Source organism: Amblyomma mixtum, chromosome 10 (genome assembly GCF_055824585.1).
Source record: "Amblyomma mixtum isolate Tamu chromosome 10, ASM5582458v1, whole genome shotgun sequence".
NCBI lineage: Eukaryota > Metazoa > Arthropoda > Arachnida > Ixodida > Ixodidae > Amblyomma > Amblyomma mixtum.
In genome coordinates, this window is record NC_143021.1 from 82,685,071 (window position 1) to 82,757,159 (window position 72,089).

At 48.3% G+C, this 72,089-nt stretch overlaps 1 protein-coding gene across 1 annotated transcript; it reads right to left on the reverse strand.

The window, feature by feature from the left end:
* Positions 1–28,998: 28,998 nt before the first annotated feature.
* LOC149326296 (uncharacterized) lies at positions 28,999–30,821 on the reverse strand. The gene is made up of 2 exons (XM_089564532.1): positions 29,993–30,821; positions 28,999–29,057 (listed from the first exon to the last, which is right to left on the reverse strand). The coding sequence occupies exons 1-2, from the start codon at positions 30,819–30,821 to the stop codon at positions 28,999–29,001; spliced, it is 888 nt and encodes a 295-aa protein (XP_089420658.1).
* Positions 30,822–72,089: the final 41,268 nt, after the last annotated feature.

Consider the following 72,089-nt stretch of genomic DNA (forward strand, 5'->3'; position numbering starts at 1 on the left):
TACTCCCATCGGTGCGGGCCTACGTCAAAACATGCCGTGAATGCCAACGTCGGAAGACTCCTCCATTGAAACCGGCCGGATTTCTTCACCCCGTCGATCCACCGAAGACCCCTTTCCATCAAGTGGGCATGGACCTTCTTGGCCCATTTCCGAAGTCTTCGTCTGGAAAGCGTTGGATAGTCGTTGCGACTGACTACCTCACAGGTACGCTGAGACCACGTCTCTTGCCAAAGGCACTGCTGCTGAAGTGGCGCAGTTCTTCGTCCACAACATTGTCTTGCGTTATGGAGCACCCGCCGTTGTTGTTACTGACCGGGGAACTGCTTTCACTGCCCGCTTAACCCAGTCCGTGATGACTCTGACGCACACGAGCCACCGACGTGCTACGGCGTATCACCCGCAGACAAACGGGTTGGTAGAGCGACTCAACCGCACACTAGCCGACATGCTATCAATGTACGTTGAGGTCGAGCATCGAACTTGGGACGCCATTCTGCCGTACGTAACGTTTGCGTACAACACCGCCCTGCAGGAAACAACCCGACTGACCCCCTTTCAGCTTGTCTTCGGTCGCCAGGTGACCACTCCGTTGGATGCTATGTTGCCCGCGGACCCTTACTGCGACTCTGACGCTGACATCGACGTAGATACCTTCGTTCAGCGTGCTGAGAAAGCGCGTCAACTGGCCCGCCTGCGCATCCACCGTCAACAGGAGACTGACGCCACTAGGTACAACTGTGGACGCCGTTTCGTCAGTTATGCTTCCGGCGACCTTGTGTGGATTTGGATACCTGTTCGTCGCCGCGGGCTCTCTGAAAAGCTGCTGCGCCGATACTTAGGCCCTTACGAAGTAGTGCGCCGCATCAGTGATGTGGCTTATGCAGTTGCTCCCGCCCCGACAGCTTGTTCATCGCGCCTGTCGCACCGAACTGAAGTCTTACGCGTTGTTCGCATGAAGCCTTACCACGACCGGCTACCTGACTGAACTGCGGCTCACTGCAGCTGTGTTCTCCCCTTTCGGTGACTTTTTTCTCCTAGCCGCATCGTGTCGATGCTGCCGAAGAGGGGGGCAGTGATACATGCATTCCAAGAGACAGAAGTAGTGCATGCACGAGAAGAGGGAGAAGTTAGTCGGCTCTCGCTCGCGCGCTTGCCCACTGAGGGACCGCCGCAGTTTTGTCGTCTCAGCTCCGGTGTTCTATTTCGTGTTGCGCGCTACAATATTGCTTACGCAATAAAAAAAGCGCAGAGCCCTGTATTGTGAGTATGACACGGACCGTGATGATGACTGTAAGCTCGTGCCTAAGAGGCTGCAGCATTATGCAGAGCAAAGGAATGAGGCTGAAAAACGTTGGCAGGACGAGCGGGAACGCAACAGCAGATTGCAGGACCTCTTATACAGCTGAATGAGTGAGCGAGGGAATCTGCAATGATATTGCATGGAACTGCTTACAGAGGGAGGCACACTTTGAGGCGATAGAAATGTCCTTATTCGACTCGGGTGACTCCGTCGTCCTTCAGCGGCTGAATGCATTTCTAATCCATTTGTTCCTCCGAGGCACACACAAGGTGACGATAATGTTGAATGGTTATGGCGGAAGGGCAGCTCTGGCCTAAGAGTGCCACGGCACAAAATAATTTATAGTAATTTATAGCAATCAACGAAGGAAAACAAACATATGTTATCTACATGGACTTTCGAAAAGCTTTCGATAAGGTTTCACGCAGGAAAATACTTCATAAACTTAATAATAAACATATGTTAACATGGATACGATCGCACCTATCTGATCTCCATCAGTTTGTCGAACTACATATAACCTGCTCCAATCATGTTCCTGTCGATTCTGGCATTCCACAGGGATCCGTCCTCAGGCCCCTTCTGTTCTTTACATTTATTAATGATATTGTTGAAGATCTGTCAGTACGTATTAATTATATGCGGACGACTGCGTTCTGTATGAGAAAATAAGTTCGACTGATGATCAAATTAGGCTGAATAATGATTTGTAAAAATAGTTTCTTGGTGTGAGAAGTGGCAAATGTCAATTAATTTTGAAAAGAAACCGTATCCATGAGAATAACACTTAAAAAGAACCCTCTTCTATATCACTGCACTGCTAATAGTAATTTTTTCAGGAAGTTACAGAATATAAGTATCTATACTCCGTTTCATACATCATGTGCAACGCTGTGAAGGGTACGGAAGTAGTCCGCAGAAAAAAATAAAGAGAGGTGTATCACTCCGCGCTGCTTTGTGGTCTAACGCGTAGCTCCGGGGAGTTGAAAGGCAGTGGGGGTGCGTGGGTTCAAATCCCGGATGGTGAAACTTTTTTTCGCACATTTTTTTTTTCATTGCAAGTTGAATTTCGCGTGAGTTCAATGAGAAAACTCGTTTTGTTCAGAATCACTTGTATATTATGGCGTGTTCTGAAATGAACTGCATGCATCTGTTCATTTGATGCATAACGCGTTAATGTGAGCTGTCCGAAATTCGTTGCCAATGAGCTCGCACCGGCTTTTGGTCACTAGTAGCGGTTTTCTTCCCGATTCTGCAGCATTGTGACTATACTTTTTAGATGCAAGCGAGAGGTTTGTGCGAAAGATGACGTTCATTAGTCGGCTTTAATTAATTAGCACAGTGCTGAGTGCTCCGCCGTGGCCCGATTAACAAGTGGATGTCTGCAACTTTCGGGTCAAATTATTTTTACACACACCACCTCGATATGGCCTGTTTTCCCGTGTTAAGTGTTAAATTTAGAACATAGTGTTGATTCACACAGTGAGAGAAAATAGTACTGCCTCAATTGTTGTCAATTTGTTGTCGTGCACACAAATGTATATGAAGGCAATACAGAGGCAAGCCCGCTTGTCTCGATTTCCCTGCTCTCCTAGAAGAGCAGGAGCTGCTCAGGCAGGATTTTTATGCAGCCAGGTAAAAAGAGTTCCAAGTTGTGGGAGCGACAAGTAAGAATGCAGAAAAAGTTGTACAACGCTAGGTAAAAATATTTCGAAATAGCAAACAATAAATGAGAGAGGACAAAAAAAATGCTGACCCCGCAGTGTTTGCGAGAAATGGTTTATTCTGGAAACAGCCAGTGGTGCTTTTTCAAGAGCCACGCTATGATATGGAGCATTGTCCGTGACGACAATTCTATTGGCCAGAATGTTTGGCAAAAACTTGTCGGTGAACCACTTCTCAAAGTAGTTGCCATCCATCTCAGAGTGGTAGTCAGCGTGGTTGCACTGCTCCCACCATATACAAGGATCAAACGGGCCCATTTGCCCGAAGGCCAGTCCCGTTGTTAAACCTTTCAGGAAGACATCCTGAGATGACTTTACAGTCTTGTCCTGCCAGACGTATTGTTTTGTGTGCCCTGCGTTTGCCCAGGTTTCATCCAGGTAGACGATGCACCTGTAAATGCAAAACAACCGAGTACACGAGTCAATGCTAGTAAGTAAACAAACACGCTGCAGCATGTAAGTAGGCAATGCACTGCAACAAACGCACTGCTGACCCCTGTATCACAAACAGCCGCTCAAAGACACTCGAGAAAAAGAATTACTCGTATCTCAGCTTAATTGCTCCCTTGTTCGGGCTTATATTTCACGCCCAGGCGGCATTTGGTAGCCAGTTTATTATATTCACTGTATGTTTGCATGGGGTACTTGAATAATTCGGCAACGTTTGAAATCTCTTCACTCGCGGCGACTGCGAACAAAAATTGTCAACGTTCACAGCAGTAGCGCCAGTAACTCGCACCACCGAAGCAACTGGCAATGTACAGTGGGTGTCCATTCGTTCCTACGGCGACGACGAGATGGCACTACCCATTGCAGTGCTACATTTTTGGCAGTTTTGCTGTTTTCGCTTGCCGCACCAATTCGGATTTAGCGATTTAATCTGATCCATGCAGACACGTGCCCCACCGAAACGTAGCACAAAAGTGGTCGTGAAACATCACCACTACGCAAAAGGTCGGCAACAGCAACGTGGTTAAGACGATTTCTTCTAAATGTGTTATCCTCAAGCAACACTAACTGTTCCGACTACGAGGTTGCAAAGCTAACATCAAGCTCTATGTGAAGCCAGTCTCAACGTGCTGCATAAGAAAATAAGCAAGGAACGACCCGTACCTGCCCTGTCCTCGGAATTCCTTGGTCGCCCGCAGGTACCTGCGACGCCAGGCAAGGATGTCACTTCGCTCGTTCAGTGCAAGATTCCGTTTTCTTTTATGAAATGTGAATCCAATGTCCTTCATCAACCTCCACAATGTCGTTTTCTTGAAGTTCGGCAGGTCGTCGTCCTCGTTGCAAGCTTTTAGCACACTGCCCAGTTTTGGGACTTCCCTCTTCGCGTACACGCTGTGCACTTTCAGACTGGTGGCATGGACTGTGAAACTGTCATTCTTGACTATTCGCGAGCTTGAAATCTTAACGTCGCGAGGTGTTTTCTTCAGAGACGCCGCAGGCCCGCACAGATGCTCCGCCTTGAATTTGGCAACGCTACGGGGAGTTACTCCGATTTCCTCGCTCACAGCACTCAGTACTTCCCGAACAGACTTCTCCCGAAAACGGATCCCGGTGCGGCAGAACACATTCGCAATTACTTGCTTGGCGTGCACGAACCTTCGGGAAAACGCGTACAGGAGAGCTGGCCGCAGCCGCTGAGCTGGACGCCATTTTCTCAAAAGTGAAAGAAAGGCGGACGGAAAGAGTAAACACGGCGGCCAGCGGGGACAGCGAAAACGTGAAATGGAAAAAGACGACAAACACAAAATACAAAATAACAAATCTCGACTGATTCGCTCGCAATAACATCGTTTCTTGTCACGCTGATGAGAAATGTATTATCCACGACGCCTTTCGGCAAAGCATTTGTTATTTTTCGCTCACCACAAGCAACGCCCTATTTTCTGTCACGGATGCAGGCTGCGCAAAAAAGAGCGCTAGCTTTGACAGCGTTGCACCTGATGTATGAAACGGAGTATAGGCCTATGGATTTACGATAACCTCACTTGGACCAAGCATGTCGACTACATTTCAGCAAATGCTGTCCAAAAGCTCTTTTTCTTACGGCACTCGCTTAAATCAGCGACCTCTGGAACATGCCTCTTGCCTACAACACTATTATTATATCAATCTTAGAATATTCAGTAATTACCTGGGACCCTTTACTTGAAAGAATCCAAAAGAGAGCAGCAATGTTTATATATCACGCCTGCGGGCGAGCATCAAAAAGTGACCTTTTTAAAAAAAGCGGCTTACCCTCTATTTCTAACAGAAATCGCATATGTCGCTGATAGTTTTTCTTCCAATTAATTAATAATAATTTCAAAGTTGACATCTCTAACATCCTTACTTACTGCTCAGGGTACCAAACTAGGAATCGCCATTCTCTTTACATAACACTCTTAAAATAGCCAGTTAATTATTTTTTTCCAAGGACCACCACTGTTTCGAATAACCTCAAAGATGATGTTGTCAAGCAAGCATCATTGCGTTTGTTTGAAGAGCACTTGAAATGATTGTTGTTGATGACCTTGCCGTTGTATTTTCTTGCTGATTTCCTATGTGCAATTTTGTTTTGATTGCATGTGTCTGTAATTTTTTCATTTAACACACTCTTTTCCCCCTGCTATGATCTTGTGTACAAAGTCGCAGTATCCGTAAATAAATAGGGCTAAAGCACTTACATGCTCCCCAATACCGACCAAGAACCTTCTCATCTTTGGATCTTGTGTCGTTGGCTAGCAAGAGGGACGCAATTTTAAGTTACGAAGAAATGAAATCAATATGCATGACTGGGAATCGCAAGCACATCAGCTTCTCAGGACGATGCGCGAGAGCCCTAGGCTATCTCCGCAGCCGAACACACGTCGTGTTACACTGTAGCACACTCTCACGCTGTGCATTGCACACTATCTTCGTCGTCCACTAATACTACTAGGAATCTAATATTCACGCTTTGGCTTATGTGGAGCAGCACTAAAAACCAACATGGTGAGAACCATTGGATTAGTTGGCAGTATCGGGGCGCTAACAGAAAAAACGAATTGGTAAGACAGCATAATATAGAGATGTGCATGGATAGCGCAATACTATATTGAATAATTTGATTGAGAACATCTTCGACTGAAGTACGAGCCGCCGCGGTGGCTCAGTAGCTATGGTGCTCGGCTGCTGTCCCGAAAGACGCGGGTTCGATCCCAGCCGCGGCGGTTGAATTACTTTGGAGGAGAAATTCGAGGCCCGTGTACTGTGCGATGTCAGTGCACGTTAAAGAACCCCAGGTGGTCGAAATTTCCGGAGCCCTTCACTACGGCGTCTCTCATAGCCTTAGTCGCTTTGGGACGTTAACCCCATAAACCAAACCAAACCAAACCGAAGTACGCCTAATTGGGCTTTGAAACAAAAATTCATAAATAATCTCCGCAACCAGTAATTTATTTTCAACCCAAAGTTTTGAGGCAACACAGTCCCTTCGTCAGGAGTGAGTTAAATGCGAGCCAGCGTCAGCAGGGAGCGGCCTCCGCTCTCCCGTTGTTAACACGTGCCGAAGCCCATTAACATACGTGGAGGGCAGCGCTCCCGGAGGCCTATTCACCGTCGCCTTTATGGGCCGGATGTGTCATGAGTCGACAGAGGCCTCTTGAAGAGATTACGTTCCACTGATAACACGCTCACCTATGTTCTGCTCACTCGCAGTGCCCGGCGAGGAGGTCGCCTTCCGAATTCATTGACCGGACGACATTGTTGTGTTGTCTGTTTCTCTGATCGAGGTTTTTTGTCTTGCCGGTGTATGGGGCCGGGGACATGGAGTATGTAATTTTGTAAATGACCCCCGGTTGTTTTCTTCTGGGGACGCGTTCTTTGGATCGTGGTAGAAAACGGCTGATCTTTTAAATGGGTTTGTGAGACACGCAGGTGTGTTCCTGTAGAATGGGTGCCAAAGCCACACTGGCCCCCCTCACGTCAGGAAGCACAATGCGAGCGCGTTTCGTTGCTTCCGTGATGACTGGCCTCTCTGTCCTCATAGCCTGACTACGGGAAGCGCGTTCACTGAAGGCAATTGTGCAGCCATTATTCTGCAGATCGAACAGCACGATGGGTTCTTCCTCTGTTCTCTCCTTTTCGAAGCAGCAGATAGATTTTGCTCTCATCAGAAGAGACGAGACGACGGGCGCTTTGTGGTTAACTGGGCTATAGGGATTAAAATTTATGTAGCGGCCGATATGACTCGGCTTCCTATACAAACCGAACTATAGGTCTCCCCGTAGTCGTCTTGTGAGGATGTCAAAGAATGGCAAGGGTAACGTCCAATGCGCCAAGAAGTTTTCTACCTCTGGCATCTTTAGGATGCAGAAGCACTTTTTAATCTGGCGAATGAACTTTTGGTGCCTCTTGGAATGACTGCAGTGCTTTTTCTACAGTAGCCTCCATCGTAAAGTTGGCTGCAGTCACCGATATCGCGGTGCCGATGGCAGTGGTGCCGATTTGTTTCTAGAATTTTCCTTCGAAGGAAAAAATGTGTTCAGGCAAAGCTCCAAGAACCGACAGAGTTCTTCCTACATCAGGTTTGTCCTGGCGCCTAATTGAGCGCCCGCTTCAAGGGCTTGTTTTGTTGCAGCGAGTGTAAAGGGAATAGGAAAGTTGGTAAAGCTCGAAGACCACGTGAAATGAAACCATGCGCACGTCCGCTGCCAATTTTACGTGAGAAAGACATTCGACGAAGTGGCTGGAGCTGCATATGTGCACTGGCGTCTTGCCTGTGAACGGGAAGGAGATTGGATGGAGGTAGTAGCCCAAGAGGGCCCGAAGCGGTGACGTGCTGTCGTCGGCGATGGGGCTAATGCTCTTTAATAATGGCTAGTTGGTTTATGGATTCCGACATGGTAACTAGCGCTGAAAAAAGCGTGTGTTCTTGATGGAGCGCAGCGGAACACGCAGTTTGTGAATTTTTGGGAGTCTAAAAGGCCAGCGCCAAGGCGTTCCCGCAGGCCAGCAATAAGTAGAGGAGTTTTTATTCATAGTAGTGCTTGAAGATGGCTGTTAGAAGTTTGTTCTTTTTAAGGCGGAAGCCTTTAATGCCTCATCGTTGTAAGCAGGAGCTGTCGACAGAAATGTCACGCTTTTCAGTTGGTCGAAACGGTCGTGACGTCACAGTGCGCGAATTTCAAATGGGGCCAATTGTACTTTGGCTACTAACCATGCAACCAATTAAAGGGATCGTATAGTGATGCTCCAAGTAAGTTCGACTAAGTTTAGTTAATGCTTACTTGACCAATTAGTCCAATTAACCTTTCTAATCAGACCAGATAAATAAATAAAACCGAGTAAGAAATTGGCCGAGCTTAGGAATCGAACCCCGGTCTCCGGAGTGCGAGTCGAGCACGCTACCACTCCGCCATGCCAGCTTTTTTTTTCTTTATTGCATGAATGAATACAAAAGTAAAATATCGTAGTTGTCATGCCCCTTGGCAGACAACCGTGTCTAATGGACTTTCATTAACACAAGTTGGTCCCTCAGACTCAATACATCCTCCGCGTAATCTTGTTGTTTCAAGACTTCTCTCAATTTGTACACATGTTCCACAAAATAATCACATACCGATCGTGCATCCACGTCACAATGTCTAACAGCCATTCTACTCCTCCAAATGCTGTGAAGGCCCAATAACATAATCTGGTCATACTGTAAAACATCACTCTCAGTGGTCAGGTACCGAATTCCGCGCGGTGTCAATGGCAAGTCCTTTTTTAGGGTTCTTTGCAAAACATCCCAGTAGAACACTGCATCCCAACAATCCAGGAAAACATGTTCTACCGTCTCCGGCTTTCTACACAGGAGACAGTTCGAGCCCCAAGGAACAAAAAGGCCCTTTTCCTCTAGCCATGTTTTTACTGGCAGGGTTCCTGTATGCAATTGGAAAAAGAATGTTTTGACGCCAGGTGCAACAGTCATCTTTTTAAACCGCCTGAGAACGTCTTTCCCAGGGCCTTCACAGTATAAGGTTCTGTACAGTGGCGCTGGAAACAACTGTTCAATAAGAACCTTGTATAATCGCTTCGGCGTTACATTCGCTAAATACTCTAGAAAGAACCGCACTTGCAAAAACCAGAACGACCAGACAACCTCTCGCAGGAAGCGAGACACTGTGTACCGCCGAGCATTGCACGAAGAGACAATGAATTCTGGAAGTGCACTGGATAACATGATTTGTATGAATGTTCGCAGGAAGGCGTCATTTTGGTCACGCAGGAAACAAAACCTTAAAACAACCTGCCGCACATAGAGATGCATTAGAGACAGTCCCCCAACCTTCACTCTCCGGAAGAGATTATCTCTGCGAAATCGTTCCCAATTAGACGCCCAAATGAAAACCGCAAAAACCCGATGGAACCTTTGGATATTGGTTCGTGCACAATATAATACTTGGAGCAAATACATGATTCTTGCCACAAGAAAGGTGTTGCATACAGTTGCACGCGCGAAAATAGAAAGATTACGGCCCATCCATCCTTTGGTCCGGTCCCGCATTTCTTCCGCTTTCTCATTCCAGTAATTGGTATTCTCCCCATATTTGTCCAGCGGGACTCCCAAATAAACTCCGGGAGTTGTAGCCCATCGGACCCCGCAGAACGATTCTGGTTCCAAGTCCCATTGCCCATTCCAGAGTCCGAGACATTTATCTATATTAACAGCGCTACCAGTTTGCCTGCAAAACCTTTCGGTTACTTGTAACGCTTCTACAATACTTTTGCGGTCTTCACAAAAGAGGGCCACATCATCTGCATATGCCAGTATTCTCACCTCACACGCTCCCCACCTAAACCCTCGGATCCCTATTGAAAAATCCGGTATCGCGAAAAACCGGATTTTACCGGAACATATCGGTTTCATACCGGTCCGGTATCACTCTCATACCGGCGAGACCCGTCCGGTTTGATGGCTATTCCGGTTCATACCGGTCCGGTATCAATCCCAAACCGGACAGACCGCTCCGGTACAGGGCTCATACCGGGCAGTACATTCCCGGTTCGAAGCTCAAATCGGACAGACCAGTCCGGTACGGAGCTCAAACCGGACAGACTAGTCCGGTACGGAGCTCAAACCGGACATACCAGCCTGTATTCAGAGCGATATGTGCTGCGGTTCTGGTGCTTGGTCTGCAGATTGACTGTTGTACGCCAGCAGATATTTTTTAGGGGAAGGGGGCGGGGCAGCGTGCGCATAAGTGCGATAATCAACACATACACGGTTTTGTTGAAAGGTCTAGGAAAAGAAAAGGGCTAAGCTGAGCTTCGCAGTGGCAAAACATGCAGTTTGTGCACGAAAAGCGGCGGCTGCTTCCCGTGCAGCACCCTGACAAAGCCAGGGCGGCTGTGTGCGGGCAACCGGCTAGTATATATCCCCCAGCAGCCTTCGTAAGTCTTTCGAAGATTACTCTGGATTTCACAGTGCAGAACTTCAAGACTTTGAAGTCATTAACTACTCATTTGAAGTCATTAGCTACTCATTTGGCATGTGAACAGGTCATTAAACATTCGTGACTAGTTAGCCATGATTGGTTAACGACTAACTAGTGATGACTAACCAGTCATGACTGGATAGTCATTCTCATAACTCCCATAGTCATTCCCATAGTCATTCCCATTCATCACCCATAATTATTTTGTCATGATTGGTTAGTCATGACTAGATAATCATTAACCATTCATGACTAGCAATGACTGGTGAGTCATTAGGCATGGGTAGTCGTGAGAAATGATGACCATTGACTGATTAGTCATGACCGGTTATTCATTATGTAGTCATGACTAGTTAGGCATTAGCCAGCCATGACTAGTTATCACTGTTTAATGACTGGTTACTCATGACTAGTCATGACGTGTTGGTCGTGGCTGGGTAGTTGTGACTAGCTAGCCATCGAACAGACCTGACTAGTTCGTCATTAAGCAATCATGACTAGTTAGTCAACTAATTAGTTATGACTAGCTAGTCATCAACTAATTACTTATGACTAGCTAGTCATTAACTAGTCATCGTTTAACTAGTCATGACCAGTTTGTCATTAATCAATCATGACTACTTAGTTAATAACCAATCATGACTAGTACATCATGAGTCATGACTAATTAGTTTTGACCCAATTAGTCATTAGTGGTTAGTTATGACTGGTTAGTCATTACTTATGGTATGTCCTGAGTGGTTAGTCATTACTAAGCCATGACTGGTTAGTCATTACTTATGGTAAGTCATGACTGGTTAGTCATTAAGCAGTCATGACTGGTTTGTCGTGGCTGGGTAGTCATGACTAGTTAAACGATGACTGGTTAATCGCTAGCTAGTCATAACTAATTAGTTGATGACTAACTAGTCATGATTGCTTAATGACAAACTGCTCATGTCTGGTTAATGACCAACTAGTCATGACTACCCAGCAATGACAAACCAGTCATGACTAGCCATGAGTAATCAGTCATTAATTAGTCATAATTAGTATTGCTTGGTAATGACTAACTAGTCATGACTGCTTAATGAATAACCGATAATGACTAATAAGTCATTCTTCATAATTTGTCATGACTAACCATGCCTAATGACTCACGAGTCATGAAGAGTCATGAAGGGTTAATGATTAACTAGTGATGACTAACCAATCATGACTAAATAGTCCTGAATTAATGACTAACTAATGACTATCCAGTCATGACCGGTTAGTCATCACTAGTTAGTCATTAACCAATCATTACTAGCTAGTCATGAGTGCTTAATGACTAGTTGAGATGCCAAATAAGTAGTTAATGACTTCAAATGCCAAAGGCCTTGGTTGGATTCTGAGCCTCGACACAGTTTTTTTTAAGTAGTGACACCGAAACGCGGACACATCTTCCTACACATCTCCCGACACGGCTGCTAACGACATTATCAGGCATTAAAGCCTAATAATAATCTTAATAAACCAAGCGAAGCCTAACATGCAGAGCATCGCAAACCGCTTTAGGGCCGCGGTGGCCGGGGCACGTAGTAAGCAGACGACGCGCGCCTCCGTCGCTAATAGAAACACAGTGGATGCGCACAGAGCAGCGGGGGTGAGATGAAGTCGCGAAAGCACTGGAACGCCGCTGGTGGCTCAGTGGTAAGACGCTCGTCTACCGAGCCGGAGTACCCGGGTTCGAACCCGACCGCGGCGGCCGCGTTTCGATGGAGGTGAAACGCCAGAGGCGGCCGTGTGCTGTGCGATGTGAGTGCACGTTAAAGGTCGCCAGGTGGTCGAAAGTATTCCGGAGACCTCCACTACGACACCCCTTTCCCTGTTTCTTCTTTCACTCCTACCTTCCTCCTTTCTCTTACGGCGCGGTTCACGTGTCCGCCGAGATATGAGAGACAGATAATGCGCCATTTCCTTTCCTCAAAAACCAATTTACCAATTTACCCGGGCGGCTGTGCGCCTCACTCGTCGGTAAATTGCTTTTTGACGAAACGAAATCTGTCTCGCATGTCTCGATCGACACCTGAGCATCGCCGTAATGGAAGGGAGAAAGATGGGAGCGAACGAAGACACCGTATTCACTGGACGCGCCTTTGTTGATTTCAAACCATCGAGCTGGCATGGCGGAGGGGTTAGCGTCCTCGTCTCGCACTCCGAAGACCCTGGTTCGATTCCTCAACTCGACCAATTTCCTACTCGGTTTTATTTATTTATCTGGTCTCACTATAAAGGTTAATTAAACTTGTTGGTTAATTAACTAATTAAATAAACTCAGTCGCACTTACTTGGAGGATCAGTATTCCATCCCTTTAATTGCTTGCATGGTTACTAGCCGAAGACAATTAGCCCCGTTTGAAATTCGCGCACTGTGACGTCACGACCATTTCGACCCATTTAAAAGCGTGACATTTCTGTCGGCAACTCCTGGATGCACTGATGAAGCATTAAAGGCTTCCGCCTTGAAATGACCGCAGTCCAAAGGGTTGTCACCGCCAATGAACACAATGTACGCCGATGGCCCACGGCTTCATTGCAGCCTTTCAGCCACAGCGATGTGTAATGCCAACGCATGCAGCGCACATTTGTGACAACCGCTACGCTACGTAGCTTAACTCCTTTCCCTCTGCCCGGCGGACCCTCCCCCGCGGGACCTAGAGAACCTCAAGACCTGGGAGGACTAGGAGACCCTGCTGCGCTCGGAGGACCCGGCCTTGCAGACCATTGCCACCGGCCGGGCTGCCAGTGTTATGGACCTTAGGAACATAAACACTTGAGTGGAGTGGGGTCGTGCGGGGACCCTGGGGCGTTCCCCGAATTCCTGTTGTAATAAAGTTTTCTCTCTCTCTCTCCCACACTTAACCTGTTTCGTAGCATAAAACGGGAATAAACTGCCCACTGCCCCAAAGGGCCAGTTACGCACCTTTTCTTTCTTTTTTTATCGGTAGCCAATGTGGCAAGGGCGTCGGTTATAAAGGTCATTTGAAAGTTTCCACTGCAGCTTAAAGCACGACTAAGGTGTACAATGTTTCAGGCGGGCAGCTATGCGCCTTTGCTTTCCAAGCTACCGCTCTCCTTTGGTTAAAGCGGCGCTAAAATGACCACTCTGTCAGGGCGCCAGTAATGCACCATTACTATATTTTTTTAATTTGCAGCCAACGTGGCATGGGTTTCGGTTCTGAAGATCATTTGAAAGATAAAATTCGCGGCCATCGCAAAACTGGCTTCAAATACAGCCGTAACAAAAAAACAAAGCCAGCGTTATTAACAGTTGATGAACCTTGGATCTGAACGCCCAGGCGGCTTTGAAGCCACTCCTGAAGGTGCACCCACTGCAGCACCTTGTGAAAGTAATTCGCTTCAGGATTCTTCCGTCTCCAACTTCACATCGCTCAGTTCTCATTATGGAAAACTGCAGTGTGAGTGATCTTATGCAGAAGCGTTTATTTCTAGTTCCCAGTTTCGCTAAAACAAAGTCGATCGTGCTAAAGCAGCGCAACAATATCAGTCAATCCGCCTCTTCCAAGACATGAATGCGCATGCGCTTATCCCCAGGCGGCGTCCTCGCGAAACACCCTGGCGGGAGAGGTAAATTGGTAAATTAGTTTTTGAGGAAAGGAAATGGCGCAGTATCTGTCTCACATATCTCGGTGGACACCTGGACCGCGCCGTAAGGAAAGGGAGGAAAGTCGAAGTGAAAGGAGAAAGCGAGAAAGGGGTGCGGTAGTGGAGGGCTATTGAATAATTTCGACCACCTGGGATCTTTAACGTGCACTGACATTGCACAGCACACCGGCGCCTCTTGCCTTTCACCTCCATCGATACGCGGCCGCAGCGGTCGGGTTCGAACCCGGGTACTCCGGCTTGGTAGACGACCGCCTGTCGTCACAGTCGTCAAGTCCTGTCGTCACTCCCCCGAAGCTCTGTGCGCATGCGCTGGCTTTCTATTAGCGACGGAGGCGCGCGTCGTCTGCTTACTACGTGCCACGGCCACCGCGGCTCTAAAGCGGTTCGCGATTCTCTGCAAGTTAGGCTTAGCTTAGTTTATTAAGTTTATTATTAGTCTTTAATGCCTCATAATGTCGTTAGAAGCCGTGTCGGCAGCCGTGTAGGGAGATGTGTCCGCGTTTCGGCGTCACAATTTAAAACAAAAATTCAGGGGGCACTTTGACTGTCTAAAGTGCATAGAGGCGAAAGCGTTTTACGCACCACTTTCAGTGCTTCTGTGGCACTGGTGGCGTCACATGTAATTGAGTACTAATTACTAAATGATGACAAATCACTAATTAATGGTTAAATACTGATTAATGCCTGAATACTAATTAACTGCTATTAATGACGCTTAACCTTCGCCTTTAGGAGTGGAACGCGACAGCGTGTTGTAGCGCTGCCAGGCAGTCCACGGAACGCCACCACCCGTTCGGCGCGATGCCTTGCCGTTTGAACGCAACGGTTTTTGAGGAAAGGAAATGGCGCTGTAGTTCTCTGTCATCTCGGTGGACACCTGAACCGCACCGTAGAGGAAGGGAGGAAGTGGGAGTGAAAGAAGAAAGACAAAGATTGCCCGTAATGAAGAAAATGAAAATTGTATTTGAGGAAAGAAAGTTACGCATTAACTGTCTCACATATCTCGGCGGATACCCGTCAAAATTCAGGGGGTGTGGGGTGCAGTTTTTTGACCTAAAGTGCGGTCACTGATGTGTGGCTAAGAAGTTAAGCTTGGCCTCTAAGAGTGGAACGCGAGAGCGTCTTGCAACGCTGCCAGGGAGTCCATAGAACGCCATCGCCCATTCGATGCCTCGCTCATCGGTAAATTGGTTTTTGAGGAAAGGAAATGTATTTCTATCTCATATCTCGGTGGACAGCTAAACCTCGCTGGAAGGGAAGGGAGGAGGACGGCAGTGAGCGAAGACACCGTATTCACTAGACAAGCCTTTGTTCATTCCAAACCATCGAGCTGGCATGGCGGAGAGGATGGCATGCTCGTCTCGCACTCCAAAGACCGGGGTTCGATTCCCGAGCTCCACCAATTTCTTAATCAGTTTTATTTATTTATATGGCCTGACTACAAAAGGTAATTAGGCTAATTGGGTAATTAGGCTAATTGGGTAATTAAGCAATTAACTAAGCTCAGAAGAAAAAGAAGTTGTTCGGTGTCAGAACGCCGGCTTCAAGTCTCTGCAGTATTTTGATATTTTGTGTCATAATTAGGGAGGCGCCGCTCCTTTTGTGTCACAGCGATGGAAGTGGAGGCCGCTGTGCCTTCTGAGGATCCCGGTTGGTCGGCAACGGCCGCCCAGAGGAAGCGCCTGTACGCCCCGAGTGACTCCATCAGCCGGGACACCGTTGTGTACGGTGATGACTACTCGGCTCCTCGAAGTGATGACTCCTCGACCGACGATGGGTTCATACCCGTCGTTAGCAAGAAGGCCAAGCACAGACTGCGCAGACAAAATGAGTCGACGTCGACGACGTCCTCAAGTAAGGATACGATCATCAAGGCGCGAAGTGCCGAGGCACATACAGCCTTGTTCGTGCCATTGGAGTATACGGACAACTTGAATCTACTAAACAGGCAAGCCATCTCTGTGTTTCTCGAGAGTGTCGTACCAGGAGGGATCAAAGACGTTAGAATAAACCCCCACAAGAACATCATTGCCATTGATGTCATGAAGTGAAGCGAGCTAGACAGTTTGGCTGCCATCACCAAACTTTGATACTTCAGTGTACGTCCTCTTATTCTAAAAGACAGCGGAACCACGGCTGGCGTAATTTACAACGTCGACATCGCCATCCCTGACGCCGACTTGCCCATCTTAATCAAGCCGGCAACCAACAGCATTTCCATAATGCAAATTCAGCGCCTTGGAAGGTCTACATGTGTCAAGCTGACGTTCAAGGGTGACTGCATTCCATCATACGTGAAGGTGGGGCACTTTCGTCACCCAGTTCGTCCATTCATACCTAAGCCGCTACAGTGTAGGAAATGTATGAGGATTGGCCATGTGAGCGGCGTCTGTCACAACTCCATCGTGTGCCCAAGATGCTCTGAGCCACACAGCGGCGACAGTTGCCGCGCGACTGCCTTGAAGTGCGTCAACTGTCATGGCGCTCACGACTCTTCCTCGAAGGACTGCCCTAGCCTAAAGACCGAGAGGGCGGTACTGAAGCAAATGGTGCGTGACCATTCCACCCACAGAGAAGCCGCTGCTAAGGTGCGACGACGTCGTTCGCGCCGCCGCCGAAGGTTATTGAAGGAAAAAAATACCTTCGAAGAGAAGACCCCAAGCGGCACTGCAGTTTGTCCGCCTCCACCGACAACAAATCAGGAAATCCCGGCGACCGGTGACTCACGACCTGCTGTCTCTGATACCACGTCGCCACCACTACCAAAGCCTAGAGCGCGCACTGCGTCAAGTACGTTGCCGCACCGCATGTCTGCGTCACTTACGACTGATCTGGGCAAAAGGCATGATTCCGACCTTGGCCAAGATATGCAAGTGATTACAATCCTCACGTCACTGATGAATGTCATGCGTGATCTGCTGTCCAGCTTACGCACGCCAGTAGCACACAACGCATTGCAAGTACTGGACGCGCTACAGCCAGTTCTTGCAGCTCTACAATAGAAGACACCATGGCTTCCCCGGAACTATCTTTTCCGAAGAAAGTCAAACAAGCTTTTATTTCTCAGTGGAATGCCCGCGGGCTCCAGTGCCGGATTTCAGACACAACCGCTTCCCATTCTGGGGATCTGTGAACCGAATCTGCCCAACATTTTACGATTATCCCCGCCGTTTCACAGAGCCCAAGATCCTCGGCCCGTGGCCACAACAGCCACCTGCCGTCAAGGCTCATAAGGCACTGTTTTGTCTTTCCGAGAGACTGCCTTGCTTGCTAGATTGTAACTTTGTCTCTCGTTCCTTCTCTCTTCTCTTCAATTTTTATCCCCTCATTCCCTTCCCCAGTGCAGGGTAGCCAACCGGAAACCTTTCTGGTTAACATCCCTGCCTTTCCCCTCTCTTTATTTCTCTCTCTAACTAAGCTCAGTCCCACTTACTTGGAGCATCACTATATGACCCCTTCAATTGGTTGCATGGTTACTAGCCAAAGTACAATTGGCCCCGTTTGAAATTGGCGCACTCTGACGCCACGACCGTTTCGACCAACTGAAAAGCGTGACATTTCTGTCGACAACTGCTGCTTACAACGATGAGACATTAAAGGCTTTCGCCTTAAAAAAGTGTGTCGAGGCTGAGAATCCAACCAGCGCCTTTGGCATTTGAAGTCATTAACTACTCATTTGGCATGTGAACTGGTGATTAAACACTCGTGACTAGTTAGCCATGAGTGGTTAACGAATAACTAGTGATGACTAACCAGTCATGGCTGCATAGTCATTAGTCAGCGATTAATCACCCATAACTATTTAGTCATGATTGGTTAGTCATGACTAGATAATCATTAACCATTCATGACTAGCAATGACTGGTGAGTCATTAGGCATGGTTAGTCATGAGAAATTATGACCATTGACTGGTTACTCATGACCGGTTATTCATTATGTAGTCATGACTAGTTAGTCATTAGCCAGCCATGACTAGTTATCACTGTTTAATGACTGGTTACTCATGACTAGTCAAGACGTGTTGGTCGTGGCTGGGTAGTTGTGACTAGCTAGCCATTGAACAGACCTGACTAGTTCGTCATTAAGCAATCATGACTAGTTAGTCATCAACTAATTAGTTATGACTAGCTAGTCATTAACTACTCATCATTTAACTAGTCATGACTAGTTTGTCATTAACCAATCATGACTGCTTAGTCAATAACCAATCATGACTAGTACATCATGAGTCATGAATAATTAGTTTTGACCCAATTAGTCATGACTGGTTAGTCATTACTTATGGTAAGTCATGAATGGTTAGCCATTACTTATGGTATGTCTTGATTGGTTAGTCATTACTAAGCCATGACTGGTTACCATTACTTATGGTAAGTGATGACTGGTTAGTCATTAAGCAGTCATGACTAGTCATGACTGGTTTGTCGTGGGTGGGTAGTCATGACTAGTTAAACGATGACTGGTTAATCGCTAGCTAGTCATAAATAATTAGTTGATGACTAACTAGTCATGACTGCTTAATGACAAACTGCTCATGTCTGGTTAATGACACACTAGTCATGACTACCCAGCCACGACAAACCAGTCATGACTAGCCATGAGTAACCAGTCATTAATCAGTTATAACTAGTCATGACTGGATAATGACTAACTAGTCATGACTGCTTAATGAATAACCGATCATGACAAATAAGTCATTGTTAGGGGTGTGCGAATATTCGAAACTTTCGAATATATTTCGAATATTGCCACATTCCTGGACATTCTCGTGGCGCCGTCTGCTGGCCGAACTGTCTTAACCGCCATCCTGGCTAGCCTTAGCCATGGTGGCGGGCGGAGCTTCTTCGTCGTCTCTTCTTCGGGTTCCGCTCGGGAGTTCTGCTACCTGGCGCTGTTCAGTAAAACGTGACCTGGCTGTCCCGACTGTATAGCCGTGACATATTTGGTGGAGGTGCTGGCTAACGTCCCATGTACACTGACTCTGAAGACACCTTTGAAGCCAGCCCTGAGAGCGTGGACACAACCCCCGTCCACAAAGCGAGCCGCCGCCTGCGAGGCCTACAGCCAGAGTTCAGCGGTCTGACAAAACCGGCAAGAGATATGACTTCAACCACAGCTAGCCAGACCACTCAACATTTTGGAGCTGACACTCCCTTCGTACTTCACGCGCCCAGGTCACCGCCGACGTTCCACGGTGACAGGTTCGAGGATGTTGAAGACTGGTTGTCCAGTTTCGACCGTGTGGCAGCCTTCAACCAGTGGGACGGTGAGCGCAAGTTGAGGAACGTTTACTTCGCGCTAGAGGACTCGGCAAAGATCTGGTTCGAGAACCACGAGTCCTCTTTTGCCACCTGGGAGGTTTTTCGTCGCGAGCTGCTGGCGACATTCGGCACCAGTGAACGAAAAGAGAAGGCGGAAGTCGCTCTGCACTCGAGATCGCAGCAGCCTAATGAGAGCGTCACCATGTTCGTTGAGGACATGATGCGCCTCTTCAGTCGAGCCGACCCTGCTATGGCCGAGGCAAAGAAAGTGCGGCACCTGATGCGGGGCGTTAAGGAGCAGCTGTTTGCTGGACTTGTCCGCGACCCTCCAAGGACACTGGCCGATTTTACGAAGGAGGCAGTGAGCATGGAACGCTCCTTGCAGGAACGTGGTGCACAGTACGGCCGGCAGGCTAGTATGGCAGCCGCTCAAACCTGCACGCCTACGACGCTGCCTCCTGAAGATCTTCGAGACCTTGTAAGGAGCATCGTTCGCGAAGAACTCGCGAAACTCCGCTTCGAAGCTCCACAGGCCAGCGTCGCCGCCCTGTCGGACGTGGTACGGGATGAAATCCGTCGAGTGGTGCAGCCAGCACCAGTTGTTCCGGAGCCGCAACCCTACATCATGACCTACAGCGAGGCACTTCGACGGCCTGCGGCAGTGGCACAAGCTTTTTCACCTGTGCCGGCTGTGCAGTACCCACGTCCAACTGTGCCCACCACCGTGCCGCAGGAGTTCCGGCCCCCCATGCGTAAAGCGGACATGTGGCGAACGCCGAGGAACCGGCCACTCTGCTACCACTGCGGTGAGCCCGGCCACATCCTGCTCCACTGCCCCTACCGTCGGATGGGTTTAAGGGGTTTCGCTTCAGACGCTCCTCGACCACGCTACGGCGAGCGACCCCAGGAGATTGAACAATACCTGACGTCCAACGTGCAGGCTCAGACCGTGCCGCGACGCCAGTCTCGATCCCCATCGCCCAGGAGACTCTCTTCTCCCAGCCGCCCGTCGACCTCTGGCGAATTCAGAGGCAGGTCCCCACAGCGGGAAAACTGAAGACGGCGTCCTCTGGGGGTAGGGCCGCCGCAGCTAGAAAGAAACAAGAGCCTCCACTCGACGATCTGCAGCGACGACGAGACCAACGACCACCTGACCCGACGAGCCCACCGCCGACGAAGAGCCAGCAGTTGGCTTCTACGGAAATTCCAGTAACCGCCGATAACTGTGAAGTAACCGCACTGGTAGATACCGGCGCTGATTTCTCTGTGATAAGCAGCCGGCTAGCCACGACCCTTAGAAAGGTTTTGACACCTTGGACTGGGCCCCAGATCCGCACAGCCGGCGGCCATGTTGTGACGCCGACCGGCGTTTGCACCTTACGAATTCAGATCCGCGGCGTCACTTTCCCCGGCTGCTTTGCTGTGCTTCCTGAGTGTTCTAAAGACCTGATTCTCGGTCTGGATTTCCTACAGGAATATGGGGCTGTCATCGAATTTAAGGAGCTGATCGTCTCGTTTGCCTCACACCGTACTGTTGGCGACGAACCGCAGCAACGCAGGACTAAGTTGCGGGTCTGCGATGATAACGTGGTGATTCCGTCGAGAACCACCATGCTAGTAACTGTGGAGTGCGCTGACAGCGCCGGCACTCATGGCATCGCTGAAGCGAACATGTCACTGCTCCTGGGTCGGCAAGTGTGTGTAGCTCGTGGGCTTATAGAACTGAACAATAAGCGAGCCGAACTACTGATAACAAATTTCGGTTGTGAACCCCAACGTTTAGCGGCCAACACAACGATTGCTTATTTTGAAGAACTCGGGGAAGCGCCGGAGAGTACGCGTTGACAGGGACTACGAAGTCCGTGGAATCAACGAATGCTCCGGTTAAACTCGACGTGAAACCGAATCTCCTGCCTAGTCAAAAACGCAACCTGCAGACTGTCATTGACTCTTTCCAGGACTGTTTTGCGTCAACCTCCAGAGTTAGGCAAACGCCGATAACAAAACATCGAATTATAGTTGATGAAAGCCAGAGACCATTCCGCCAGTCACCGTACCGGATATCTTCAAAGGAACGGGATGCAATTCGAAGGCAAGTTCAAGAAATGCTCCGCGACGACGTGATCCAGCCATCGAAGAGCCCGTGGGCGTCGCCTGTCGTCCTAGTTGCAAAGAAAGATGGGACCCTCCGGCTTTGTGTTGATTACCGACGTCTGAACAAAGTCACTAAGAAAGACGTTTATCCTTTGCCGCGCATTGATGACTCCCTAGACCGTCTGCGCCACGCCAGATACTTTTCATCACTCGATTTACGCAGTGGCTACTGGCAGATAGAGGTGGACGAACGTGACCGGGAGAAGACCGCATTTGTTACCCCGGACGGTTTGTACGAATTCAGGGTGCTCCCCTTCGGCCTATGCTCAGCTCCGGCAACTTTCCAACGGATGATGGACACTGTGCTTTCTGATCTCAAATGGCAGTCGTGTCTTGTGTACCTGGATGATGTTGTCATCTTCTCCGACACTTTCGAAGAACACCTCAGCTGCTTACGCGCTGTTTTCGAAGCTATCCGTTCAGAGGGCCCCCCCTTAAGCCCGAAAAATGTCACTTCGCTTTCCAGGAGCTGAAGTTTTTGGGCCACATTGTGAGCACAAAGGGCGTTAGTCCAGACCCCGACAAGACTGCCGCCGTCGCTTCTTTTCCCATTCCTGCTGACAAGCGAAGTGTGCGCCGTTTTCTGGGTCTCTGCGCCTGCTATCGGCGCTTTGTGAAGAACTTCTCCCGAATAGCTGAGCCCCTTACTCGCCTCACCAAAGATAACGAACCGTTCGTCTGGGGTCGGGAGCAACAACATGCCTTTGAAGAGCTACGCACGCGTCTTCAAAATACACCCATACTTGGGCACTTCGATGAGGCAGCTGACACAGAACTGCACACAGACGCGAGTAACATTGGCCTTGGTGCGGTACTTGTACAGTGGCGGGATGGTGTCGAACGCGTAATCGCTTACACAAGCCGCACGTTATCACGATCTGAGGTGAACTATTCCACCACCGAAAAAGAATGTCTAGCTATTGTGTGGGCAGTAACGAAATTTCGACCCTATTTGTATGGCCGCCCTTTCCGAGTGGTCAGCGACCACCACTCGCTGTGTTGGTTGGCAAATCTCAAGGATCCCTCAGGGCGACTCGCACGCTGGAGCCTCCGACTGCAAGAATTTGATGTCACCATAGTGTATAAATCAGGGCAAGCGCACAGTGATGCAGACTGTTTGTCCCGTGCCCCACTTCCTGCCAGTCCCGTGGACCTCGATGACGATTCCCTTTTCCTTGGGGTCATTTCCGCGTCCACCCTGGCTCACCGCCAACGAGACGACATTGAATTACGGTCCCTGATTGACTATCTCGAAGGAAGCGCTCAGACTCCGCCCCGCATCTTTTCAAGCGGCCTGTCATCATTCTGCTTACGGGAGGGTATCCTGTACAAAAAGAACTATAGGTCGACGGAGCCTGCCTATCTGCTCGTTATCCCTAAAGCCTTTCGCGATGAAGTCTTGCTGGCGTGCCACGATGATCCTTCCTCTGGTCACCTTGGTTTCTCCCGAACGTTGGCCCGCATACGGCAAAAATATTACTGGCCCAAGCTCGCGGAGGTTGTGAAACGCTACGTCCGAACTTGCCGCGAGTGTCAACGTCGCAAGACGTCGTCGACTAAGCCGGCCGGACTTATGCAGCCTATTGATCCACCACAAGTTCCTTTCTACCAAGTCGGCATGGATTTACTCGGCCCCTTTCCGGAGTCTTCGCTGGGTAACCGGTACATTGTGGTCGCCACCGACTACCTCAGTCGATACTGTGAGACGAAAGCTCTTCCCCGCGGAACAGCTGCGGAAATTGCCACCTTCTTCATGCACAACATCGTGCTTCGTCATGGCGCACCCACGGTCGTTATAACTGACAGAGGAACGGCCTTTACCTCGGCGCTGACACAGGAAGTTATGCGACTCAGCGGCACGAGTCACCGACGAACAACAGCTTATCACCCCCAAACTAATGGACTCACTGAGCGCCTAAATAAGACGATCGCCGACATGATTTCCATGTATGTCGACGACGACCACCGCAACTGGGATGCAGTACTCCCTTACGTTACGTTCGCATATAACACCGCGCTGCAAGAGACTACTCACTTCACACCATTTCGCTTAGTCCATGGTCGCGAGGCCGTGACAATGCTCGACGCCATGCTGCTTCCTGGTAGTGAAACCTGCACTGTCGTGGGGGCCGACCGCTTTGTTCACGAAACCGAGGCCGCCCGCCAACTTGCTCGGCAGCATATCCGGCATCAACAAGAAAAAGACGCTCGCCGTTACAACCATCGCCACAGGGATGTCACTTACCAGCCCGGAGAACATGTTTGGGTGCGGAGCCCAGTCCGTCAACGAGGGCGCTCTGAAAAGCTTCTTCGGCGGTACTTTGGCCCCTATAAAGTGTTACGCCAACTCGGCGAGGTAAACTATGAAGTTCTCCCTCAAGGAACTGTTCGTTCCTCTAGGCGACCAACGTCCGAAGTTGTGCATGTCGCCCGAATGAAGCCTTACCACGCCCGCTAGCAGCTCACTCGTCTCTACTTTCTCTCTCTCCACTCGGCTCTTCACCGTGCGCACCCGTCGAGATGGTGATCGGCCAGAACCGCCTCATGGAATTCGGCAACGTCAACATCCATTCCACACTTGCCGTGCTGTTCAACCACAACACGCTGCACCTTGAATATTTCGTCGGACGGAGTACCCACGCTCCACTGTCGCGAACGCTGAACGACCGCGTGCTGCTCCCACTGCAAGTAGCCTATGTCCAGACGACTAAGAGCGCAAAGATCATGGCATTCTCCATCCTGACCGTCCATATGCTCCAGCTATCCGCATCTATGATGATTGCCTTAATGCCTCCCTCTCCTCGCGTACGAGATCACGACGGCCGCGAAAGTGGATTCCGCGCCCGCGCCCGTCGCCGATACCTACTATATACACCAGGACTACTGCGCCTCTGTAAGCGCACTCTATGATCAGCGGATGTTCGTGCCCCAAAAGCCTGTGCCCGGGGAAGCGGCTGCCGGACCACACGCCCTCCAGCGCCGCGGGCGGCGCTTTCCAGAGGGGGGGGAGCAATGCCACATTCCTGGACATTCTCGTGGCGCCGTCTCCTGGCCGAACTGTCTTAACCGCCATTCTGGCTAGCCTTAGCCATGGTGGCGGGCGGGGCTTCTTCGTCGTCTGTTCGGGTTCCGCTCGGGAGTTCGCTGCTACCTGGCGCGGTTCAGTAAAACGTGACCTGGCTGTCCCGACTGTATAGCCGTGACAATATTATATTTTCAATATTCGTATTCGATTCGAAATCCAACTATTCGCGTTCTTTCGAATAATCGACCCGACGCGAATATTCGTATCTAGACGAATATTCATTGTGGGCACCGGCGTTCATTTCAGTCCGCAAGCCCTATCGACGAGACATAACAACATGGCGGCGCCCAGAGCAATGCGCATGGGTGGAGGAAAATTTTTCCTTCGAATTTTTCTCTCGAGGAAGCAAAATTTTTGCATCCTTCAAGGGCCATGCCATAGCTGACTGCGCTGCTGAGCTTTTTGTGGCTATACCTGCGAAGGTGCTATAGTCACAGCTGTGCACGAAGTACCTCGCAATACGTGCGAGGTCAGTGCCAAGTGAGAGGGCATTTTCTGTGGCTGGAGGAGTCGTTTCAGCTAGAAGGGAACAACTTCTGCCTGAAAATGTGGAGCAGCTCATTTTCGTTCACGACAGCCTTTTATGTGTTTATGTTCAGTGATGAATGACTTCGCTCCGAAAGACGTGAGTGGTGAACATTTGACCGGTGGAGGCCACGGCGATGAAGGCGGATTTTATGACGGCGACGTCGTGCTGCTAGGACGTAAGTACGCATTTTAAATCACTCTGTTCTTTAAGTACTGCCTCCGTCTCGGGGATATGCTCGGCGTGAACAGAAACGTTCTAACTGTCCAGTGTCTTTTTAACTAAAACTTTGTAGATTGCACAGCGTAGAGGGACGGAATAGCGCAAAATTTTCTTTCAGTTACATACCCAAATTGCTTGTCCTTCATGATAACACGACTAAAATTAGTTTTATAGTTTGTATTCTTTCTTTACAGAGTCATGTGGTGTACACGTGCGAGAGCAATCATCGATAAGCGTCCTGAGGGGGAGCGGCTCAAGACCTTGAACAAACATCAAGCATCGCATCGATGCTGCGGTATGTGCCGTAAATAATGGAGGATGACCACGCAAGCATCGGAATCGTCCGAGCAACCTGTTTACACACCAACAATGTTACGACGCAGATTTCCAATACATTGTTGATTCAAATATGGAAGGCGTGAGGTGCATTCACGATACTGAGCATTGCCAATGCTCAGGGCCTGGCATCTTGAGACGCCTTGCTTGTCTGTGGCTTGTCTGGGCTCACGAGGGCCCGCAATTCAGAGCCCCGTTTGTGCTACTGGGGTATGCATTTGTAATTCTTGCGTACAGGTCCACCTCGGGAATGGAATTTTTATTCCTTCGGCAACGTCGGCAGCAGTTATGGTGGCACCCAAAGATTCGCGTTTCTGCAAGGACGCAGCCTTTGGACGACTCCACAACTCCTGGAAAGGAGCGTTACAGGGCAGCTTGCCATCGGAACCTGAAGCCAGAAGCCTCGACAGTGGGCAGGAAGCCAATGACCCCTGAAAAGCTACAAGCCATTGGCCGTAAGTTGCATGTCAGAGTGCTCAATGCATTATGTTGTGTGTCAGTGCCCAATTAAATGATAAGGTGGGGGCATTATGTACTACCAATCATATTTCCTTTTCTGCAGGTGCTTTTCACTACTTCATTGGCCAGCACCCTGTAGAGACCCCAGCGCCGGTAGATCGTCGCAAAGAGTTAAATTATTACCTCAGTGAGCTGGTCCAAGACTTGCGAAAAAATTAAACATCTTTTGGAGTTTTTGATGCATTATAATACTCACCAAGCTACCAATACTTGGTACAAGCTGGGAGCAAATAACACAATTGCACATCGACTGCAATACGGGTCGCTGATAATCGCAGATTACCAGTTTCTGAGGCTCTGTATATTGCAGCATTTGGCATGTACACTTATGGCCCCAGTTTTTGGGCAGATTTAGTCCAAGTGGAATATATTTGAAGCATTTTCATCCTGACTTTGTCCTGTGATACAGGGCCCACCTGTATAATACGGGCCTAGCCTGTAGAATACAGGACTGTCCTGCAATGCGGTATGAATTTTAAACCGGAACCGCATACCGGGTTATTGTACAGGATTTGCGATACCGGATTACCGGAGTATCCTGTACAAAACAGGAGAGTCCTGTATTATACAGGACTGTCCTGTTTTATACAGGATATTCCGGCAATCCGGTATCGCAAATCCTGTACAATAACCCGGTATGCGGTTGCGGTTTAAAATTCATACCGGATTTTTCAGTAGGGATGCGCTCGCTCGAAGTTATCATACTACAAAACGGCTCCAAATAAATTGCAAAAAGTAAATGGCACAGTGGACATCCTTGTCGAACAGATGCCCTCACATCAATTCTTTCAGATAACATTTTGTTTACCATAAGACGTGTCGAGCAACATGCATAAGCCATTTTTATCCCTTTGAGAACAACCGAGACAATACCAATATGTTCCAACAAACAATAGAGTATTTCATGAGACACCCGATCAAATGCTATTTCAAAGTCAATTTGAACCATAGCGCCTTTCTTATTTAAAGCATCGCAGCACTCGAGCACGTTGCGTGCAACATGAATGTTTTTAAATATGCTTCTTGTTTTTATTCCACACGTTTGGTGAGGTCCTACAATATCCTTTATGACGTACTGCAATCTCTTGCCGAACAATTTCATCAGAATTTTATAATCAACGTTTGTTAACGTGATCGGTCTATAGCTTGTTACTTTTTCCAGCTTGGCAGGGTCATCTGTCTTAGGAATTAAGACCGTATGAGCAATGCTAAACGAAGGCGGCAGCCTACCAACTTCAAAACACTCTTTGAAAAGCTTATAGAGCATAGTGGCAAGGTCACATTTAAAGCTCTTATAAAAGGACGCAGTCAAACCGTCAGGTCCCGGCGACTTTCCGGCATTCAATTCATCAATTGCTGTCTCTATTTCCTTAATACTTATTTCGTTCTCTAGTTCTTCTGTAATCTCACTGCCTAATATTGGCATAAGTGGCAAAAAGTTTTCCCGGAACCCTTCTTCACTTGGTGCTTTGCGTGCAAACAGCTCACGGTACTGTTCCACGAATGCACTCGAAATTCCACTTTGTTCACTGAGGATTTGTCCTTTGTATTCGATAACTGATATCTCCTTTGACCGCGCGTATCGCTTTTCATCTGAAAGCGCGCGTTTTGTTGGCATTTCACCAGTAAGCCATTTTTCCGTGCGTGCTCTTATCGCTGCCCCTCTGTACTTCTGAGCATCTAAAGCTTCTAGCCTAACTTTGACGCCTTGTAGGTCATGCATGAACATGCCCGGCGTTTTTCCCTCTTCGCGCCCTAAATTCGTCAAAAGTTCACGCAGTTGCTTTTCTTCTTTTCTTTATTGAAATATACCTGCGCTTAAAAGACACGGACTGAAAGATAGAGACACACACACATAGCGCTGGACTTACAACTGAATCTTTATTCGGGAAACACTGCTCTTTATGCACACCAGCAGCTGATAAAAATGAAAGATGGTAACACCCGGATGATAAAAAATCGACAAACTGTCTCGTCACATGTCCAGTCCTACCTTCCCTTTTGCAAAAATGCCCTTTCCTTTGATAGTAGTGAAAGGGACGTGCTACTCACGCATGCATCCCCACTGTCCGCTATGCTCATGGCTTCAATTATTTCACGCGCCGTTTGGTCACGGTTCCTGCTTACTATCTTCGTCTCGTTATAGGAAGGTACACATTTACACTCTTGACAATGAACCACCAAATTCCCATCGCTTTTCCGTTCCATGTTCTTCCGATGTTCCCGGAGCCGCTCATTCAAACATCGCCCCGTTTGGCCTACATATGCTTTTCCACATGTAAGCGGCAACCTGTATACCACTCCTTCCGCGCATGCGACCATGGGGACTTGGTGTTTCTTTTTACACCCCTTAGTTTTTCTTTCTGGGTACGTTACTATTTTGCATAAGTTTTCCAATTTGTCCGGGGCTGAAAAAACGACCCTAGTTTTTACCTTCGAACCAATTCTTTTAAGATTATGGGACACCCCATGAATGTACGGAATCACCGGAATCACGGAATGTACGGAATCAATTTCTTATGGTTGAACGCTCAATGGCATAGATTTTCACCTCCTGCTTAAAGCGTTCCCAAGATTCAATACATCCTGTTTCACTGTTATTAAACATATCCATGATTTCCTTAACTTTTCTTTAAAATATGTCGTCTTCTATAAGCCTTGAGTTTAGTTTCCACATAGCCCAGTTCATTTTTGCTTTACGCTGCTTCCTTCCTCCCAAAGTTACCGTAACTAGGCAGTGGTCACTAAATGACACTTGCTTCACTTCATACTGCTCACAGGAAGATGAAAACTCCGGCGACATACATTCTGTCCAGTCGTGCGTGGCTGCTACCTTGAAAATGCGTAAAATGCACGTGATTCTGACTCTTCGCCAGACCTATTACATCCTCCAAGCTGCACTCGTTGAGGACACTCTTCAAGAAATCAACACTCGAGTCTTTTACATTCTTTACATTTGAACGATCTTTAGGGTCCAAAACGCAATTGAAGTCTCCCAATAGTATGAGCACTCGACTGCAATCAAGGAACGAGGCTAACTGTTCAAAAAAACCACGCCGTTCCTTTTCTATCGTGGGAGCATACAGGGCAACAACCCTCACCGCGAATGTTTCATATGTGAAGTCACACACGATAAACCGCCCCCTTGCACAAGTTATTATTTTGTTCCTCTACTATGCCTATGTTTTTCCCCAGGAAAAGACAGCATCCTGCCGACAAACCAGCCGCATGGCTTACACAAACATTGAAATGCGAACGAAAACCAAGCACCATGTTATCTGTTTGCTGCTCATCCTCAACTTTTGTTTCTTGAATAGCCGCGATATCTAGATCTAACTCCCTGAACAGTCGGTTCAACTGCACTTGCTTACGCTTCGAGGCAAGCCCTCGTACGTTCAGAGTGCCAACTTTTAGCGGTTTCTTCAAATAAGCCATAGCGTTCACACAGCAAACAAACAACAGTGACTAAAGCTCACTGCTTCGGCCTCTCGTCGCGAGTTAGCGACGAGAACCGCGACAAGGCTAACTTGCCTTTCTTGGCTCCCTCCCCTCTCCAATGCCTTTCTAGCCGACGTAGTTCTCGTTCCGTAGCCGGTGCCTTTTCGTAGTCACGAGGTCGCTTAATGGAAGCGACTGTCGCATCCATCGGCGCCTCGGAGTCGTGGTCGCCTGAAGTGCTCTCCCTCGTTGGCTCTTCTGGCGCCGCAGCAGCATCCGCCTTCTTGCCAGTCGTTTCTGCAGCGGGGTCACCTTGTGACTTCTCGTCGCCAGCGGGCAGCTCCGGCTGCTGGGAAGCAGGGCCGTCGCTGAGTCCTGAAGGGGGCGGTGCTCCGGCGTTCTCCAGTTCCTCCTGGTCCATGAGCAGCTCGCTGCCGTCGTCTTGCGGCGGAGCAGTACCCGTGGCTACACGCGCATACGTGCGAACGCATCCTTCCCGTTCGTGTCCGAAGGCGTGACACAAACTGCATCTTGGCGTGCGGCAGTCGCGTCGAATATGTCCCGTCCTTTTGCACCGTAGGCATATTGGTGGACGTCCAGGCACCACCACTAACACTTGTCCTCCGTAGAACTTGAGCATGTGGGGCAAATCATCGATAGAGAGCCCCTTCTTCAGAACCATACGCACCAGACGGGTTGTCGATTCGACGTCTTCGAACCCGGGACTGTTCCACTGCTCGCGGTTGACGTCTGTCACCTCTCCAAATTCTTCAAAAGCCTTCTGCACAGAATCATTCGACACGTAGAAGGGCACCCAGTGCACCCTGAAGGCCAACTCACGTTTGTTGGGGTCTATGACTGCACAATAGCGTTTTTTCACTTCAAGTGCTCCTTCCGTCAGCAGTCGTTCCTTCGCTTCCGCAGTTTTCAGCTTCAACATCCACACATGCGACATTTGAAAGGCCCCAATGCCAGCCACGAAAGGTAGAACACCGGCAGTTTCCAAAGGCTCACGAAAATCCTGTATGCGATAAGGCCGCCCGGCAATATCGCAGTGAAGGAAAACCGCTGTCTTCATTGCGTCTCCCGAAGGCAGCGTAGGCAAAACTAAGCGATAGCCCACTGGTGGGCGTCTCTCACCGAAACCTCGGCCAGACATGACCGATAACGAAACGCGCTCAGAGCTTCCCATCACACGACCGTCTCCCATGGAAGCCAGAAGTGGAACGAGCTACTGCGACAGCTCCCACTCCGCCATGCCAGCTCGATGGTTTGGAATGAACAAAGGTTCGTCTAGTGAATACGGTGTCTTCGTTCACTCCCATCTTCCTCCCTTCCCGTTACGGCGAGGTTTAGGTGTCCACCGAGATATGAGAGGCGGATACATTTCCTTTCCTCAAAAACCAATTTACCGACGACCAAGGCGTATTTGTCCACGTTTCAGATTGGTCAAAATTGTCGTGACGTCACCACGCGCGAACTTTGACGGGTGTCCACCGAAATATGTGAGACAGTTACTGCGCAACTTCCTTTCCTCAAATACAATTTTCTACTAGTGTCTACTGAGATATGTGAGACAGTTAATGCGTAATTTCCTTTCCTCAAATACAATTTTCATTTTCTTCACTACGGCCCCTCTTTCTTCTTTCACTCACACTTGGCCGCGTTCCGTGGACAGCATGGCAGCACTACAACACGCTGCCGCGTTCCACTCCTGAAGGCGAACCTTAATGGTCATTAATTGGCAGTTAATTATTGCACCAACAAAATGTGAAGCGAACAATCGCGTAGCAGAATGCAGCACTAAGGCTTTCGCCTTTCACCACTTTAGCCGCTAAAGTTCCTCGTAATTTTTCTTCTAAAGTTGAGAAGCCGGGCCTTGTCAGCAGGAGACCTTTTAAGCACGACCTGAGTGCTGTGCCTGCTGCGTCCTTTTTGCAGACAGTTTAGTCGGCGTGAATCGCACCTGGGTTTCAACAGCCGCTGCTAGCGTCACTAAGCAGTGATTCCAGGCGACCCTACTCGGAAAAGTGACGCTCACTGTCGTGGCGGTAGTGGCCTCTCACGGCCACTACCGCCCAGCTCACCTATTTCGGTCCGGGGCTCTGCGTCCGGCTGCTGGTGCCGCTGTCACTTCCATTGCGGCTGCTGCGTCCGCTGCGGCTGCTGCGGCTGCTGCTGCGGCCGCTGTCCAAGGGCGGGAAGGAGCTCGAGCGGTCCTTCCTTTTGGTACATGTTGGGCCGTCGCTGGTCCGGGATTTGGATCTTGATTGGTGCTCTGATGCTCTAGTGTGGGGTCGCTGAAATCTTTTCTTGCATCTGTTATCGCCTGTGCGGTGCCCTTCTCCGCAGACATTGCAGACTGGGTCGCAGATTTCTTCTTTGAGGTGCTGTTTGCCGCAGTACGGGCACCGTTCTTGCGGTGGCTCCGGACATACGTCTCTTCTGTGGCCGACTCTTCTGCAGTTCGTGCACGCCTCTGCTTTAGGAATGAAGGGGTAGACTGGGTACAGGACTCCAAAGTATACGATGCTATCTGCCAATTCGTCCGCGTCGAAGTGGAGAGGGAGGGACTTTGATGTTCTTCCCATGGTTCGTGCTTGGACGATGTCTGGGTTTCTTTTTCAAAATTCTGTCATCATTTCTTGATGACTTTCGCCATCGTAAGCGCGGTAGATGATGCCCTGCACGGCCTTGTCGGGAGGGGCGATGTACGATGTCATGATGATGTCTTTGCCTTCTATCTTCATTTGCTTGACCGCGATGTAGCATAGTGCATTTGCCTGCACCGGAGTCGATATGGTGAATAAATTCTTTGTACAGTTCGTTCTAGACTGATCTTTATCAGCCTCGGCCGCTGTAATGCCACTCGCTGATTCAATAGCTTGCCTGATGGATTTCAAATGGTTTGATATGAGCACGATGGTTTGAAATGAACAAACGCGCGTCCAGTGAATACGATGTCATCGATCGCTCCCATCTTTCTCCCTTCCATTACGGCGAGGTTCAGGTGTCGATCGAGACATGCGAGACAGATTTAGTTTCCTCAAAAACCAATTTACCGACGAGCAAGGCTCACAGCCGACCGGGTAAATTGGTAACTTGGTTTTTGAGGAAACGAAATGGCGCAGTATCTGTCTCTCGTATCTCGGCGGACACCTGAACCGCGCCGTAAGAGAAGGGAGGAAGGTATGAGTGAAAGAAGAAAGAGATGAAAGAGGTGTCGTAGTGGAGGCCTCCGGAATAATATCGACCACCTGGGGATCTTTAACGTGCACTGACATCGCCCAGCACACGGGCGCCTCTGGCGTTTCGCCTCCAAAGAAACGCGGCCGCCACGGTCGGGTTCGAACCCAAGTAATACGGCTCGGTAGACGAGCGCTTTACCACTGAGCCACCCGCGGCGCTCAAGTGCTTTCGTCACTTCTTCTCACCCCCGCTGCTCTGTGCGCATGCGCTGGGTTTCTATTAGCGACGGAGCCGCGCGTCGTATACTTATTTATTTATTTATTTATTTATTTATTTATTTATTTATTTATTTATTTATTTATTTATTTATTTATTTATTTATTTATTATCAATACCTCAAATGCCCCAGGAATGGGGTATTACATGAGGGATGGGCTGAATGTGTCACTAATGGAAGATTGGATGGCAGCCTTGAAGTGCAGTGGATCGGAGTGGTGCACGGAGTCGAATGCAGGCCGTTCCAGTCTCGAGCAGTTTGCACGAAGAATGAGCGAAGATGAGCTGTAGTCTGTGCTGGGGGAGGGTAGACTGTTTTGGGATGGTTGGTACGGCTTGATAAGCGATGAGCTGGCAGGATAGCTGAAACATCAAGTTGGCTGTGATAAAATTTATGAAAGAGGCAGAGCCGAAAGATGCAACGTCTGGACTCAAGATTAGTAAGATTAGCCTCAGATTTAAGTGCAGTGACGCTGGTGTGATACGAGTAGTCCGAAAAAATAAATCTAGCTGCGCGATTCTGAACTGATTCGAGGGTGTTTGAAAGGTTAGATTGATGAGGGTCCCAGACTGAGCATGCGTACTCTAACTTCGGCCGGACAAATGTGAGGTATGTTAATGTTTTAATTGAAGCAGAACGTACCCCGGCCAGCGCGGCCCTGAAGCGGTTTGCGATGCTCTGCAAGTTAGGCTTAGCTTAGTTTATTAAGTTTATTATTAGCCTTTAATGCCTCATAATGTCGTTAGCAGCGGTGTCGGCAGCCGTGTCGGGAGATGTGTAAGGAGATGTGTCCGCGTTTCGGCGTCACTACTTAAAAAAACTGTGTCGAGGCTTAGAATCCAACCAGGGCCCTTGGCATTTGAAGTCATTAACTACTCATTTGGCATCTGAACTAGTCATTAAGCACTGCCATGGTTAGTCATGACAAATTATGAACAATGACTTATTAGTCATGACCGGTTATTCATTAAGCAGTCATGACTAGTTAGTCATTATCCAGTCATGACTAGTTATGACTGATTAATGACTTGTTACTCATGGCTAGTCATAACTGGATTGTCATGGCTGGGTAGTCATCACTAGTCGGTCATTAACCAGACATGAGCAGTTTGTCATTAAGCAATCATGACTAGTTAGTCATCAACTAATTAGTTATGACTACCTAGCGATTAACCAGTCACCATTTAACTAGTCATGACTAGTTTGTCATTTATCAATCACGACTACTTAGTTAATAACCAATCATGAGTAGTATGTCATGAATCATGACTAATTAGTTGTGACCCAACTAGTCATGAGTGGTTAGTCATGACTAGTCATGACTGGTTTGCCATGACTAGCTAGTCATTAACAAGACATGACTAGTTCATCATGAACCAATAATGACTAGTTAGTCATCAACTAATTATTCATGACTATCTCTTCATTCACCAGGCATTAGTAGTCATGACTGGTTAATGACTAACCAGTCATGAATAACCAGTCATGACCAACTAGTCATAACTACCCAGCAACGACAAACCAGTAATGACTAGTCATGACTGCTAACCAGTCATGACTAACTAACCAGTCATGACTTACCATAAGTAATGACTAACCAATCATGACTTACCATAAGTAATGACTAACCAGTCATGACTAACCACTAATGACTAATTGGGTCAAAACTAATTAGTAATGACTCATGATGTACTAGTCATGATTGGTTATTGACTAAGTAGTCATGATTGGTTAATGACAAACTAGTCATGACTGGTTAAACGATCACTGGTTAATGACTCACAACTCATGACTGCATAATGAATAATCGGTCATGACTAATCAGTCATTGGTCATAATTTCTCAAGACTAACCATGCCAAATGACTCACCAGTCATTACTAGTCATGAAAGCTTAATGATTATCTAGTCATGACTAACCAATAATGAAAATAGTTATGGGTGATTAATCACTGACTAATGACTGTCCACTCATGACTGGTTAGTCATCACTAGTTAGTCATTAACCAATCATGGCTAGCTAGTCACGAGTGTTTAATGACCAGTTCACATGCCAAATGAGTAGTTAATGACTTCAAATCCCAAAGGCCCTGGTTGGATTCTCAGCCTCGACACACTTTTGTTTTAAATAGTGACGCCGAAACGCGGACACATCTCCCTACACGGCTCCCGACACGGCTGCTGACGAGATTACGAGGCATTAAAGACTAATTATAAACTTAATAAACTCAGCTAAGCCTAACTTGCAGAGAATCGCAAACCGCTTTAGGGCCGCGGTGGCCGTGCCACGTAGTAACCAGACGACGCGCGCCTCCATCGCTAATAGAAGCCCAGCGCATGCGCACAGAGCAGCGGGGGTGAGATGAAATGACGACAGCACTTGACCGCCGCGGGTGGCTCAGTGGTAAGGCGCTCGTCTACTGAGCCGGAGTACCCGGGTTGGAACCCGACCGCTGCGGCCGCGTATCGATGAAGGCGAAACGCCAGAGGCGCCCGTGTGCTGTGCAAAGTCAGTGCACGTTAAAGATCCCAGGTGATCGAAATTATTCGATAGCCCTCCACTACCGCACCCCTTTCTCGCTTTCTCCTTTCACTTCTATTTTCCTCCCTTCCCTTACGGCGCGGTCCAGGTGTCCACCAAGATATGTGAGAGAGATACTGCGCCATTTCCTTTCCTCAAAAACCAATTTAGCAATTTACCTCTCCCGCCAGGGTGTTTCGCGAGGACGCCGCTTGGGCATAAGCGCATGCGCATTGATGTCTTGGAACAGGCGGTTTGACTGATATTGCTGTGCTTCTTTATCAACATCCAGTTTGTTTTACCGAAACTGGGAACTAGAAATAAACACTTCTGCATAAGGTCACTCACACAGCAGTTTTCCGTAAAGAGAACTGAGCGATGTGAAGATGGAGACGGAAGATTCCTGAAGCGAATTACTTTCACAAGGTGCTGCAGTGGGCGCACCTTGAGGAGTGGCTTCGAAGCCACTTGGGCGTTGAGATCCAAAGTTCATCAATGTTAATACCGCTGCCTTTCTTTTTTTGTTACTGCTGTATTTGAAACCAGTTTTGCGACGGCCGCAAATTTTATCTTTCAAATGATCTTCAGAACCGAAACCCATGCCACGTTGGCTGCAGATTAAAAAAACATAGTAATGCTGCATTACTGGTGCCCTTACAGAGTGGTTATTTTAGCGGCGCTTTAACCGAAGGAGAGCGGTAGCTTGGAAAGCAAAGGCGCATAGCTGCCCGCCTGAAACATTGGACACATTAGCCGACTAATGTCATCCAACGACATTAGTCGTCCAAGCAGGAGTTGTCGACAGAAATGTCACGCTTTTCAATTGGTCGAAATGGTCGTGACGTCACAGCGCGCGAATTTCAAACGGGGTAATTGTACTTTGGCTAGTAACCATGCAACCAATTAAAGGGACGGGATACTGATGCTCCAAGTATGTGCGACTGAGTTTATTTAATTAGTTAATTAACCGACTAGTTTAATTAACCTTTCTAGTCAGACCAAATAAATAAATAAAACCGAGTAAGAAATTGGTCGAGTTGAGGAATCGAACCAGGGTCTTCGGAGTGCGAGACGAGCACGCTAACCACTCCACCATGCCAGCTCGATGGTTCGAAATGAACAAAGGCGTGTCCAGTGAATACGGTGTCTTCGTTGGCTCCCATCTTTCTCCCTTCCATTGCGGCGAGGCTCAGGTGTCGATCGAGACATGCGAGACAGATTTCGTTTTCTCAAAAAGCAATTTACCGACGAGCGAGGCGCACAGCCGCCCGGGTAAATTGGTAAATTGGTTTTTGAGGAAAGAAAATGGCGCATTATCTGTCTCTCATATCTCGGCGGACACGTGAACCGCGCCGTAAGAGAAGGGAGGAAGGTAGGAGTGAAAGAAGAAACAGGGAAAGAGGTGTCGTAGTGGAGGTCTCCGGAATAATTTCGACCACCTGCCGATCTTTAACGTGCACTCACATCGCACAGCACACGGGCGCCTCTGGCGTTTCACCTCCATCGAAACGCGGCCGCCGCGGTCGGGTTCGATCCCGAGTACTCCGGCTCGGTAGACGAGCGTCTTACCACTGAGCCACCCACGGCGGTCAAGTGCTTTCGTGACTTCATCTCACCCCCGCTGCTCTGTGCGCATGCGCTGGGTTTCATTAGAGACGGAGGCGCGCGTCGTCTGCTTACTACGTGCCGCGGCCACCGCGGCCCTAAAGCGGTTTGCGATGCTCTGCATGTTAGGCTTCGCTTAGTTTATTAAGTTTATTATTAGCCTTTAATGCCTCATAATGTCGTTAGCAGCCGTGTCGGCAGCCTTGTCGGGAGATGGGTAGGAAGATGTGTCCGCGTTTCGGCGTCACTACTTAAAGAAACTGTGTCAAGGCTGAGAATCCAACCAGGGCCTTTGGCATTTGAAGTCATTAACTACTCATTTGGCATTTTGAACTAGTCATTAAGCACTCATCACTATTTAGCCATGATTGCTTAATGACTAACTAGTGATGACTAACCAGTCATGACAGGATAGTCATTAGTTAGTCATTAATCACCCGTGACTATTTAGTCATGATTGGTTCTTCATCACTAGTTAATCATTAACCAATCATGACTTGTCATGACTGTTGAGTCATTAGGCATGGTTAGTCATGACAAATTATGAAAAATGACTTATTAGTCATGACCGGTTATTCATTAAGCAGTCATGACTAGTTAGTTATTAACCAGTCATGACTAGTTATGACTGATTAATGACTGGTTACTCATGGATAGTCAAGACTGGTTTGTCGTGGCTGGGTAGTCATGGCTAGCTAGTCGTTAACCAGCCATCACTAGTTCGTCATTAAACAATCATGACTAATTGCTCATCAATTAGTTATGTTGTGAAGGTAAAGGATGCGCAATCAAAGGACGAACCACGAAGAAAGACACAGGGACACACACAAGCGCTTGTGTGTGTCCCTGTGTCTTTCTTCGTGGTTCGTCCTTTGATTGCGCATCCTTTACCTTCACAACATCATGTACCAACTAGGCCCTACCCAAGTTTTGTTCAATTAGTTATGACTAGCTACTCATTAATCAGTCAATGTTTAATTAGTCATGACTAGTTTGTCGTTAACCAACCATGACTACTTAGTCAATAACCAATCATGACTAGGTTTTCATGAGTCATGACTAATTAGTTGTGACCCAATTAGTCATAAGTGGTTAGTCATGACTAGTCATGACTGGTTAGTCATTACTCATGGTTTGTCATGACTGGCTAGTCATTTAACAGTCATGACTGGTTAGTCATTAACCAGTCATTACTAGTTATGGTGAATGACTAGTACATCATGACTACTCATGACTGGCTTGTCATTACTAGCTAGTCATTAACAAGACATGACTAGTTCGTCATGAACCAATCATAGCTAGTTAGTCATCAATTAACTAGTCACAACTATCTAGTCATTCACCAGTCATAAGTAGTCATGACAGGGTAATGACTAAGCAGTCATGACTGCTTAATGACTAACCAGGCATGACTTACCATAAGTAATGACTAACCAGTCATGACTAGTCATGACTAACCACTCGTGACTAATTAGTCATGACTCATGACATACTAGTCATCATTCGTTATTGACTAAGAAGCCATGAGGGGTTACTGACAAACTAGTCATGACTAGTTAAACGACGACTGGTTAATGACTAGCTAGTCATAACTAATTAGTTGATGACCAATTAGTCACGATTGCTTAAAGAAGAACTAGTCATAACTGGCTAATGACTAACTAGTCACGACTGCTTAATGACTAACTAGTCATGACTGCTTAATGAATAACCGGTGATGAAAAATCAGTCATTGGTCATAATTTGTCATGACTAACCATGCCTAATGACCCACCAGTCATGACTAGTCATGAAAGGTTAATGAATCACTAGTCATGACTAACCAATCATGACTAATTTGTCATGGGTGATTAATGACTAACTAATGACTATACAGTCATGACTGGTTAGTCATCACTAGTTAGACATTAACCAATCATGGCTAACTATTCACGAGTGCTTAATGATTAGTTCAAATGCCAAATGAGTAGTTAATGACTTCAAATGCCAAAGGCCCTGGTTGGATTCTCATCCTCGACACACTTTTGTTTTAAGTAGTGACGCCGAAACGCGGACACATCTCTATACACATCTCCCGACACTAATGCCGACACAGCTGCTAACGACATTATGAGGCATTAAATACTAATAATAAACTGAATAAACGAAGCTAAGCCTAACTTGCAGAGCATCGCAAACCGCTTTAGGGCCGCGGTGGCCGCGGCACGTAGTAAGCAGACGAAGCGCGCCTCCGTCGCTAATGGAAACCCAGCACATGCGCACAGAGCAGCGCGGGTGAGATGAAGTGACGAAAGCAGTCGACCGCCGCGGGTGGCTCAGCGGTAACGCGCTCGTCTACCGAGCCGGAGTACCCGGGTTCGAACCCGACCACTTCGGCCGCGTTTCGATGAAGGTGAAACGCAATAGGCGCCCATGTGCTGCGCGATGTCAGTGAACGTTAAAGATCCCAGGTGGTCGAAATTATTCAATAGCCCTCCACTGCGGCACCCCTTTCTCGCTTTCTACTTTCACTTCTACTTTCCTCCCTTCCCTTACGGCGCTGTCCAGGTGTCCACCGAGATATGTGAGACAGATACTGCGCCCTTTCCTTTCCTCAAAAACCAATTTACAAATTTACCTCTCCCATCAGGGTGTTTCGCGAGGACGCCGCCTAGGGATAAGCGCATAAGAATTCATGTCTTGGAAGAGGCGGATTGACTGATATTGTTGCGCTGTTTTAGCAAGATCCAGTTTCTTTTAGCGAAACTGGGAACTAGAAATAAACGCTTCTGCTTAAGACCACTCACACTGCAGTTTTCCGTAATGAGAACTGAGCGATGTGAATTTGGAGACGGAAGATTCTTGAAGCGAAGTACTTTCACAAGGCGCTGCAGAGGGCGCACCTTCAGGCGTGGCTTCGAAGCCGCTTTTGCGTTCAGATGCAAGGTTCATCAATGTTAATAACGCTGCCTTTCTTTTTGTTACTGCTGTATTTGAAGCCACTTTTGCGACGGCCGCGAATTGTATCTTTCAAATGATCTTCAGAACCGAAACCCATGCCACGTTGGCTGCAGATTAAAAAAATATAGTAATGCTGCATTACTGGCGCCCTGACAGAGTGGTCATTTTAGTGGCGCTTTAACCGAAGGAGAGCGGTAGCTTGGAAAGCAAAGGTGCATAGCTGCCCGCCTGAAACATTGGACACCTTAGTCGTGATTTAAGCTACATGGCGGTCCCTCCCCTTGGGGCAGTGGAAACTTTCAAATGACCTTGATAACCAACGCCCTTGCCACATTGGCTACCGATCAAAAAAGAGAGGAAAGGTGCATAACTGGCCCCTTGGGGCAGTGGGCAGTTTATTCTCGTTTTAGGCTACGAAACAGGTGAAGAGTGGGAGCTTCTAAAGCAAAAGAATGGCGCATAACTGGACCCCTGGGACAGTGGAACCCTTTGTCGCGCTTACACATCGTGTTGGCAGAAACGCTGCAATGAAGCCGTAGCCCATCGGTGTACATTGTGCTCATTGGCGGTGACAACGCTTTGGACTGCGGACATTTCAACGCGAAAGCCTTTAATGCTTCATCACTGTAAGCAGAAGTGTTCGACAGAAATGTCACGCTTTTCAATTGGTCGAACTGGTCGTGACGTCACAGTGCGCGAATTTCAAACGGGGCTAATTGTACTTCGGCGAGTAACCATAGGACTTCCCGCTAGAGGGCCAACGGAGACGCATGTGCTTCGTATGGGCTACGAGTTCGAGCACCTTCTGCAAGGAAAAAACCCAGGATACTTCGAATCCGTTACACGGACAAGAAGCGTGAGTCTATAACGCACCTGTCAAGACATCATTTAAGCAAATCGGAGCTCGGGCGGCCAAGCTCCGACTGTCTAAGGCCAGCGTCGCTCCGGCGCCCTAGCTTACCCGAACGCCAGGCCTGGCGCGGCGCGAACGCCACGGCGGCAGTCATGGAGTACGCCGTAGTTGGAACGAACGCCTCCCCAGACGAATTCGAAACGCCCGATTGGAAAACTATTGTTTCCTACTGTAATCAGGACCCCAAAGCTGTGTCATTACCATCTCAGAAGTCAGACAAGCAGACCGAAAAGCCGAAGGCAAAACCTTACCTCCGCTCCATCCTATGAAACCGCTCCCACGACTACCGGAGGCAGACTATAAAAAAATCTACAGACCAACGGGTGGTGTAGCCATCACGCACTACACCGAGAAATCCATCAGGCAAGCTGTCGAATCACCGAGTGGCATTACAGTGCCCGAGGCTGATAAAGACCAGTCTAGAACGAACTGTACAAAGAATTTATTCACCATATCGACTCCGGTGCAGGCAAATGCACTATGCTACGTCGCGGTCAAGCAAATGAAGATAGAAGGCAAAGACATCATCATGATATCGTACATCGCCCCTCCCGACAAGGCCGTGCAGGGCATCATCTACCGCGCTTACGATGGCGAAAGTCATCAAGAAATGATGACAGAATTTTGAAAAAGAAACCCAGACATCGTCCAAGCACGAACCATGGGAAGAACATCAAAGTCCCTCCCTCTCCACTTCGACGCGGACGAATTGCCAGATAGCATCGTTTACTTTGGAGTCCTGTACCCAGTCTACCCCTTCATTCCTAAAGTAGAGGCGTGCACGAACTGCAGAAGAGTCGGACACAGAAGAGACGTATGTCCGAAGCCACCGCAAGAACGGTGCCCGTACTGCGGCAAACAGCACCTCAAAAAAGAAATCTGCGACCCAGTCTACAATGTCTGCAGAGAAGGGCACCGCACAGGCGATAACAGATGCAAGAAAAGATTTCAGCGACCCCACACTACAGCATCAGAGCACCAATCAAGATCCAAATCCCGGACCAGCGACGGCCCAACATCTACCAAAAGGAAGGACCGCTCGAGCTCCTTCCCGCCCTTGGACAGCGGCCGCAGCAGCCGCAGCGGAAATGGGACGGAGCTGCAGTTACTACAGTCTAAACTTGATCAGGCACTCCATCACACTGAAATACTCACGGACCGAATCAAACTTTTGGAACAGGAAAACAGTAAACTGAAAGCACCCGCCAAATCTAAGGACCCTCCTCCAAAACCACTTGCAATGCAGGATGTCACAGAAATGGAAACTACTGTATCCGCATCAGTCGAAACCCCAGTAAGTGTAGTAAGCAAGGAAGAAACACCTCGCCAAAAACGAGCAGTAGCTAATGTTAGAAACCCCTCATTGGAGGATAGAGTCCCAAAACTCGAACAAAAAGTGGAAGAGCACAGTCAGAAACTCGATACAGTAACACAAACAGTTAACAATTTATCACAAAGACTCGAACAATACATACACGATGTAAACCACAAGTTCACGGAAATGGGACGGAGCTGCAGTTACTACAGTCTAAACTTGATCAGGCACTCCACCACACTGAAATACTCACGGACCGAATCAAACTTTTGGAACAGGAAAACAGTAAACTGAAAGCACCCGCCAAATCTAAGGACCCTCCTCCAAAACCACTTGCAATGCAGGATGTCACAGAAATGGAAACTACTGTATCCGCATCAGTCGAAACCCCAGTAAGCGTAGTAAGCAAGGAAGAAACACCTCGCCAAAAACGAGCAGTAGCTAATGTTAGAAACCCCTCATTGGAGGATAGAGTCCCAAAACTCGAACAAAAAGTGGAAGAGCACAGTCAGAAAGTCGATACAGTAACACAAACAGTTAACAATTTATCACAAAGACTCGAACAATACATACACGATGTAAACCACAAGTTCGGGGTAATCGACAACATTTTACAGGAAATTTTACGTCGGCTTCCCTCGTCAGCTCAAGGGGCGCCAATCGATCTATCTCCGCAAAATGGCCAATCCTAAAACCATAGCAATTTGGCAGTGGAACTGCAGGTCTATGCGCAACAAAAAAGCAGATCTGCAATTACACATTCAATCGCAATCCGAAAAACCTGACGTAATAGCGATCCAAGAACCTAGAATGTCTCGACTAAAACTGCCAGGGTACCGGGCAGTTCTGCCATGTCACATCACAGAACATCCTTTAACCACTACGATGATACATGGAAACCTTACCGTTGTTAACCACGACATTGAAAACGTAGAGCTTGATTGTATATTAGTAGAAATTTTACCCAGCAAAAGAAACTCCTCTTCTCTGTTCATACTGAACGCATACAGCCACCCCAGGGCACCGGCTGGACCTGCGAAAGCCGCTATACTGAAAGCCCTATAAATTGCAGGCCAAAACCCAACCCTAATTGTGGGCGACTTCAACGCTCAACACGTGCAATGGGGACACGCAACAATAACTAACAAAGGCACGGCCCTAATTGATTTTATCCACGACAGAGGGCTAACCCAATACACGGATCCCATGCAACCTACCAGGATAGGCAACAGCGTGAACAGGGACACGTGCCCAGACCTCACGATAGGCAAAAATCTCCCAGACTTAAGCTGGAGCAACACTAGACATAATCTGGGAAGTGACCATTATATCATAGCATCTAAAATCACCATTGGCAATCTCAAACCCCAACCCAGAAAAAACAAAATCACCGAGTGGGACAAACTTAGGACGATCCGCGACCAAAATCAGGAACCGATCACAGACCTAGAACAGTGGACACAAACCCTGCTGTCGGATGTGGGAAAGGCCACTAAAGAACTAATACATGACCTAGGCGTAAATACGATTGACAGCCGACTTACACACATGTGGGAAGCAAGGCAAAGCCTAGAAAAAAGATGGCTTAAACAAAAATACAACAAAAAGCTTAGAAACAGGATACTCACACTCACAGAGAAAATTCAACAGCACTCCGCAGAAATCGCAAGACAGCAATGGAACCATGGGCGCTATGGCGGAAGACCCGAGTTTGGCGCTCGCCCGAGTTTCATCCGAGTTTGCGATGACGGCAGTCAGTGATCGAAGATAGTGCGGAACGTGCGCAGGCAGCGGACAATAAAATGTAGAGATAAAGCCACGTAAAGGCGATACAAGCGCAACCTGCGCGCCTGTTTCACGCTTCAAACACAATACACTGCGCCATACCAGGCCGCAGCGCTACCTGAACTTATCAGCGCCATATCAGCAATCGCGAAATCGTGACTTCTCTGCTATCTATCTGCACACTTGCCGCTAGCTGTTTGACACGCCTTTTCGGGCGCGTCAAAGGCGTGTCTTCTCTTTCAGGCTCTACCTGTCCCTCCATTTCCGAAGACGAACAGTGCGCACTAGGTACACTCTTGTATCAACCCTTTGTCTTCTCTCGAGTATGTTAAAAGGCAACAGATAATGTTATGAACATTTTATTCATTTCCAAATGTATTTTAAAATCTGAATCCAATGAAGTGTTGTTGAAAAGCATATCTTTAGGCAATTAATAAAGATTTGACACTTTCTGCCGCTAGTAGCATTAGTGAGGCCATAGCTTGCAGCGTGGTTTGCATACGAACTAGAGCGACAGCCCACCGTGCCGAAAACGAGAGAGCTCCTGCGCTGACACGCCGCCTTCGTAGCGCTGCCTTCGACTGGAAAGACTGGGCAACTACTACACGCTGAATCTGTCTTATTTTTCGGCCATTGTGATAATATATTTTATTGTGTCGTATATCAAAATATAACAGTCATGCATCTTCTGGCTTGCATAATACACAAAAGCAAAAAACTGAACTGCACTGCACCCCCGCGTCACTGCTGCTCTCTGCAGCGACCTCAGGTGGAGTTCTCCGCTGCTCCGGCCGCTGCCGCACCCCGCTATGGCCAACCATTGCTTTTAGTACGCTCTTGGCGAATCTCAGCAGTAGAAATTGGCCGTGCGAGCGGCTGTGATGCGGTGTGAGAAAAAACTTGTTGTTTGGCTGTATTCAATGATTCATTACTTATGCCTGTTGTGTGTGACGCCTCTTCAGTGCACTGCGGATGCGAAGAGCGTGCTACCCAGCGACACAACTCATCCTATGTCATCAGACGCTGACTAAAAGCTGTGAAGGTGGTGGCGCGCGTATCTGCGTAGTATTAGTTGACGTCGCGCACTTCAAGGTTTTGCGGACTGGTTTTGTCACTAACATCGATCGCCGTTATATACCGCAGTGACATCGCAATAATATTGTTACGGGGAAATACTATTTACATTTATTTACATGTTGAGCGGCTGAAGCGGAGCGGCGGGACGTCGGTGGTGGGTCTTGACGTGTCCAAGGGTCGCGAGAAAGAGCTTGAGTCTGCAGCGTCGGGGCGATAAGGTGGGGTCGAGTAACGGTTCCGCTGGGAGGAGTACCATCGACTACGGCAATGACGGGCGATGTGGCCGACACGGGAACAGTTGAAACAGATAGGCCTGTCGTCGGGCGTACGCCACTCGGAGGGGTTGCGCGGCCGAGGAGCGGCGTAAACAGGCCGGACAGGGTATAGAGGAGGGACTTCGGGCACTTGGGAGGGATGAAGAGCGGCGACAGAAGACAAACCCAAGTTAGTAATTTCCTGGCGGACGGCGGCTTGAATAAGTGGAAGGGGCAGGGGCTGGTTGGCTGCAGGTGTTGCTAAGGAGGCCGGAGCAATGGCTTCAAGCTCACGGCGTACGATACGGGTCACGTTCCCTGGTGAGGTCGGCTGGTTCCGTGGACTAAGATCTTGGCAGGACGAAGACGCAGCAGTGTTGGGCAGGCGTGCGATATGCTGGGTGATCCGTCGGCTTTTGGCGTCCTCGAAGCGGCGGCATTCTTTTACGATGTCTGCAATCTTGTCGCAGTTCTTATAAACGAGAAGATTGAAGGCATCGTCTGCAATGCCCTTCAGCACATGTCCGACTTTGTCAGCCTCGCTCTTCTCCTTATCGACCGTGTAGCACAAAGCCAACACATCCTGAATATAGGACACGTAGGACTCCGTGGATGACTGGGCGCGACTGGCAAGATCTCTTTTAGCGGCAAGCTGCCGGCCGAGTGGTTTGCCGAAAAGGTCAATAAGTTTCTGCTTACAGTCATCCCAACTGGTTAATGTCTCTTCGTTACTGTCGTACCACTTCAGCGGCGTGCCCTTAAGGTAAAAAACCACGTTCGCAAGCATGAAAGTTTGGTCCCACCGGTTGTTAGCGCTGCACCGTTCATACTTGCGAAGCCAGGTCTCAACGTCAGCGTCGTCGTCCCCAGAGAAGGGTCCAGGATCCCGAGGGTGAATGAGGACCACCGAGGACACTGATGCTGCCGAATCTGGAGGAGCGGCTTCCGTCATTTTAAGCCGTGGAAGGTAGCGGCGGCGTGAAAGGTACGTCGGGGGTGGAAGGTAGCACCCGCTGCGTAGTTCCGTCTTGCTGCACCTCCACCAAGATGTTACGGGGGAATACTATTGACATTTATTTACAAGCGGTAGGTGAATAGTTCCTAGTGGCGAGCATCAGGAAGCACCAACGCCAGCAGGAAGCACCAACAGCCTCTTCTTCATCGTGCGACCCTTTCACGCGGGAGGCCACTTCGACTTCCACTTCCTCTTCGTCGTAGCAATATCGTTCGGGCAGATGTGGGATCCTGTTTGTAATGATGGAATCGGGCTTATAACATAGAAAGGTGCTACGGTTATGAAGTACGCAGTGCTTGCGTGCTGGAAACTACAAACTCTTTATTGCACTGGGTCTAGAGCAGCGACTGTTTGTCGATCCCGGATGTGTTTGACACATTGATGCTGAGCTTTATCACCGATGATAGGACGGCCAAGCCAAACACCTGTGATGCGATGTTATTCGAGTAGGGCGTGCTCCAAGCACCGTTTCGTCGTCGTGCTCCGTGTTTGACGCCTTGCAAGCAGGTGTGACGCGCCGTCAGCGTTGTGCTGTGTCTTACGTGGTTGCAACAGGCTATAGCGTTGTGCAGTCTTGGTATGAGAGCGAAGAAATCCGCGGCTGTTGCCACGTTGCTTGTCCTTCGTAGAGGTGCTTAGATTAATCAGCGATGACGTCCGTTTTGCCGGTTATACGGTCAACATCGATGGTCAACATCGTCGATGTCTGTCAGCAATCAGCACAGCCGCGCAGCATACCTGTAGCCGGCAGGGATGTTGGGAGTGGCCCACCCATAGCGCGTACGCCTATAATTTATGTACGGCACGCCGGGGGCGTGACTAATGGTTTTGATTGACAGGTGACCTCGGAGCTAAACTTGTGAACGGTGAAGTGCCCCGAATTCATCTCGGTGCTGTCATGGCGGCAACAGCAGCAGCCTGGGTCATCGCTTCCTCTGACGGCAAATGTCAGTAGGGCCGGCTGGCCACGTTTACTGCCATGACCGACGACGAATTCCAGCGACGTTTTCGCCTCTCCAAAACATCGGTACGATGGTTGTGTAAAGAGTTAGGCGACGACCCACGCTTGCGAGAGTGCGTACCGGGCCTCATTCGCTTTCGGTCGAAGAGGAAGTCCTCTGCGCCCTCCGGTTCTTCGCGACCGGGAGCTTCCAGGGGAGCGTCGGCACAGACCGCTTTATTGAGCGCCACCAAAGCACTGTGAGCCGCTGTGTTAGGGACGTCTCCGACGCGCTTATCGACGCGGCTGTGCAGAAGCGGTGGCTCGCTTTCCCCACGAGTGCGGCCGAGCGTGTGTATGTTAAGGAGCGTTTCGTTCTGCGCGGCGGCATCACAGAGAACAAGGTGAATGCGTCTACCAGCTGGCAATGAACAGATAACAGTGAGTTGTGATTGACCGACTCTCAAATCTGGTGCACAAGTTTTATACAAAACTCCCATGTCATGCCTGATATTGAGTGCTGCAATGGGACTGCTTAGGTGTTCGACTGGCTGGTCGAGGGCTGTGGATCATGCAAAACTTTGTCAAAAGAAGTGCATATGATGCATGAAGAAAAGCAAATCTACCAATCTGTTTAAAGTGTATTAAAGCGCTACATTTGATCATAATTTTCTGTTGAGTGCAAGCTGTGCAGCGATGCGTTAATTGCTTTCTCATCTCTATATATGCCATTTTGTAGGTGAGTGAAAATGGAAGAATTTATGCTCTCTATGCACTGTGTCTGCATTGTGAACTTACACATATGTAACAATTGCGTGGCGACACTTCAGCTGACGCCTGCGTGATGGGAAGCGTTTTTGTTTCAGGAAATACAACAATGACAGAAATGGCGAGGACAAGTGGCAACAGCCAATCATTAATATGCATGCTGGTCTCACCAAGCTGTCAAGCATTGCACTGCTGCCCTCACACTGGTGCTGTCACATCATAACCATCACGTCGTCCTCGTCAAGCCATTTTCATTACTTTGTAATCACGACTTAGCGTCAGTCTCATCCTTGTGGATTAATGGAATTTAGTGCAATGCCTGGCCCAAATAATGCTGTTGAACAGGATAGGGGCAAACCCAAAGAGGAGATGCAGAAAACCTCACGTGTGTGTGATGGGCACACACACCATGCCAAAGGTGCCTTACTGAACGCCATCAAGTAGAACCTCAAATATGCAGCAAGGTTTCCCAGCCTTTGATACAAAGCAGCTTCTCAAGATGCATGTTGACTACGTTTTAATTTCATTCGGGCAGAACTGGTCTAGGCTGATATTCAGAAGTTGGATTTCTCTTTACTGGCTGCTTCATGAAAGTGCCTAGATGCCTGGCAAAGAAAACCACTGTGCACTCGGCAAGAACACTACACATTAAAATTGCTGCACACACTGTTCTGCACTCACCAGTGTAGGGTCCTTCATGAGCAGTGAAGGCCCGCAACCCATCACACAGTCAAGGCCAACCAATACAAGCACCCTTCCCTCAATTTTCGGCAGCTTTCCACCACCCGTTTCACTGAAATTGAGAACAAAACGTGTATCAGTGGACGTCATGCGGAAGCAATCCCCAGATGAAAAGTTACCCGTGCAAAATTATTACAAGACCACCACTGCTACTATTCTTGCCTATCTACCTATCCATTTACTCCAGTGTATTTAAAGGAAACAAAAGTTGCTAGAAATAAAAGTGACAGCGCGGCCTCGCGACTGTATGCTGGCAAAGTTAAGGAGCACTACGAATGAAGTGAATTTCATTGCGCACATAACACACAATGGCAAAGGAACTGTCGTTTTTTGTTTACAAATAACAACAGCAGTCTAACTTACGTGGTAGCGGCCTACACGACGCTCACGTCTTTCTTAGTTTGTGCGACGAGTTCTGACCAAAACCGTCGCCAGCCTGCTTCATCTTTTACTGCGGGCCCCAATTCATTGAGGAGCTCTGCAACTTCTCGCCACAACCGCTCTCTTTCGCACCCCGTAAAAGATGACGATAAATCGCTGCTCGGTCTTGCTAAACGGGGATGCTGCTCAAGGAAGTCAAGCAACTGTAATTTCTGGCGAAGGGAAGCATGCCGTCCCGACCTAGCCTTTTTCGCCGGAGGTGGTGTGGAGCTGCTTTCCGCATGCTACTACTACAGCAATTAATTGCCCACGGTGGAGGCGTGGCTGTGCTTGTAAGCATGGACTAACGCGTTTAAATTTTCGCGGTCCATTTCAAATTTTCGCCGGCTCACTTGAGAAATGTGTCGATTAACTCCTTCTGAAAGATCTTCATTACGAATCTCATCTTAAGAACTTAAGAACCCGAGGAACAGTGGCGACCTTTGGTTTTATGTCTAAGTAATGAAGTGCCTGTTTGTTGACGCCCTACGCAGCGCCGTTTACGCTATCTACCTCGTCGCCGTTGGCAGTCAGCTGATGACGGGACCGTAGCGTTGGTAGCGTTCCCTCGCGGTACAAAGCAAAATTTATTAATGCATGAATCACTCTAAAGCGCTCTAAATCCAAATCTTGCACACTATAAAATGCTTATAAAGGTGTACTAAGTGCATTATAAAATTCAACTAACCTCGTTTGTCTAATTGCACACGCAATGCACTTGGTGGAGCGACACACAAATGAAAAGTGCACCGGCGGGTGGCTCACGTGACCCGTTCTTTGTAGACCGCCCATGAAGCCCATGAGGTGGCGCCGATGTGACGATAAAGCACGGAATATATCCAGATAACCCAATGAAGTTGTCCCATTAGTTCCCATTAGTTCACTCCCATTAGTTCACTCATCTGAGGGCGTCGCCAGAGTTCGGGAAGATTCCGAGTTTCAGCAAACTCGGGCCTTCCAGCATAGCGCCCCATATCTGCGAAAATGTAAATGACAATCTAGGCACGCGAGAGACATGGAATCTTCTGCGGCATCTCCTTGATCCGGAATCCAACAAAGCTACGACTCAAAGGGAAATCACCAAAATTTTAAACATGGACCCAGGCACGGATCAAGATATTATAAACACACTACAACAGCAATACCTCTGCACATTCCGAGAGACGCAGTCCCTACCCGATTATAAAGGACAACGTAACCCCATCCTGGACGCTTACATAACAATAGCGAAAATAAGAGCAGCCCTCCATAAGATACACACGACATCCGCCCCGGGAGAAGACAGCATTAAAAATAAGACACTCAGAAACCTAGACGACGCTTCCATCACAGCCCTCACAGACTTTGCGAACGAGTGTTGGAGGGACGGAAAGCTCCCAGTGGCTTGGAAACATGCCATTGTTAAATTCATCCCAAAACCGGGCAGAAAGCTCGCGCTCAAAAACCTCGGACCTATTTCGCTTACTTCGTGCATAGGAAATCTGATAGAGCACGTCACATGCACAAAGAGAATTTATATCCACATAATATGATTGGCTTTAGACCACATTTATCAGCCCAGGACACGATGCTCAGACTAGCAAACGAAGTTCTATCTCAGGAGCAAGGAAAGAGCACCAGGCAATCCTAGCTCTGGATTTAACAAAAGCGTTTGATAACGTCAAACACAAAGCAATCCTAGAATCTCTTTGTTCGTTGAATGTAGGCGAAAGACCGTTTAACTACATCAAGGACCTTCTCTCGGATAGAACGGCTAAAATTCAAATTGGCACTATCAAATCCGACACCTTCTGTTTAGGAGACAGATGAACGCCGCAAGGATCGGTCCTCTCCCCCTTCTTATTCAATATAACCGTCATCAAAATGGCACACGCACTCGCAAAAATACCACACCTAGAACACTCTTTGTACGCGGACGATATCACCCTTTGGACCACCAAGGGGAGTATCGCCACAATACCAGATACTCTACAACAAGCGGCACATGTAGTAGTAGAGGAGGAACAAGCCGCGGGACTCGCGTGCTCCCCCTAAAAATCTGAAGCCCTCATCCTACATCCAAAGCGTCAAAGAAAGAATAAATCGCCTGCGATCGAAATCTGCGCGGAAGGGGCAGCTATCCCAGAAGTGGAAACGCTAAGAATCTTGGGAATGCTGATACAGTCAAACCAAAAAAACGACACAATAATTAAGAAGCTGAAAAACACTGTCAACCAAATCTCCTTCCTCATCAGCCGCATCGCGAATAGGCGAGACCAGGAAACTAATACAAGCCTTTGTTCTTAGCAGAGTTATCTAATCTACACAATACGCCACCCTCACAGTCAGAGAAATAGACGACCTGGATTCTCTAATTAGACAGTCGTACAAAATTGCGCTCAACCTACCTCGTCATACTCCAAATGAAAAACTACTACAGTTAGGGATTCATAACACCTTAGCGGAAATGATGGAAGCACACCTCACCGCACAATATGAAAGACTATCAGGCACTGAAACGGGACGGTTCATCCTAAAGAAAGCAGGAATACAATATGAAGGAATCCGTACACCCACCTTGCCAATTCCAAGACACGTGCACGAACACTTCACAGTCCCTCCTCTGCCTAAAAACATGCATCCACACTACGATACAGACAGAAGAAAGGCTAGGGAACAAAAACTTCACGAAAGATTTTCAGTTCAGGAAGACACGGCGCACGTGGACGTGGCAGAACATGCGGACAGAGACGCCTTTTGCCTGGCAGTTGTCGATCATCAAGGTTCTCCCCTTGCTTCGGCGACAATCGATAAAACAAAATTTTCGGAGGAGGCCGAAGAAGCTGCCATAGCTTTAGCCATAACCTCCACCACTGCCAAATACATCATTAGCGACTCTAAAACAGCAATTCGAAAGTTTGCAAAAGGCACGGCTAACACCGCAGCCATCAAAATCTTACAAAAAATCTCCAATACCCGCCAGATCACATTGATCTGGGTCCCCGCCCATTCGGACCATCCTGGAAACGACGCGGCGCACCAATTTGCCCGAGGATTCGTGGTTAACCGGGAGGTGCGCTATCCCGAGCTCAGCTCGGCCAAGGAGCGAGTGACAACCTATAAAGAAATCACTACCCACTCCAAGAAAGAAAGACAGATCTTCCCAGAACCACATAAATCTCTGAGTAAAAGACAACAAGTCAGTGGCGGCAGCTCCAGACACTTTCTTTAATCCATACATGTACTCTATGTGGTTCCCGGAGCAGTACAGCCCCGTCTGTGCTCTCTGTGGGCACCAAAAGGCAGACACACCGCACATCCTATACTCATGTACTCAAGACAAGCCATCGCACAGTCTGCAGCTCTCTACCCAATCTCAGTGGGAGGCCGCGCTGCTCAGCTCGGACCAGGAGGTTCAACTTCGAGACACAGAGCGAGCCGAAGAGGTCGCCGAACGGCATCGTCGGTCGGCCACCTGGCGTCCGGCCTAGAAGAGGACGCCAGAATCTTGTGCAGGAGCACTGACACGCTTGCGCGAGAATTGGCTGAGGCCTACCATATAAGGAAAAGCGGTAGTTCATGTGTCAGTGCACCCTCTGTGACAATATATGATAAAGATTTTGGCTTTTTAGATAAATTACATAAAAGGTGAGTCACCTGTGCCTTTCCTATGTGCTTTCCCCGGGTTTTGGCTTGCACGTGGCACTGATGACTATCCATTCTTTTTGGTATAAGTGTCATGTAATTTTTCCAGAATAAAACAGTTGAAAGTTTGCGCTCCGTCCTGTCTACCTTTTCTTATTGTGTCGTCTTTAGTGCGCATAAAAGAAATCTGAGCATGAACCAACTAGCCCCACAACGCATATTACTAGAAGAGGAGCCCCACCGGGGGAGGGGAAACACACCCCAATCCGCGCCTAAGACCTCTTCATTAATAGTTTACCTCCTCCTCCAAGTAACCATGCAACCAATTAAAGGGATCGTATACTGATGCAAGTAAGTGCGACTGAGTTTAGTTAATTAGTTAATTAACCAACTAGCCTGATTAACTTTTCTAGTCAGACCAGATAAATAAATAAAACCGAGTTTGAAATTGGTCGAATTCAGGAATCGAACCAGGGTCTTCGAAGTGCGAGACGAGCAGGCTAACCACTCCACCATGCCAGCTCGATGGTTCGAAATGAACAAAGGCGCCTCCAGTGAATACGGTGTCTTCGTTCGCACCCATCTTTCTCCCTTCCATTACGGCGAGGTTCACGGGTCGATCGAGACATGCGAGACAGATTTCTTTTCCTCAGAAACCAATTTACCGACGAGCGAGGCGCACAGCAGACCGGGTAAATTGGAAAATTGGTTTTTGAGGAAAAGAAATGGCGCAGTATCTGTCTCTCATATCTCGGCGGACACCTGAACCGCGCCGTAAGAGAAGGGAGGAAGGAAGGAGTCAAAGAAGAAGGAGGTGAAAGAGGTGTCGTAGTGGTGTCCGGAATAATTTCGACTACCTGGCGATCTTTAACGTGCACTCACATCGCACAGCACACGGCCGCCTCTGGCGGTTCACCTCCATCGAAACGCGGCCGCCGCGGTCGGGTTCGAACCCGGGTACTCCGGCTCGGTAGACGAGCGCCTTACCACTGAGCCACCCGCTGCGGTCAAGTGCTTTCGTCACTTCATCTCACATCCGCTGCTCGGTGCGCATGCGCTGGGTTTCTATTAGCGACGGAGGGGCGCGTCGTCTGCTTACTACGTGCCGCGGCCACCGCGGCCTTAAAGCGGTTTGCGATGCTGTGCATGTTAGGCTTTGCTTAGTTTATTAAGTTTATTATTAGCCTTTAATGCCTCATAATGCCGTTAGCAGCCGTGTCGGCAGCCGTGTCGGGAGATGTGTAGGAAGATGTGTCCGCGTTTCGGCGTCACTACTTAAAAAAAACTGTGTCGAGGCTCAGAATCCAACCAGGGCCTTTGGCATTTGAAGTCATTAACTACTCATTTGGCATCTGAACTAGTCATTAAGCACTCATGACTAGTTAGTCATGATTAGTTAATGACTAACTAGTGATGACTAACCGGTCATGACTGGATAGTCATTAGTTAGTCATTAATCACCCATGACTATCTAGTCATGATTGGTTATTCACGACTAGTTAATCATTAACCATTCATGACTAGTCATGACTGGTGAGTCATTAGGCATAGTTAGTCATGACAAATTATGACCAATGACTTATTAGCCATGTCCGGTTATTCATTAAGCAGTCATTACTAGTTAGTCATTATTCAGTCATGACTAGTTATGACCGATTAATGACTGGTTACACATGGCTAGTCATGACTAGTTTGTCCTGGCTGTGTAGTCATAACTAGTTGGTCATTAACCAGACATGAGCAGTTTGTCATTAAGCAATCATGACTAGTTAGTCATCAACAAATTAGTTATGACAAGCTAGTGATTAACCAATCATGACTACTTTGTTAATAACCAATCATGACTAGTATGTCATAAGTCATGACTAATTAGTTGTGACCCAATTAGTCATGACTGGTTTGTCATGACTAGCTAGTCATTAACAAGACATGACAAGTTCGTCATGAACCAATCATGAGTACTTAGTCATCAACTAATTATTCATGACTATCTAGTCATTCACCAGTCATTAGTAGTCATGACTGGTTAATGACTAGCCTGTCATGACTGCTTAATGACTAACTTGTCATGACTTACCATAAGTAATGACTAACCAGTCATGACTTACCATAAGTAATGACTAACCACTCATGGCTTACAATAAGTAATGATTAACCAGTCATGACTTACCATAAGTAATGACTAACCAGTCATGACTAATTAGTCATGACTCATGATGTACTAGACATGATTGGTTATTGACTAAGTAGTCATGATTGGTTATTGACAAACTAGTCATGACTAGTTAAACGATGACAGGTTAATAACTAGCTAGTCATAACTAATAAGTTGATGACTAGCTAGTCATGTCTGGTTAATGGCTAGCTAGTCACGACTACCCAGCCACGACCAACACGTCATGACTAGTCATGAGTAACCAGTGATTAACCAGTGATAATTATTCATGACTGGTTAATGACTAACTAGTCATGACTGCATAATGAATAACCGGTCACGAGTAATCAGTCATTGGTCATAATTTCTCATGACTAAGGATGACTAATGACTCACCAGTCATGACTAGTCATGAATGGTTAATGATTACTAACCCATCATGACTAAACAGTTATGGGTGATTAATGACAGACTAATGACTATCCAGTCATGACTGGTTAGTCATGACTAGTTAGTCATTAACCAATCATGGCTAACTATTCACGAGTGCTTAATGACTACTTGAAATGCCAAATGAGTAGTTACTGACTTCAAATGCCAAAGGCCCTGGTTGGATTCTCAGCCTCGACACACTTTTGTTTTAAGTAGTGACGCCGAAACGCGGACACATCTCCCTACACATCTCCCGACAGTGCTGCCGACAAGGCTGCTAACGACATTATGAGACATTAAAGACTAATAATAAACTTAATAAACTAAGCTAAGCCTAACTGCGGAGCATCGCAAATCACTTTAGGGCCGCGGTAGCCGCGGCACGCAGTAAGCAGACGAAGCGCGCCTCCGTCGCTAATGGAAACCCAGCGCATACGCACAGAGCAGCGCGGGTGAGATAAAGTGACGAAAGCACTTGACCGCCGCGGGTGGCTCAGTGGTAAGGCGCTCGTCTACCGAGCCGGAGTACCCGGGTTCGAACCCGACCGCTTCGGCCCCGTTTCGATGAAGGCGAAACGCAAGAGGCGCCCGTATGCTGCGCGATGTCATTGAAAGTTAAAGATCCCAGGTGGTCGAAATTATACAATAGCCCCCCACTACAGCACACCTTTCTCGCTTTCTCCTTTCACTTCTACTTTCCTCCCTTCCCTTACGGCGCGGTCCAGGTGTCCACCGAGATATGTGAGACAGATACTGCGCCCTTTCCTTTCCTCAAAACCAATATACTAATTTACCTCTCCCGCCAGGGTGTTTCGCGAGGACGCCGCCTGGGGATAAGCGCATGCGCATTCATGTCTTGGAGCAGGCGGTTTGACTGACATTGCTGCGCTTCTTTAGCAAGATCCAGTTTCTTTACCGAAACTGGGAACTAGAAATAAACACTTCTGCTTAAGATCAGTCACACTGCAGTTTTCCGTAATGAGAACTGAGCGACGTGAAGTTGGAGACGGAAGATTCTTGAAGCGAATTTCTTTTACAAGGTGCTGCAGAGGGCGCACCTTCAGGAGTGGCTTCGAAGCCGCTTGGGCGTTCAGATTCAGGGTTTATCAACTGTTAATAACGCTGGATTTCTTTTTTTGTGAGCTGGTTTAGCGCCGTTCGCGGCGCGCTTTGTATTGATGAAGCATCACGAGTGTTCAAGTTTCATTTTTCATTTCCAAAATGACTAACCTTCAAATTATTACTCTTAACGTGCAGGGGTTCCGCAGTGTTTGGAAGCAGGCAACGGTGGTCGCATTCGCTCGTTCCTCGGGTTGCGATATCGTCTGCCTGCAAGAAACCAATTTTTTTCGTCTCAGTGACGTGTTGAAATTCAAGCGTAGGTTTGGCGTCGATGCCTTCTTTTCGTACGCCAGCACGCGTTCTAGCGGCGTTGGCGTTCTCTTTTTGAACTGCTCACTGTTGCGCGATCATGATGTTACCTACGATGCGCTTGGACGCGTGTTGGCGTTCGACTGCACGTTTAACGCACTTCACCTGAGAATTCTTTGTATTTATGCGCCTGCGCATTCCAATTTGGTAAATGCATTCTTTAAAGATTTAGATGTGTATTTTCTTGGAGGGCGTAATGTTGTGATGTTGGGCGATTTCAACTGCGTGCTCGATACGCTCGCCGATGTGCAAGGCCCTGGTAGGGGTAGGCCAGGCTGGAATGCGCGTGAGTTGCGCCGCTTAGTGAACCATTTCATGCTCACGGACGCGTATGAGCTCCTCTATGGCAACGTCTTTGTGTGGACTTGGCGTCGCGGGTTATCGTCGAGTAGGCTAGACAGGGCGTACGTTCCGGCGAGCCTTTCGCGGTCAGTGTGTGTAGCTAATGTACTGACGCTGCCATCCTCGCCGGTGCACATATCAGATCACCGCCCTTTTCTTCTATCACTCACGGTTCCGGCGCCTGCAGTATCACCTCATAGACCATGGCGGTTGGATGTACGCATACTTCACGACGCCAGCACTAAAGACTGGCTCACACTGGTCTTGCGTTTTTCGGTTGTTGGGGCGGTGCCTGGTGTCTGGGACCGTCTGAAGGAGCAGCGGCATCACCATTGCGCCGCATCTGGTCGAGCCCTTAGGGCTCGCGTGTCAGATGAGGTGCGTGTGGTGAAGGCGAAGCTATTGCTCAACGCACCCCGTCGCCTTCGTCGCTTATGTGCGCATGGAGAGAGGAGCTTTCGGAGCGCCTACAGCGTCTTTTACTTGCCTCCTCTTTGACAGCGGCTGCATGGCGTTGTCGACGCAGTCCAACTGCTCATCCCGAGGTGCTTCGGTTGGCCCGCCAAGAGCTGTTGTACACTCAAGGTGCCCCTGCGTTTACATCTTCCGCCGGGGCTACGTCCCAACCAGGTGGCAGGAATTTCAGTGCGTTTTTTAGCCATTTCAGGGGTACTGCTCAGTCGGTCATTCTAGTTGATCGCAATGTCGTTTCCGCAGCTCCATTTTTAGCAGGCTTGCCGCAGGTTTCCACTCAACTCCATGACGGCCTTATGGCTGTGCCAACAACAGGTGAAATCAAGGAGGTTTTGGACTCCATGAAACGAGGCTCAGCGCCTGGTCCAGACAGCCTTCCTGTTGAGTTCTATTTAGAATTTTGGGATATTGTGGGCCCTATTTTCTCGGAAGTATTAAAAATATGCTTTACTCAGTACGTATTTCCTGACTCATTCAAAAGAGGCCGCATTGTCCTTATTCATAAAAAGTCTCCGCTGTGGACATGTCCGGCAGATTGGCGCCCTATCACACTGCTAAATTCAGATTACAAAGTATTAGCAAAATTACTCGTTCGTCGTCTACGAGCTCTCCTCCCGTCACTTATTTCCTGCCACCAGGTTTGTTCCATCCCAGGCCGTGAAATACATAGTTTATCTTCTGTAACGCGAGACATGCTAGCGTATACTTTACGACGGCGCGCACAGGGTCTTCTTGTTTCCCTTGATCAGGAAAAGGCGTTCGACTTCTTAGAGCACGAGTACATTTACGGGATGCTGGATGCTTTCGGCTTCCCACCTTCTTTCGTGCTTCTCATTAAAGAGATGTACAGAGATATTTCAAGCACTCTGTTCCTCGATGGCCGGGAAAGTACCGCATTTGATGTTCGCCGTGGCGTCCGTCAAGGTTGTCCGCTCTCCCCCTTTTGTTTGTCTTAGCATTAGAGCCTTTCCTCTTGGCAGTCAACAGCCCCTCCTTTATTAGAGGTCTGGCTTTGCCAGGCAGCGAAGCGGTACGCGTCACTGCTTATGCAGACGACATCACTCTGTACTTAGCTGATGAACGCAGCCTGCTTGAAACTTTAAATGTTTTCCGTGAGTACGCCTCCTTGTCTGGGGCTGCTCTTAATTACTCGAAGAGTTGTTACTTTTTTGTGGGGTCTACCCAGACTCGTATTACATCTTCAATACCTTTGCAGTGGTGCGCGCAGATGCGCATTTTAGGTGTGACTTACGACTGTGCTAGAATATGGAATGGTGTATGGTCTTCGGTTGTCGAAGACATTACAGCTCGTGTGCGAAGGGCGCAGACATTCGATTTGCCTCTGCTTGAGAGGCGCTACCTGGTTCAGTCCGTCATGCTCGGTGCCTTCTGGTACCTGTGCTACACTGTAAAACCACCCCTCCGTGTCATAAGGCGAGTGCAGACTACAGTTTTTTCGTTCTTTTGGTCAGGCGGAACCGAGCTTGTGGCCCGTGCTGTTCTTGGACAACCACGGGAGAGAGGAGGGTTTGCCTTTCCAAATTTCTCCGTCACGTCCTCCCTGTTAGCGTTGAAGAGCATTTTGCGTATCCTGTTAGGAAACGCGTCTTCGGCGCGAATCCTGGCTCGGTACTTTTTGGGCCCTCCTTTAGGCTTTTCAGATCCGGCGGCCCCTGCTAATCATGGACCCCAGTCAGAGCAACCTACCGCTTTCTACGCTTCATCAGTGGCCTTTTACAGGCATGTAAGAGCAGTAGCACCTGCTGTCAACATCGTTGTAGACCGTGTGGTGGACATTATGGGCACGCTATTGTTACCTGTTGTGCCGGCGTATCGCCGCTCACCTATGCGCCGCGTTCAGTAGGCGCGTTTAGTGTCGACACCTCTCCCAGATCATCTACGTGACTTTGTCTGGAAACTTGGGTGGGCAGTGCTCCCTACTTGTGATCAGTTAGAGCGGTGGGGTGTGTTACGCTCCAGTACCTGTCCTAATTGCCCGCTCCCGGAATCTAATCGCCACGCTACAGTCACCTGTGTTGTAGCGCGTGTCTTTTGGCGCGCGGTTCATGCGGGATTTCGTGGGCAGGGCATTTCGTGCTTCATCTCCCGCGGCCGCTTCCCCAGCGGCCGTTTTGCTCGCCTGTTAATAGTTGCAGGTCTTTTTAGTTTATGGCGCAGTCGATGCGCCGCGGTCGCTAGTGGCTTTCGACGCCGTGTTGTGTGGCCAATTCTCGGCCGTCTCCGACGGCAGCTGATCAGGTTTTTGTCCGAGGAACTCTATTTCTAGGGTCATCATCATCATCATCATCAGCAGCAGCCTGACTACACCCACTGCAGGGCAAAGGCCTCGCCCATGTCTCTCCAATTAACCCTGTCCTTTTTCATTTGCCGCCACTGTATCCCCGCAAACTTCTTAATCTCATCCGCCCACCAAGCTTTCTGCCGTCCCCTGCTACGTTTGCTTTCTCTTGGAATCCACTCCGTTACCCTTAAGGACCAGCGGTTATCTTGCCTTCGCATTACATGCCCTGCGCAAGCCCATTTCTTCCTCTTGATTTCAACTAAGATGTCATTAACCCGCGTTTGTATTATATTTGTATTTTCGAGGTGCAGCGATGGCGTAGAGGTAGAGCATCCGCCTCGCGTGCAAGAGGACCGGGGTTCGAATCTCGGTGCCATGCAATTCTCCACCGGATTAAAAAAAAAACTCCGCGTGTAGATGGAATTGTATACCCAGGCTTGGAGTGCGGCCTGATTTCGGTGACCAGAACCGACAACGCACTTCCTCACCAGAACAGGATTGGGCCACCCTGGTGTAGTACATGGCCAACACCTTCTATGAACAAACCAATTTCTAGGGTGAGGAAGAGTTTCTCCGACAATGGTCATGCCCATTTATTTCCGTAAATAACGATCGTCTTGTCTTGGTTTTTGGCCAAACTAGCGCTAAGGTCTCTTTTTCAATGTTTCAATGTCTAATTATCGTCTTTTCACTCTTCTGTCAATCGGTATATATGCATTCCTATTTTACATTGCCCATTCCTGTTAGTTACCTAGAAATGTATTTAGTACCTTTAATTGGCTCGCCTTACATGCTTAATGTCATGTGTTTTGTAAACGTGAATGTATCTGGTAACCTTGGCATGTGTACATATGTAAATAAATTTTTTTCTAAACTCACTTTTTGTTACTGCTGTATTTGAGGCCAGTTTTGCGACGGCCGTGGGTAGTTTATTCGCGTTTTAGGCTACGAAACAGGTGAAGAGTGGGAGCTTCTAAAGCAAAAGAATGGCGCATAACTGGACCCCTCGGACACTGGACACCTCAGTCGTGCGTTAAGCTACGTAGCGTAGCGGTATTCACAAATGTGCGCTGCATGCGTTGGCATTTCACATCGTTGTGGCAGAAACGCTGCAATGAAGCCGTGGGCCATCGGCGTACATTCTGTTCATTGGCGGTGACAACCCTTTGGAGTGCGGTCTTTTCAAGGCGGAAGCCTTTAATGCTTCATCATTGTAAGCAGGAGTTGTCGACAGAAATGTCACGCTTTTCAAAGGTCGAAATGGTCGTCACATCAGAGTGCGCTAATTTCAAACGGGGCTAATTGTACTTCGGCTTGTAACCATGCAACCAATTAAAGGAATAGTATATTGATGCTACAAGTAAGTGCGAATGAGTTTATTTAATTAGTTAATTAACCAACTAGTTTAATTAATATTTCTAGTCAGACCAGATAAATAAATAAAACCGAGTAGGAAATTGGTCGAGTTGAGGAATCGAACCAGGGTATTCGGAGTCCGAGACGAGCACGCTAACCACTCCACCATGCCAGCTCGATGGTTCGAAATGAACAAAGGCGCGTCCAGTGAATACGGTGTCTTCGTTCGTCCCCATCTTTCTCCCTTCCATTACGGCGAGGTTCAGGTGTCGATCGAGGCATGCGAGACAGATTTCGTTTGCTCAAAAACCAATTTACCGACGAGCGAAGCGCAGAGCAGACCGGGTAAATTGGTAAATTGGTTTTTGAGGAAAGGAAACGGCGCAGTATCTGTCTCTCATATCTTGGCGGACACCTGAACCGCGCCATAAGAGAAAAGAGGAAGGTAGGAGTGAAAGAAGAAAGAGGGAAAGAGGTGTCGTAGTGGAGATCTCCGGAATAATTTCGACCACCTGGCGATCTTTAACGTGCACTCAAATCGCACAGCACACGGGCGCCTCTGGCCTTTCACCTCCATCGAAACTCGGCCGCCGCGGTCGGGTTCGATCCCGTGTACTCCGGCTCGGTAGATGAGCGTCTTACCACTGAGCCACACGCGGCGGTCAAGTGCTGTCGTCCCACCCCCGCAGCTCTGTGCGCATGCGCTGGCTTTCTATTAGCGACGGAGGCGCACGTCTTCTGCTTACTACGTGCCACGGCTACCGCGGCCCTAAAGCGGTTTCCGCTTCTCTGCAAGTTACGCTTAGCTTAGTTTATTAAGTTTATTATTAGTCTTTAATGCCTCATAATGTCGTTAGCAGCCGTGTCGGCAGCCGTGTAGGGAGATGTGTAGGAAGATGTGCCTGCGTTGCGGCGTCACTATTTAAAACAAAAGTGTGTCGAGGCTGAGAATCCAACCAGCGCCTTTGGCATTTGAAGTCATTAACTACTCATTTGGCATGTGAACTGGTCATTAAACACTCGTGACTAGTTGGCCATGATTGGTTAACGACTAACTAGTGATGACTAACCTGTCATGACTGGATAGTCATTCCCATAACTCCCATAGTCATTCCCATTCATCACCCATAACTATTTAGTCATGATTGGTTTGTCATGACTAGATAATCATTAACCATTCATGACTAGCAATGACTGGTGAGTCATTAGGCATGGTTAGTCATGGGAAATTATGACCATTGACTGGTTAGTCATGACCGGTTATTAATTATGTAGTCATGACTAGTTAGGCATTAGCCAGCCATGACTAGTTATCACTGTTTAATGACTGGTTACTCATGACTAGTCATGACGTGTTGGTCGTGGCTGGGTGGTTGTGACTAGCTAGCCATCGAACAGACCTGACTAGTTCGTCATTAAGCAATCATGACTAGTTAGTCATCAACTAATTAGTTATGACTAGCTAGTCATTAACTAGTCATCGTTTAACTAGTCATGACTAGTTTGTCATTAATCAATCATGACTACTTAGTCAATAACCAATCATGACTAGTACATCATGAGTCATGAGTAATTAATTTTGACCCAACTAGTCATTAGTGGTTAGTCATGACTGGTTAGTCATTACTTATGGTATGTCTTGAGTGGTTAGTTATTACTAAGCCATGACTGGTTAGTCATTACTTATGGTAAGTCATGACTGGTTAGTCATTAAGCAGTCATGACTAGTCATGACTGGTTTGTCGTGGCTGGGTAGTCATGACTAGTTAAACGATGAATGGTTAATCGCTAGCTAGTCATAACTAATTAGTTGATGTCTAACTAGTCATGATTGCTTAATGACAAAGTGCTCATGTCTGGTTAATGACCAAGTAGTCATGACTACCCAGAAATGACAAACCAGTCATGACTAGCCATGAGTAACAAGTCATTAATCAGTCATAATTAGTCATGACTGGATAATGACTAACTAGTCATGACTGCTTAATGAATAACCGATCATGACTAATAAGTCATTGTTCATAATTTGTCATGACTAACCATGCCTAATGACTCACCAGTCATGACAAGTCATGAAGGGTTAATGATTAACTAGTGATGACTAACCAATCATGACTAAATAGTCATGAATAAATGACTAACTAATGATTAAGTCATGACCGGTTAGTCATCACTAGTTAGTCATTAACCAATCATTACTAACTAGTAATGAGTGCTTAATGACTAGTTGAGATACCAAATGAGTAGTTAATGCCTTCAAATGCCAAAGGCCTTGGTTGGATTCTGAGCCTCGACACAGTTTTTTTAAGTAGTGACGCCGAAACGCGGACACATCTTCCTACACATCTCCCGACAGGGCTGCCGACACGGCTGCTAACGACATTATGAGGCATTAAAGGCTAATAATAATCTTAATAAACTAAGCGAAGCCTAACCTGCAGAGCATCGCAAACCGCTTTAGGGCCGCGGTGGCCGGGGCGCGTAGTAAGCAGACGACGCGCGCCTCCGTCTCTAATAGAAACACAGCGGATGCGCACAGAGCAGCGGGGGTGAGATGAAGTCGCGAAAGCACTTGACCGCCGCTGGTGGCTCAGTGGTAAGACGCTCGTCTACCGAGCCGGAGTACAAGGGTTCGAACCCGACCGCGGCGGCCGCGTTTCGATGGAGGTGAAACGCCAGAGGCGGCCGTGCGCTTTGCGATGCGAGTGCACGTTAAAGATCGCCAGGTGGTCGAAATTATTCCGGAGACCTCCACTACGACACCCCTTGCCCTGTTTCTTCTTTCACTCCTACCTTCCTCCCTTCTCTTACGGCGCGGTTCACGTGTCCGCCGAGATATGGGAGACAGATAATGCGCCATTTCCTTTCCTCAAAAACCAATTTACTAATTTACCCGGGCGGCTGTGCGCCTCACTCGTCGGTAAATTGCCTTTTGAGGAAACGAAATCTGTCTCGCATGTCTCGATCGACACCTGAGCCTCGCCGTAATGGAAGGGAGAAAGATGGGAGCGAACGAAGACACCGTATTCACTGCACGCACCTTTGTTGATTTCAAACCATCGAGCTGGCATGGCGGAGCGTAGCGTCCTTGTCTCGCACTCCGAAGACCCTGGTTCGATTCCTCAACTCGACCAATTTCATACTCGGTTTTATTTATTGATCTGGTTTCACTATAAAGGTTAATTAAACTTGTTGGTTAATTAACTAATTAAAAAATCTCTGCCTCTCCCGTAACCGAGAGTAGAGTAAGCATGAAATGTTTACGGGCCTAATGTCATCTCGGTGGACACCCGAACCGCACCGTACAGGAAGGGAGGAACGCCACCACCTGTTCAGCGCGATGCCTTGTGATTTGAACGCAAGGTTTTTTGAGGAAAGGGAATGGCGCAGTAATTCTCTGCCATCTCGGTGGACACCCGAACCGCACCGTAAAGGAAGGGAGGAACGCCACCATCCGTTCGGCGCGATGCCTTGCTCTTTGAACGCAGCGCTTCTCCCCCGGATGACGTACGACAACGAAGTGCAACATGCAATTTATGTGGTTTTTGCACGCGTTATTAGAAATCGGAAATTATAATTCCGTGCGTTATCAAACCCACAGCTCCACTGATATCTTGATAAGCATTGAGAAGGCACTGGCAGCAGTTATTTTTTGTCTCGTTTGGAGACCAACCAGCGCTTGCATGCCGGTCGCGTAGGAGGGCTTACGGAGTCTCGTTAAATCTCGCTAAGTCTCGTACGGTGCCCGGATGTTCTCGTTTCAGAGCCCGGATGAGTGGATTTCAGTGCCCGGATGAGTGGATTTCAGTGCCCGGATGACTGGATTTCAGTGCCCGGATGACTGGATTTCAGTGCCCGGATGACTGGAATTCAGTGCCCGGATGACTGGATTTCAGTGCCCGGATGACTGGATTTCAGTGCCCGGATATCTGGATTTCAGTGCCCGGATGACTGGATTTCAGTGCCCGGATGATGGCTCTCGGTCTCGGCGTGACGTCACCACACTGCCGACAACGGGGGCTAAAAGCATTTCATGCTTAATAAACTCAGTCGCACTTACTTGGAGGATCAGTATTCCATCCCTTTAATTGGTTGCATGGTTCCTAGCCGAAGACAATTAGCCCCGTTTGAAATTCGCGCACTGTGACGTCACGATCATTTCGGCCCATTTAAAAGCGTGACATTTCTGTCGGCAACTCCTGCTTACACTGATGAAGCATTAAAGGCTTCCGCCTTGAAGTGACCGCAGTCCAAAGGGTTGTCACCGCCAATGAACACAATGTACGCCGATGGCCCACGCCTTCATTGCAGCCTTTCAGCCACAGCGATGTGTAATGCCAACGCATGCTGCGCACATTTGTGACAACCGCTACGCTACGTAGCTGAACTCATTTCGCTCTGCCCGGCGGACCCTCCCCCGCGGGACCTAGAGAACCTGAAGACATGGGAGGACTAGGAGACCCTGCTGCGCTCGGAGGACCCGGCCGTGCAGACGATTGCCACCGGCCGGGCTGCCAGTGTTATGGACCTTAGGAACATAAACACTTGAGTGGATTGGGGTCGTGCGGAGACCCTGGGGCGTTCCCCGAATTCCTGTTGTAATAAAGTTTTCTCTCTCTCTCTCTCCCCCACACTTCACCTGTTTCGTAGCATAAAACGGCAATAAACTGCCCACTGCCCCAAAGGGCCAGTTATGCACCTTTCCTTTCTTTTTTTTATCGGTAGCCAATGTGGCAAGGGCTTTAGTTATAAAGGTCATTTGAAAGTTTCCACTGCAGCTTAAAGCACGACTAAGGTGTACAATGTTTCAGGCGGGCAGCTATGCGCCTTTGCTTTCCAAGCTACTGCTCTCCTTTGGTTAAAGCGGCGCTAAAATGACCACTCTGTCAGGGCGCCAGTAATGCACCATTACTATATTTTTTTAATTTGCAGCCAACGTGGCATGGGTTTCGGTTCTGAAGATCATTTGAAAGGTAAAATTCGCGGCCATCGCAAAACTGGCTTCAAATACAGCCGTAACAAAAAAAAGAAAGCCAGCGTTATTAACAGTTGATGAACCTTGGATCTGAACGCCCAGGCGGCTTCGAAGCCACTCCTGAAGGTGCACCCACTGCAGCACCTTGTGAAAGTAATTCGCTTCAGGATTCTTTCGTCTCCAACTTCACATCGCTCAGTTCTCATTACGGAAAACTGCAGTGTGAGTGATCTTACGCAGAAGCGTTTATTTCTAGTTCCTAGTTTCGCTAAAACAAAGTGGATCGTGCTAAAGCAGCGCAACAATATCAGTCAATCCGCCTCTTCAAAGACATGAATGCGCATGCGCTTATCCCCAGGCGGCGTCCTCGCGAAACACCCTGGCGGGAGAGGTAGATTCGTAAATTCGTTTTTGTGGAAAGGAAATGGCGCAGTATCTGCCTCACATATCTCCGTGGACACCTATACCGCGCAGTAAGGAAAGGGCGGAAAGTCGAAGTGAAAGGAGAAAGCGAGAAAGGGGTGCGGTAGTGGAGGGCTATTAAATAATTTCGACCACCTGGGATCTTTAACGTGCACTGACATTGCACAGCACACGGGCGCCTCTGGCCTTTCACCTCCATCGATACGCGGCCGCAGCGGTCGGGTTCGAACCCGGGAACTCCGGCTTGGTAGACGAGCGCCTGTCGTCACAGTCGTCAAGTGCTGTCGTCACACCCCCGCAGCTCTGTGCGCATGCGCTGGCTTTCTATTAGCGACGGAGGCGCGCGTCGTCTGCTTACTACGTGCCACGGCCACCGCGGCTCTAAAGCGGTTTGCGATTCTCTGCAAGTTAGGCTTAGCTTAGTTTATTAAGTTTATTATTAGTCTTTAATGGCTCATAATGTCGTTAGAAGCCGTGACGGCAGCCGTGTAGGGAGATGTGTCCGCGTTTCGGCGTCACTATTTAAAACAAAAATTCAGGGCGCACTTTGACTGTCTAAAGTGCATAGAGGCGAAAGCGTTTTACGCACCACTCTCACTGCTTCTGTGGCACTGGTGGCGTCACATGTAATTGAGTACTAATTACTAAGTGATGACAAATCACTAATTAATGGTTAATTACTGATTTATGCCTGAATACTAATTAACTGCTATTAATGACGCTTAAGCTTCGCCTTTAGGAGTGGAACGCGACCGCGTGTTGCAGCGCTGCCAGGCAGTCCACGGAATGCCACCACCCGTTCGGCGCGATGCCTTGCCGTTTGAACGCAACGGTTCTTGAGGAAAGGAAATGGGGCTGTAGTTCTCTGTCGTCTCGGCGGACACCTGAACCGCACCGTAGAGGAAGGGAGGAAGTGGGAGTGAAAGAATGACAAAGATTGCCCGTAATGAAGAAAATGAAAATTGTATTTGAGCAAAGAAAATTACGCATTAACTGTCTCACATATCTCGGTGGATACCCGTCAAAATTCAGGGGGTGGGGGGTGCACTTTTTTGACCTAAAGTGCGGTCACTGATGTGTGGCTAAGACGTTAAGCTTGGCCTCTAAGAGTGGAACGCGAGAGCGTATTGCAACGCTGCCAGGGAATCCATAGAACGCCATCGCCCATTCGACGCCTCGCTCATCGGTAAATTGGTTTTTGAGGAAAGGAAATGTATTTCTATCTCATATCTCGGTGGACAGCTAAACCTCGCTGGAAGGGAAGGGAGGAGGACGGCAGTGAGCGAAGACACCGTATTCACTAGACAAGCCTTTGTTCATTCCAAACCATCGAGCTGGCATGGCGGAATGGATAGCATGCTCGTCTCGCATTCCAAAGACCGGGGTTCGATTCCCGAGCTCCAGCAATTTCTTACTCACTTTTATTTATTTATATGGCCTGACTAGAAAAGGTAATTAGGCTAATTGGGTAATTAAGCAATTAACTAAGCTCAGAAGAAAAAGAAGTTGTTCGGTGTCAGAACGCCGGCTTGAAGTCTCTGCAGTTTTTTGATATTTTGTGTCATAATTAGGGAGGCGCCGCTCCCTTTGTGTCACGGCGATGGAAGTGGAGGCCGCTGTGCCTTCTGTGGATCCCGGTTGGTCGGCAACGGCCGCCCAGAGGAAGCGCCTGTACGCCCCGAGTGACTCAAGCAGCCAGGACACCGTTGTGTACGGTGATGACTACTCGGCTCCTCGAAGTGATCACTCCTCGACCGACGATGGGTTCATAGCCGTCGTTAGTAAGAAGGCCAAGCGCAGACTGCGCAGACAAAATGACAGGACGTCAACGACGTCCTCAAGTAAGGATACGATCATCAGGGCGCGAAGTGCCGAGGCACATACAGCCTTGTTCGTGCCATTGGAGTATACGGACAACTTGAATCTACTAAACAGGCAAGCGATCTCTGTGTTTCTCGAGAGTGTCGTACCAGGAGGGATCAAAGACTTTAGAATAAACCCCCACAAGAACATCATTGCCATTGATGTCATGAAGCGAAGCGAGCTAGACAGTTTTGCTGCCATCACCAAACTTGGCAACTTCAGTGTACGTCCTCTTATTCTAAAAGACAGCGGAACCACGGCTGGCGTAATTTACAACGTCGACATCGCCATCCCTGACGCCGACTTGCCCATCTTAATCAAGCCGGCAACCCACAGCATTTCCATAATGCAAGTTCAGCGCCTTGGAAGGTCTACATGTATCAAGCTGACGTTCAAGGGTGACTGCATTCCATCATACGTGAAGGTGGGGCACTTTCGTCACCCAGTTCGTCCATTCATACCTAAGCCGCTACAGTGTAGGAAATGTATGAGGATTGGCCATGTGAGCGGCGTCTGTCACAACTCCATCGTGTGCCCAAGATGCTCTGAGCCACACAGCGGCGACAGTTGCCGCGCGACTGCCTTGAAGTGCGTCAACTGTCATGGCGCTCACGACTCTTCCTCGAAGGACTGCCCTCGCCTAAAGACCGAGAGGGCGGTACTGAAGCAAATGGTGCGTGACCATTCCACCCACAGAGAAGCCGCTGCTAAGGTGCGACGACGTCGTTCGCGCCGCCGCCGAAGGATATTGAAGGAAAAAAATACCTTCGAAGAGAAGACCCCAAGCGGCACTGCAGTTTGTCCGCCTCCACCGACAACAAATCAGGAAATCCCGGCGACCGGTGACTCACGACCTGCTGTCTCTGATACCACGTGGCCACCACTACCGAAGCCTAGAGCGCGCACTGCGTCAAGTACGTTGCCGCACCGCATGTCTGCGTCACCTACGACTGATCTGGGCAAAAGGCATGATTCCGACCTTGGCCAAGATATGCAAGTGATTCCAATCCTCACGTCACTGATGAATGTCATGCGTGATCTGCTGTCCAGCTTACGCACGCCAGTAGCACACAACGCATTGCAAGTACTGGACGCGCTACAGCCAGTTCTTGCAGCTCTACAATAGAAGACACCATGGCTTCCCCGGAACTATCTTTTCCGAAGAAAGTCAAACAAGCTTTTATTTCTCAGTGGAATGCCCGCGGGCTCCAGTCCCGGATTTCAGACACAACCGCTTCCCATTCTGGGGATCTGTGAACCGAATCTGCCCAACATTTTACGTTTATCCCCGCCGTTTCACAGAGCCCAAGATCCTCGGCCCGTGGCCACAACAGCCAACTACCATCAAGGCTCATAAGGCACTGTTTTGTCTTTCCGAGAGACTGCCTTGCTTGCTAGATTGTAACTTTGTCTCTCGTTCCTTCTCTCTTCTCTTCCCTTTTTATCCCCTCATTCCCTTCCCCAGTGCAGGGTAGCCAATTGGAAACCTTTCTGGTTAACATCCTTGCCTTTCCCCCTCTCTTTATTTCTCTCTCTAACTAAGCTCAGTCCCACTTACTTGGAGCATCACTATATGACCCCTTCAATTGGTTGCATGGTTACTAGCCAAAGTACAATTGGCCCCGTTTGAAATTGGCGCACTGTGACATCACGACCGTTTCGACCAACTGAAAAGCGTGACATTTCTGCCGACAACTGCTGCTTACAACAATGAAAAAGTGTGTCGAGGCTGAGAATCCAACCAGCGCCTTTGGCATTTGAAGTCATTAACTACTCATTTGGCATGTGAACTGGTCATTAAACACTCGTGACTAGTTAGCCATGATTGGTTAACGACTAACTAGTGATGACTAACCAGTCATGACTGGATAGTCATTAGTCAGTGATTAATCACCCTTAACTATTTAGTCATGATGGGTTAGTCATGATAAATAATCATTAACCATTCATGACTAGCAATGACTGGTGAGTCATTAGGCATGGCTAGTCATGAGAAATTATGACCATTGACTGATTACTCATGACCGGTTATTCATTATGTAGTCATGATTAGTTAGTCATTAGCCAGCCATGACTAGTTATCACTGTTTAATGACTGCTTACTCATGACTAGTCATGACGTGTTGGTCGTGGCTGGGTAATTGTGACTAGCTAGCCATTGAACAGACCTGACTAGTTCGTCATTAAGCAATCATGACTAGTTAGTCATCAACTAATTAGTTATGACTAGCTAGTCATTAACTACTCATCGTTTAACTAGTCATGACTAGTTTGTCATTAACCAATCATGACTGCTTAGTCAATAACCAATCTTGACTAGTACATCATGAGCCATGACTAATTAGTTTTGACCGAACTAGTCATTAGTGGTTAGTCATGACTGGTTAGTCATTACTTATGGTAAGTCATGATTGGTTAGCCATTACTTATGGTATGTCTTGATTGGTTAGTCATTACTAAGCCATGGCTGGTTATCATTACTTATGGTAAGTCATGACTGGTTAGTCATTAAGCAGTCATGACTGGTCATGACTGGTTTGTCGTGGCTGGGTAGTCATGGCTAGTTAAACGATGACTGGTTAATCGCTAGCTAGTCATAACTAATTAGTTGATGACTAACTAGTCATGATTGCTTAATGACAAACTGCTCATGTCTGGTTAATGACCAACTAGTCATGACTACACAGCCACGACAAACCAGTCATGACTAGCCATGACTAACCAGTCATTAATCAGTCATAACTAGTCATGACTAGATAATGACTAACTAGTCATGACTGCTTAATGAATAACCGATCATGACAAATAAGTCATTGTTAGGGGTGTGCGAATATTCGAAACTTTCGAATATATTTCGAATATTATATTTTTAGTATTCGTATTCGATTCGAAATCCAACTATTCGCGTTCTTTCGAATAATCGACCCGACGCGAATATTCGTATCTAGACGAATATTCATTGTGAGCACCGGCGTTCATTTCAGTCCGCAAGCCCTATCGACGAGACATAATAACATGGCGGCGCTCAGAGCAATGCGCATGGGTGAAGGAAAATTTTTCCTTCGAATTTTTCCCTCGAGGAAGCAAAATTTTTCCATCCTTCAAGGGCCATGCCATAGCTGACTGCGCTGCTGAGCTTTTTGTGGCTATACCTGCGAAGGTGCTATAGTCAAAGCTGTGCACGAAGTACCTCGCAATACGTGCGAGGTCAGTGCCAAGTCAGAGGGCATTTTCTGTGGCTGGAGGAGTCGTTTCAGCTAGAAGGGAACACCTCCTGCCTGAAAATGTGGA

Coding starts and splice junctions, on each gene's coding strand:
- LOC149326296 (XM_089564532.1), bottom strand. CDS start 30,821: ATGTCTGGCCGAGGTTTCGGTGAGAGACGCCCACCAGTGGGCTATCGC. Junction 29,058..29,992: donor GCAGCCGGAGCTGCCCGCTG/GCGACGAGAAGT, acceptor CGCATTTTCAAG/GTAGCAGCCACGCACGACTG.